Source organism: Canis lupus, chromosome 37 (genome assembly GCF_048164855.1).
Source record: "Canis lupus baileyi chromosome 37, mCanLup2.hap1, whole genome shotgun sequence".
Lineage (NCBI taxonomy): Eukaryota > Metazoa > Chordata > Mammalia > Carnivora > Canidae > Canis > Canis lupus.
The window spans coordinates 13,303,261-13,371,446 of NC_132874.1; the positions used below are offsets into that span (position 1 = coordinate 13,303,261).

Below are 68,186 nucleotides of genomic sequence, written 5' to 3' on the forward strand. Positions count from 1 at the left end.
CTCATGCCAAAGTGGCATTTTCTACTGCCCTCCACAAAAAAGAGGTTGGAACACATTTTATTTAATAGTCTATTGGCTTGATCGATAACTTAAATATTTGGATATATGGGTAATGGGTCTTCATTTTTTTTGCTTGCTCTGATCCCTACAAATATCAGGGGCAGACTGCTTATCAGAGTAAGGAACAGAATTGGTGTAGCAAAAGTTAAATTATTCCCAAAGAAGAAGGCTTGAGATGATCAAAGTAAATGCAGGTGAACAAATAACCATCACAGTCATTCCAACAAGTAGAATAGATATGGAAAATGAAGAGATCCAGTATATGGATAGTTGTCCCTGAAGTGGAAACTCAGCCAAGGATTATATCTGAACCTTTGCTCGAATCCTCTAAGTTGCCATCATACTGTTCAGTGGCAATTGTGCTGTCACATTTCTTTCTTTCTTTGTTTCTTTTTTTAGCTTTTATTTTATTTTTAATTTTTTTAAAGTAATCTCTTCACCCAACAGGGAGCTCGAACCCAAGATCAAGAGCCGCACACTCTACCGCTCTAACGACTAAGCCAGCCAGGTCCCCCTGTTGATGTAATTTTTTAATGTTTTTAATGAGTTTGTTCTGTGGGGTCTGGAGCCAATGGTCAAGAAGGAATTCTTGAGATGTCTTTGGTGCAAAATGGTGGTTTTATAAAGCATGGGGACAGGACATGAGCAGAAAGAGCTACTGCTGCCCCAGAAATGTGAGAAGCAACTGATTTTTTTTTTTTTTAAGATTTTATTTATTTATTCATGAGAGACACAGAGACATAGGTCGAGGGAGAAGCAGATGTGGGACTCGATCCAAGGATCCAGGGATCACAACCTGAGCCAAAGGTAGATGCTCAACCATGAGCCACCCAGGTGCCTGGGTACAACTGATTATATACTTTGGGGTTGGGGGAAGTAAAGAGAAGGGGAGTTTCAAAAGGATTTTCATATGCTAAAGAAGACTAAGGAAACCCAGGCCTTGCTATTGTCAAACCAAGATTGTTTTTCCCTCTAGCAAGGCATTAGCATTAAGACATTTGGGAGTTTCCAGGAGTAAATTTATACTCTGCCTGCCTCAAGTATTTGTCAATGGGCTGCAGGTTATAAGGACATTTACTTTTATCTATATTTCCTTCACGTATCACTATCACTACATTTTTTACTCTTCTTACACCTTAGTGTCTTATTTCTCCTCCCTTTTAACTTACTGTTTCTTACCTGATAAGATTGTGGGAGGGGCTAATGTATTCAATATCATAGGTAAAATAAGAAGAGTAAATGGGCACAGAATGAGTGTCCAAAGGCCTTTGCTTGGCATGAAGAGCTCCGGTTTGATTCTGTAACTGATGATGACTCAGAGCCATCCTTCACTTTTGGTTTCAGGGCTATGTTCTTAAACTCTGAAATTGCCAGAAATCCAGCTTCCCTAAAAAGAAAGAGAAAGGAAATAGCAAGGAGAAATCCCTCTCTGACAAGTTCCCATCTCAGCACATATCAGAGGGTATATTCATCGGGATTTTTTTTCTAAAGAATTATTTATTTATTCATGAGAGACACACAGAAAGAGAGGCAGAGACATATGCAGAGGGAGAAGCAGGTTCCCTGCAGGAAACCCAATGCTGGGCTTGACCCCAGGACCCTGGGATCACCACCTGAGCCAAAGGCAGATGCTCACCACTGAACCACCAGATGCCCTTTCATTGAGATTTTTACCTTCCAGGGAAGCACTAAGAAGGAGCATCCCCTCTTACCTTACCCCTCCAGCCTACTTATATCCCAACAGAAATGAGTTTCTTGTAAATTGTGTCGTTAGTCATCATTTCTTTTTTCTTTTACTTTTTAATTCATCCAACAATCTCTGTCTTTTAATTGGTGTTCTTAGACCAGAGGTTGATAAACAATGTCCCCTGGGCCAGGTCCAGCCCATCACCTGTTTTTGGAGAAGAACATGCAACAGAGACTGTATGTGGCCCATAAAGTTTAAAATATTTACTATCTGGCCTTTTTAAAAACTTTGTTGATACCTGGTTTATATAATTTACATTTAATGTGATTATTACATGTTTAGATTTAGATCTACCATTTCATTATTTGCTTTAAGGTGGTTCCCTCTGTTTTTTTTGTTTTTTTTTTTTTTTTAATTTTCTATTTCTCTTTTTTCTCTTTTTCGGTTATTTTAACATTTTCTATTATTACATTTTATTTATTATATATTTTAACTCTGTCTTTGAATAGTATGTTTGTGGGTTGCTTAACTTTTCTAAGTCCATTTAGAATCTGTATTTAGCACTTGAAGTGCAATGTAAAAAACTTACCACTGGGACTCCTGGGTGACTCAGTGGTTGAGCAGCTGCCTTTGTTTTTTTGTTTTGTTTTGTTTTTTAAAAATTTTATTTATTCATGAGAGACACAGAGAGAGAGAGAGAGGCAGAGACAAAGGCAGAGGGAGAAGCAGGCATGTTCATGCAGGTAGCCCAATGCGGGACTCCAGCCCAGGACTCCAGGATCACGCCCTGGGCTGAAGGCAGGCGCTAAACCCCTGAGCCACCCAGGGATTCCCAAGTGGCTGCCTTTGGCTCAGGTCGTGATCCAGGGGTCCTGGGATTGAGTCCTGTATTGGGCTCCCCGTCATGGAGCCTGCTTTTCCCTCTGCCTATGTCTCTGCCTCTCTCTGGTGTCTCTCATGAATAAACAAAATCTTAAAAAAAAAAAACTACTACCATATAAACCTCTTTATTCCTGGCCCTTTATTTTCTACTTATAAATTATATCCACAGACACTGAAAACTCCACCAGACATTGTTATACTTTTTACTTTCAACCATTAAGTGTATTTTTTTAGAAGTATTTATTTATTTACGAGAGACACAGAGAAAGAGAGAGAGAGGCAGAGACACAGGCAGAGGGAGAAACAGACTCCATGCAGGAAGCCTGAGGTGGGACTTGATACTGGGTCTCCAGGATCACGCCCTGGGCTGAACGCAGCACTAAACCGCTGGGCCACCAAGGCTGCCCCATGAAGTGTATTTTAAAGAAGAAAGAGTAGTGTATTACATTTACCTAGATATTTACTATTTCTTTTTTTTTCTTTTTTTTTAAGATTTATTTATTTATTTGAGAGAGGTAGAGAGAGAGCATGAGTGGAGAGAAGGAAAAGCAGACTCTCCACTGGGCAGGGAACCTGATGAGGGATTCAATCCCAGGACCCATGATCAGACCTGAGCCAAAGGCAGATGCTCAAGCACTGAGCCACCCAGGTGCCCTCCCCGCTTTATTTGAAGTTAAGCCTAATCTCTCTCCCCCACCACAAAATTCCACAGCAGTGTTCCCAATACCTACCAAGATAGTCCTCTACCCTTGAATAAAGTCTTCCTTACTGTGCATTAACAAGTGTCATAGAATAACTTTTTTCTTTAACAAAGGAAAAATAACATATGTCCACACAAAGACTTATATAAGAATGTTCATAATAGCTTCATTCATAACAGTCAAAAACGGGGAGCCTGCTTCTCCCTCTCTCTCTCTCTGCGTCTCTCTCTGCGTCTCTCACGAATAAATAAAATCTTTAAAAGAAAAAAAATAGCCCCAAACCGGAAACAAATCACATGCCATCATCTCATGAACATAAAAGGCTGTTGATACATATTGCTAAGTTGCTTTCTCTACCAGTTCTACAAATGTGTAACTCCGTACTTTTTACGAAAGTGTCTACTTGCACTTTAATATTTGTAATTCTTTACATTTTGACAGCCATTTAAACCTCTCTTCCAGGGATTCCTGGGTGGCGCAGCGGTTTGGCGCCTGCCTTTGGCCCAGGGCGCGATCCTGGAGACCCGGGATCGAATCCCACGTCGGGCTCCCGGTGCATGGAGCCTGCTTCTCCCTCTGCCTGTGTCTCTGCCTCTCTCTCTCTCTGTGGCTATCATAAATAGATAAAAATTAGAAAAAAGAAAATATTCTAAACCTGTCTTCCGTAGCCATATGTACTCTCTTTAATCAGCACTTTGCAGCTCTTATGGCTCATAACATGGTTGTGTTCCATCATATATGAGGTCAAATAAAAGTGTAAGAAAACTCCTGGAGGACAAGAATGATCTCATTTTTCTTGTATCTTCAAGCCTGGAGCCTTGTGCAGAGCCCGTCTCTTCGGTCAAGGAACATCTCCTGAGTTCACACATTGGACCGGTAACTGGGACAGGTGCACCGAGCATTCGGAAAGTTCACTGACCTGAACACCACCTGTTTCTAATGTCTCGCACCAGGAGGTCTCAGTGAACAACCTTGCCCCACGTTTTAAATTCCCCAGATTGAGACTTTCTCCTTTCTTGGTGAGCTAATCCGGAAACAAAAGCTCTGAAGTTCAGCTTTTAAAACGCATTGAACCGCGTAAGCACCGCTCCGCGGGCTTTGTTAATTCCTTAGCATGCACCCCGGGGCCACACTCTGGGGGCACTTCAGACGGGGAAGTATAGTCTAGGGAAGGCCGGTGGTGCGGGGCACGCCTCCAGGTACTCCGAAGGGCGTCGGAGTCATGCTCGGGTTTGTAAGGGCACCGGTGTGATGAACGTGTAAATCGGGGCAGCCGGGAGGGCAGCGCAGCCCCGGGAGCCGCCGCGGCCTCCAGGCTGCCGAGCAGGGCGTGGGGCGGAGCCTGGCCCCGCCCTCCCGCAGGCCCCGCCCTCCCGCAGGCCCCGCCCCGTCGCGCGTCGGAGCCCCGCCCTCCCGCAGGCCCCGCCCCCCGCAGGCCCCGCCCCGTCGTGCGTCGGGGCCCCGCCCTCCCGGAAGTAAAGGGCGGGCCGGCGCCGCCGCCCACGCTCCCTCCGGCCGTCCGACGCCGTGGGCGGACGCGCGAGCGGCATGAGCGCGCGGCCGGGCCGGTGAGCGCCGTGCCGATGGACCGTCCGCCGGGCCGCCGGCGGCTCCTGCCCTTCCTGTCCTCGGCCGGCTGCCCGTCAGCGCCGCGCGGGGGTCCGGGGCGCGGGGCTGCGGCGGCCCTGGGCGGCGCGTCACGCGCGTCCTCGCTGCTGCTCCTCCTGCTCGTGCCGCCCCCGCGCCTGGCCGCCGTCGCCCCGCGCAAGGCCCCCGCCGACCCCGAGCGCCCGCGCCTGGCGCCCCGCGCGCCCCCGGCGGGCCTCGCCCCGGGCGTCGCCTGGGCTGCCGGCGCCCTCCGCCTGTGTCGCCGCCGGGCGGCCGCCCTCGCTCCCCCGCGGAGAGGTGAGGTGAGGTGAGGGCCGGGCGGGGCCCCGGGGAGGGGCGGCGTTGGCGCGGGCCTCCGGGCAGGGCGGGGCGGCCGAGGTCGCCGGGCCCCGCCGGGCTAGGACGAAGGTCTGTGTGACCCCGAGGGCGGCGCGCCGCGGGGCGGGGGGGGCCGGGGGGGCGGGGGGGCGTGCGAGCTGAGGGGCGCGGCGCCGGGCCCTGCGGGTTCACCCCCGACTCGCGTGGACCTGTGGACTCCCTCAACACCAGTTGCCGGTTCTGGGCTCGGCCGGCGCTTTTCTGGGTGCTCGGGGCGCGCCCGTCCACGAAGCCCCGCAGCTCCCCCCCGGCAGACGAGATGATGCCCGTAGGGAGCTGCAGCTGGCGTGGGCACGACATTGACACGTACGTGGTGGAAGTGATACATGCTGCCCGGGAAGAAGTGGAGGTGCGCTTCCAGCTAGGAATTCATTTATTTTATTATTATTTTTTTTTCCAGCTAGGAATTTATTTTATTTATTTATTTATTTATTTATTTATTCATTCATTCATTCATTCATTCATTCATTCATGAGAGACAGAGAGAGAGAGAGAGACACAGGCAGAGGGAGAAGCAGGCTCCATGCAGGGAGCCCGACGTGGGACTCGATCCTGGGTCTCCAGAATCACACCCTGGGCGGAAGGTGATGCTAAAAGGCTGAGCCACACAGGCTACCCAAAAGCGGGCGTCCAGCTATGAATTTTAAATGCACTTATCAGAATAGGATTTTTTGGTTTTGTTTTTTAAGATTTTTTTTTTTTTTTTTATTCATGAGAGACAACGGAGAGAGGCAGAGACACAGGCATAGGGAGAAGCAGGCTCCATGCAGGGAGCCCGACGTGGGACCCGATCCCAGAACCCCCCCATCATGCCCTGAGCCGAAGGCAGACGCTCAACTGAGCCACCCAGGCGCCCTTCAGAATAGGTTTCATTGAGAAGGTGGCATTTGATTAAATACTTGGAGGAGGTGAGGGCAGTTACTATCCTGCAGGAAGATGAGGGAAGCCTAGGCTCTATTTCCTAGATAGCAAATTGTTGAGGAAAATATCATTTGGAGTCATCTTTATTAGCAAAGGGCAAAAATACCGCTTATGGTGTGGGTCAGTAGCCTTCAGTAACCACACTGAAGGCTTTTTTTTTAATGCCTTTCTTAATAGAAATGCCCGGTAATTGTTGGTTTTTTGTAAAATCTAAGAATACCTTTGGGGAAGACACTTGATTGGGAGAGCAAAAATCTAAGAATACTGGGGAAGACACTTGATTGGGAGAGCAAAAAAGGGAAGGAAAGAAGCTTTACATATAAAGGGTGGGGAATGAGCGATGAGCTTTGTCAGTAATTATGACTTAGAGATGACTTTGGTCTTTATTTCAGTACTTTTGTACTTTGTTGCTCTTTTTTTTTTTTTTTTTTTTTTGGACGAGTTGGTAACTTGTGATTTATTTTCTGCTCATCATTCAAGACTGTGAGGCAAAAGGGAAGAAGAGTATTCTTTCTCATCGGTTTTCTGACATCATATCCGGAAGGCAGTACTATTGGCTTAGGGGCAAAGGATCTCGTTTCTTCGGAATGAGGATGGATGCTTAAATACGGGGAAGCACCCACAACATAGTTAAGGAGCAAGCGTCAGCAAATGAGTTTTGTTCCTTTGCTTTCAGCCTGGTGATATGTTTGGTGCCAGGGTTCTCAGTAGGGCTCCTGAAACTTAAGGATTTATGAATAGCAAGTTTACACTTGGTTTCCTCCTCCATTCCTGGCTAACTTTGGGCTGCTTTTGTGTGTGTTTTTAATATCCTTTTGATATCCTGAAGGTCCCCCCAGAGGAGGATTTATCCATTACACTTTAACATAGCTCAGTTTACTTCCTGGTTATTAGTAGGAATTCATAGTTCTTGGGTCTTACTTTGTTGTCACAATAAAGGAGGAAAAGTGAGTCAGAGGTATTCTGAATGCCAGAGTATTGCTCCTCCTCAGGCTTTGCCCTTTGACAGAAGGCAAGATGGCATTCAGTTTCCATCAGCAGGAGTTGGCCTGCCAAGTGAGAAGTGGCCAGCCCTTTTCTCCACTTTTTAGATGATAGTACATATTGTGTTGAAGTAAGCTTGCAGTTGAAATGAATTCCAGTTGTTTTGGGCGAGAAAAAAATCTGTGGCATCTAAATTGGAATTAGTTCTTGCTTAGAAAGTAGTCATGAAAAAAAAAAAAAAAGAAAGTAGTCATGATACTTTATTTTGGGTGTGTGTGTGTAACTGCAAGAGATGTTTCAAACCACACAAATGATGATTTGTTGTTAGAAGTGAGAAATTTGGTACTAGAAAAATCCCATCACTCTTCACTGGCCAGTTCTAATGTTTTCAAGCTCCCTGACCTATGGGACAATAGATCACAGTTTAAAAATGGGTGGGTTACCCTCTAGAGAGCCCCTTGAGACATTCAGTCAGTCATTCACCACTTTCTCAAGCTAGATCTGTTCTGTGTCAAGCAGATATTTGGAGTCTCTTCTCTTGGAGCCAGTTTTGTCTCATACTAGGGATAAAGAATGAAAAAAGGACCAGATTTAACTGAGCTAATTTATGTAAAAAGGGAAGATTATAAGTGAATAGGTAAAAGGAGTTGATTTCAAATTTTCTTTCTAGGGAGTCTCATGATCCAGATCCTAGAATTCTCTTACAAAGTTATTTCTAAAAAAAAAAAAAAAAAAAACAAACAAACAAAAAACAAAGTTATTTCTGGCCTGCAGTATGCCAGGTTAGATGCTAAGAACATGAAAATGACTAAGACTGGCTGCTCTTGGGATGTTTGGACTCACAGATGATACCGATGTGGAACTAATAGGATAAGTGCTGTGATTGAGCTATCTGAACTGAGCTATCTGAACATAGATAAAGAGCAATCAAGGCTGCCCTCTAACCTGGGTGGAACTGGCCGATCAAACCACACAGTGTAGCATAATGCCCTGCCCAGAACATAATAATTTGCTTAGCTGATTGTAAAATAGAGAGGTAAAAAGGATGCTTAAAATTTGTCATTTGAAAAAGGGAGGGCAAGCCAGACTTAAGGATGGAGCACCAAGGTATGCAAGTGCAGGACACAGAATAGCTTAGGTGACTGGAAAGAAACCTGAAACAGTAGGTGTTGGCTAAATTAGGACAGGCTTTGTATTTGTGTGCCTTGCCAAGGACCCAGCACTGTAGGCTAATGGTTCTCTGAATGTAAGGGCCTTTTTTTTTTTTTTTTAAATCATTAAACTCAAACATATAACAGTTGTTGCATTTTATATATTGTCAGTCTGCAAACAGTGCTTGGTACAAAATGATTATTGGATCTCGTATTTATCTGGACACTGACTGTGATCCTCTTTCCAAGGTGGGATCCACTGCTATAGGATTACAGACAAGCATCAGATCTCTAGGGTCCAGTCCATGTCACGTATCCTTTAGAGGTGAAGGATTAACAATAGGAGCTGGTTAGGTGAACTATCGTTCTGGTCACTTAGGGGATTTACTGGGAAAACCTTAGAATTTCGAGTTAGTAGTGACTTGCTTCTTCTACAAACCTGGGATCATAGAAAAGTAAGGACAAATATGTAGCAATATTTTCATACAGCTGTGTTTATTACGTTGAAATGAAAGTTTTTTTTTTTCATATTGTCCATCTCTTTTTCTTTTACTGTCAAAATGTCTTTCATAATGTTTGTAATAGTAAGGAGTTATTGTGTTTAAATGTTCTTTCTTGACAGAATTACTAATTGGACTTGCAATTGTTACTTTTTTTTTAAACTATATGTATGGTTCATGAAATACAAAAGCCAGAGAACTATTAACATCCTACCTTCTTCAAATGAGCACCTTGAAACAAGTTTACAAAATGAGTTTGATCTGTGGCTAAATGCACAGAAATTCATAGGAAAGGTAACATATAAATTATTAGAACACATCTCTCTAAAGAGGCTTTTTTTCATAGACATCACAAAGAAAGAAAACTATAGACGTCTTATGAGTAAAGACACATAAATCCTCAACAAAATGCTCACCAAATCAAATCCAGCAATATGTAAACAAGGAGTACACATCATGACCAAAGGAGATTTCTATCCTGAAAACAACAGGTTCATTTAACATTGGAAAATCAATTTAACAGAGAAGAGAGACCATGTGATCATCTCAAAAGCCATGGAAAAGGAATTTGACAAAATTCAGCACCCCATCATGATAAAAAGCACTTGACAAATTAGGAATAGAAGGGAACTACCTCAGTGATAAAGGACATCTGTAAAAAACCCACAGCTAGTATCATACTTAAATGGTGAAAGATGAATGCTTTCCCTCCAAAGGTCAGAAGCAGGGATATCTGCCATCACCATTCGTGCAGTGTTGTACTAGAAGTTCTTTTTTTTTTTTTTTTTGTACTAGAAGTTTTAACCAGGGCAAGACAATGGAAAGGCCTCCAGATTGAAAAGGAGGAAGTAAAACTATCACTGTTCACAGGTGATGACCTTGTGCGTGGAAAAGTCTAAGAAATTGAGAATACCATTAGAGCTAATTAACAAGTTCAACGAGAATTTAGGATACAAGATCAACATTAAAAATATAACAAAAGGGCAGCCTGGGTGGCTCAGCAGTTTAGCACTGCCTTCAGCCCAGGGCGTGATCCTGGAGACCCAGGATCAAGTCCCACGTCGGGCTCCCTGTATGGAGCCTGCTTCTCCCTCTGCCTTTGTCTCTGCCTCTCTCTCTCTCTTTCTCTCTCTGTGTCTCTCACGAAAAAATAAATAAAATCTTTAAGAAAAAATAACAAAAAAAATACAAAAATCAATTGCATTACTCTACACTAGAATGAACAGTCTAAAAAACAACTCCCTTTATAGTAGTAACAAAAAGAATAAAGTACTTAGGGATAAACTGAACAAAAAACTCATATGATTGACCCTTAGGAATGCCAACTCCCACAAAGTTGAAATACGTGTATAACGTTTGACTTCCCCCAAATTTAACCATTAATAGGTTACTATTGGCCAGAAACTTTACCATAAGAGAGAGACAACACATATTTTATATATTATGTGTTATAATATGTATTCTTAATATAAATTAGAGAAAATGTTATTAAGAAAATCATAAAGAGGGGCACCTGGGTAGCTTGGTCAGTTGGGTGTCTGCTTTGGCTTAGATCATGATCCTGGATAGAGCCTTGTCAGGCTTCCTGCTCAGCAGGGGGTCTACTTCCTTTCCCTCTGTTCCTCCCCTGCTCATGCTCAAATGCTCTTTCTCTCTCAAATAAAATTTAAAAACAAAAGAAAATCAAAAAAAAAATCATAAAGAAGAGGAAATACTATACTGTAAAAAATCCGTGTAATGAGTGGACTCTTGTGGCTCAAACCTGGATTCAAGGGTCAGCTGTACTGTGAAACCTACATTGAAGAAATTGAAGACCTAAATAAATGGAAAAACATCCTATGTTCATAGCTTGGAAGACTTTGTACTCCCCCAAATTGATCTACAGATTTTTTTTTGGATCTACAGATTTAAAACAAAAGTTTTAAATGTCAAAGTTTCAGGTGGCTTCTCTGTAGAAGTTGATAAACTGATCCTAAAATGCATACGGAAATGGAAGGGACTTGGAATGGCCAACGTAATCTTGAAAAAAGAACAAAATTAGAAAACTCCTTTCTGGATATAAAAACTACAGAGCTACAAGTAATCAAGACAATGTGTCCCTGGTATAAGGATAGATATAATTCAGTGGAATAGGATGGAGAATCCAGAGATGATTTACAGTCAACTGATTTTTGAGAAGTTCCAAGATAATGCTGAAACAACTAGATTTCCTCACACAAAAGAAGTTGAACTCTCATCTCACACGACATAAAAGTTAACTCAAATGGATCGAAATCTAAATATGAGGGGAAACTGTAAAACTCTTAGAAAAAAACTGGTATGAATCTGTGTCCTGGAATTAGCCAGTAGTTTCTTAGATGTGACACCAAAAGCACAAGTAATATACATGAATGAATGAATGAATGAATGAATGAATAGGACTTCATTAAAATTAAAACTATTGTGGTTCGAAAGGCACCATCAAGAAGGTGAAAGCCAGTCCACAGAGTGGGAGAGAATATTTGCAAATTATACATATGATAAGGAACTTATATCTAAAATGTATAAAGAATTCTGAACAACTAACTCAATAATAAAAAGATAACCCAATTTTTAAAAAGATTTGTTTATTTATTAGAGAGAACATGTGTGAAAAGAGCAGAGGGAAGGGGAGAGAGAATCTCAAGCAGAATCTGCACTGAGCTTGGAGCCCGAAGTGGGGGTCGATCTCATGACTGAGATCATGAAACCAAGAGTCAGAAGCTTAACTGACAGTGCCACCCAAGTGCCCCAAAAGGTAACACAATTTTTTTAGATGGGCAAAGAGTCTAAATAGATGTTTCTCCAAAGAAGATATGCAGATGACCAATTAGCAATGAAAAGATGCTCAACATCATTGGCATTAAGGAAGTACAAATCAAAACTACAATGAGCTATTCTTATGCTTATTGCAACATTATTTACAATAGCCAAAATATGGGAGCAGCCCAAATGTCCATCGATAAATGAATGGATAAAGAAGAGGTGGTGTGTGTATATACACACATACACATAAAATAGACTTATTTAGCAATAAAAAGGAACAAAATCTTGCCATTTGCAGTGACATGGTAGAGCTAGAGTGTATAATGCTAAGTGAAATAAGAGAAAGACAAACACCATAGGATTTCACTTGTGTGAGATTTAAGAAACAAATGAACAAATGAAAAAAGAGACAAGCCAATAAATACTCTTAATTATAGAGAACAAATATGTAAAAACCATAGTCAAAGAGACACATAAAAAATAATAAAATTTAAAAATTGTATTGGGATATCTCTTTACATCTACTAGGATGGTTATGATAAAAAAAACAATAACAAGTGTTGAGGGGCAGCCCCGGTGGCGCAGCGGTTTAGCGCCACCTGCAGCCCAGGGTGTGATCTTGGAGACCCTGGAGACCCTGGATCGAGTCCCACGTCAGGCTCTCTGCATGGAGCCTGCTTCTCCCTTTGTCTGTGTCTCTGCCTCTCTCTCTCTCTCTGTGTCTCTATGAATAAATAAATAAATAATTTTTTTAAAAAGTGTTGAGAATGTAGAGAAATTGGAACCCTCAGGTACTGCTGTTGGGAATAAAAAGTGGTGTAGCCACTTTGGGAAACAGTCTGGCATAACCTCATAAAGTTAAAGACAGTCACTCTATGATGCAACAATTCGGTTCCTGTCTGTATACCCAAGAGACTCAAAAACTTGTTCACACACAGAATCTCATACACAAATGTTCACAGCAGCATTGTTCATAACAGCCAAGAAGTGGAAACAACTCAGGTGTCCTGTCCTTAGCTGATGAGTGGGTAAGGAAAAACTGGTATATTCTTAAAACAGAATGTGTTTCAGCAGTAGAAGATACAAAGTGCACATGATCATAAGGTGAATGAACCATGAAAACCTCACCTAAGTGAAAGAAACCAGTCACATGATACCACATCCCTTATGATTCTATTCATATGCAATGCCCAGCATAGGCAAATATGTAGACGCAGAAAGATAATTGCCTGAGGTTAGGGGAGTAGGGAGATTAGGGCTTGATAGCTGAAGGGTTTCTTTTTGGGATAATGAAAATGTTCTAGAGTTGACTGTGCAGAATGTTGCAGAATTCCAGTAAAAATCAAATTGAACACTTGACATGGGTGAATTGTATGGGATATAAATTTTCATCTCAATAAAGCTGTTGTTTAAAAGGGGGGCACCTGGCTGCCTGAGTTGGAAGTGTGTGTGACTCTTGATCTTGGGTCACGAATTTGAGTCCTACGTTGGGCATAAAGATTACTAAAAATAAACTAAAACCCACAAACCAATCAGGTAGGCTTTTAAGGTATGTGATATTCTTTCATAGCTTTTGTTTACCGTCAGATCCTGTTTTAAGCCTAATTGTTCTTTACATTGTAGAGCTAAGCCTTTCTGCTGGGAGCCTGCAGCTGGAGCACAGAAGAGATTTGGAGCACAAGAAGAGAGATTTCACCTCCTGTGGGAACAAGAAGCTCTACTTTGACACTCATGCCTTAGTTTGTTTATTGGAAGAAAATGGTAATTCTCCCGTTGGTCACTCAGTGCCACGGAAAAACACTATAAATTACGAGTTCTTGTTTTTTTGTTTTGTTTTGTTTTTAAGATTTTACTTATTTATTCATGAGAGAAAGAGAGAGAGGCAGAGACATGGGCAAAGGGAGAAGCAGGCTCCCCACAAGGAGCTCGATGCAGGACTCGATCCTGGACCTCGGGATCATACCCCATGCCAAAGGCAGACGCTCAACCGCTGAGCCACTCAGGCGTCCCATGAGTTATTATGATCTTATCTAGCTTCTATTTCTCTTTGATATTCAAGTTTACAGATAATCTTTTGATCAATCTCCCATTTTTTCAAGTTCTTAACTTTTTGTTTAAGGACATTTTTGCTTCCGCCAGTACAGTACAGTGGAGACTTTTTGCACACATTTCCTCTTTGTCCATGAGAAGTATATTTTTAAAACATCACTCGGGAAGTATAGCATTACAGATGAAAATTTAGACACAAGCTAGCAAAACTCAGGAATGGTTCCTGTAACAACCACCTGAAGCACGAAAGTGGTAGTTTTTGATACTGCGATGTTGTGTGCTTTTAAAATTGTTATGAAATTAAGGGCGCCTAGGTGGCTCAGTGATTGAGCATCTGTCTGCCTTTGGCTCAGGACGTGATCCCGGGGTCCTGGGATCGAGGGGTCCCAGGGACCCTGGATCCTGCTTCTCCCTCTGGCTATGTCCCTGCCTCTCTCTGTGTGTCTGTCAAAAATAAATAATACCTTTTTAAAAAATTGTTATGAAATTAAAATGTTGCTGAGCAGCAATTACTACAATTTTATCTTGTGGGGTTTTTTTTTAGTAGTCCAACTAATATTTTCCATTATTGCTGATAATTAAAGATTCTCCAACACATAAGATGTTTATTGAAAATGCATTAAGGACATAGGTAACGTTCCCATTTAATCTTATCTAGACAGACACACGAATTCTGATTCTCTATACTGTGACTCTTTACTACACTGTATAGATATTTCTCCAGTTGTACGTGCTCTTCTCTACAGAGCTACCATCTGTAGCTGTGCTTCTCTTGCCCAGGACAGATAAGTAGATAGAGTGAGTTCTGTACTTGGTTGGGGAGTTAGAAGCTCTGGGTTCGAGCTCTGCCTGGGCCCAGCTGCAAAGCCAGACAGTTTTCTCATCCTTCCCGGGTTCTTTTTTCTTTTTTTAAAAGATTTTTACTTACTCATTCGTGAGAGACACAAAGAAGGAGAGAGTCAGAGACAGGCTGAGGGAGAAGCAGGCTCCCCTGTGGGGAACCTGATGTGGGACTCAATACCAGGAGTCTGGGATCACACCCTGAGCCAAAGGCAGATACTCCACCACTGAGCCACCCAGGTATCCCTCATTTTTCTCTTTTTAAAATTTTACTTATTGATTTGAGAGAGCACCTATGTGCAAGAGCAGGGAAGAGGGGCAGAGGGAGAGAGAGAAGCAGACTCCCCACTGAGCAGGGAGCCCAAGGCGGGGCTGGATCCCAGGACCTAGAGATCATAACCTGAGCTGAAGGCAGACGCTAAACCTACTCAGCAACTCAGGCACCTCCATCCTTCCCAGTTTCTAAGTCCTCATCAGGGTGGGCACAATAAGAATTCCAAAGATTCTTTCGAGTATTAAAGAAAATACAGTGTACTTGAATGCACTTTGGAAAAACATATAATTTTCATTGCTTAGGCCTTTTTTCACCAAAACTACTTTGAACTCAGAATTTTAAAAAAAATAGAAGTGAGAAGAGAGGCATCAGAAATTATGTGGATAAGCAGAAGTCATCCTGCTTTTTCCTTTTTTGTATGGACCTTGTGTTCTTGCATTCAAAGTAACCCATTGTAAAAAGCCATATTCAAGAGAATTAGGGCATTTCACCATACGCTAGGTGTTTGACAACAGTAAAGGAGCATCATAAATCTTATTAAATGGCAAAGTAGCTGCAATGGACTCGAGATGGCCACACATCCTCGTCCTGTTAACAGGTGAGGTTTATTTTCACACCCCCACCAAAAAAAATATATTTTTTTACTTTTGATAAATAAACATTGTTTATGTTTAAAGTGTGATGTTTCGATAGATGTACTTCCTGCTTTATTTCAAACCTTGACCTACAAGTCTGCATATCTCAAGACCTGTATTCTGAAGACCCCACTGAGTGTAGGGCTTGAGGCTTCTTAGATGAATGATATCTAAGATGTCATAGGTTGAGGCCCAGATGGAAGCGTCTCACATCTTTTATCTTTGTCTTCTCCCACTTTCTGTCCTTGTCTTCTCTAGGGCTGCGTCTCTTGCTTCACAAAACTTCCTGCATGTCTGTAATCTCTCTAACCCATGTCTTGTTCTCTCATTTCTCCAGACATTCTTTTGTATTGGTAACCCGGTAGATTTTCAGGCCTAACTTCTGCTTTTTCTTATCCATTTCTCTTCCCACAGGTGGTTATAAATTATAAGGTTATGGAGTTTAGTATCAGCATAAGTTCTCCTCCATTCTTTTTCTTTTCTTCATAATTGCCAAACTAAAACTGTGTTTAACTATGAACACTTCATAAGGTTTTAAAAATCACAAGACACATTTTCATTTTCAAAAAATTAGGAAGGTAGAAAAGAAACAATTAATATCCTGAATCGCAGCGCACCAGAGTGAAACAACATTATTTACATTTTTGTGGGTAACCTTTTGGATAATTTTTCTAGATAGTCATGACCCACATGTTGAAAATTAGAGCATTTTGAATCAAGTGAAGGGAGTAGGTCTTTGGAGGTCTTTTGTCTCTTTTAAATTTTTGTCTTTGTTTCTTAATTATAGTCAGGGGCCACCTGGGTGGCTCAGTCAGTTAAGACTCTTGATTTCGGCTTAGGTCATGCTCTCAGGGTCATGAGATCAAGCCCCACGTCAAGGCTCTGCTCATCTGGGAGTCTGCTTGGGCTTCTTTCTCTGCCCTTCCCCCCAACTGGTACATGTATGTGTGTACTCTCTCTTTCTCTCTAAAATAAGTTTTAAAAAAATTACAGTCTGTATTTCTCATCCAAATTATATCAGTTATAACTTTATTCAAACAGATGTGCCTTTAATTATAAGAATCAGTAGGTTCTGTAGTTTTTTTTTTTTTTTTTTAAGATTTTATTTATTCATGAGAGACACACAGAGGGAGAGGCAGAGACATAGGCAGAGGGAGAAACAGGCGCCCTGTAGGGAGCCTGATGTGGGACTCAATCCTGGGATTCAGGGATCATGCCTTGAGCCAAAGGGAGAAGCTCAACCACTGAGCCACCCAGATGCCTCTCTTCTGTAGTTCTTATGGATGGAAGCATTTAATAGAAAAAAATTACTTTCGGGGATCCCTGGGTGGCACAGCGGTTTGGCGCCTGCCTTTGGCCCAGGGCACGATCCTGGAGACCCGGGATCGAATCCCATGTTAGGCTCCCGGTGCATGGAGCCTGCTTCTCCATCTGCCTCTGTCTCTGCCTCTCTCTCTCTCTCTCTCTCTCTCTCTCTGTGACTATCATAAATAAATAAAAATTAAAAAAAAAAAAAAGAAAAAAATTACTTTCTAGGGACTTGGTTTTAAGCATCTTATTAGTATTTACAATGTAAAATATAAATTGCTATCTAAAAGTATTTTTTATTTGTAATTTTATTTATTTTTTAATTTAAGTTCACCTAATTAACATTACTAGTTTTGCAAGTAGTGTTATCTAAAGTTACTAAAAACAATGGCATTGGGGCACCTGGGTGGCTCAGTGGTTGAGTGTCTGCCTTTGGCTCAGGTTGGGATCCTGGGGTCCTGCATCGGGCTCCTCATGGGGAGCCTGCTTCTCCCTCTGCCCATGTCTCTGCCTTTCTTTGTGTCTCTCATGAATAAATAAATAGAATTTGTAAAACCACAAAATGATATCACTGCTGAGTTGGATTTTTCAATTCAGCATCATTTACTGAATATCAAAGAATATATTTTTCATCCAGACTGGCTCCCTCTCCATAAGCAATCGAAGAAGAAACTTGTGGAAGAAAAGTAAAAGAATGGATTTTACCTTTTAACATCAGATAAATGAACAGTGAAATTACTAATTATGTTTATGTGGTCAATGAATTGATGGATTTATGCTGGATATGAAATAATTGAGCTTTCCTGCTTAAGCAAATTATTCTTACTAATGTGTGCATCTTAAAATTAAGGAAGTCACATTTTTATAGAAAATTTAGGCCATGGGGAATGAAATAATGATTACCTAGAACTTTTAAGTTACAAAAGCAGTAAATTGCATCTGTAATTTTGATTTTCCCTTTCTTTCCTTGACCACGCCACATTGCAGGCTTCCTCTATATCATGAGACATTCTAAGGAAACATGATTTTTCACAGCTAGATAGGACAGTAGAGGACACTAGCCCAGCTCTTTGTCTTACATGAAGAAACAGACTCAAGTGTGTCATGCTTGTCCAGAGTGACAGACACATCATAGCTTGGGACTCCAGTCTTTCTAAATTCAAACATTTCCCCCCCTTCTGTGAAGGGTTCCCCCCCTCCTCCTACCAATAAATGGAGTCTCCAGAGTGTGAATGTCTTTTTGTGTTTGCTTAGGGTTCACTACTCAGCAAGCAGAAATCACTGTCTCTGCATTGGTCAAGATCACGGATGCCAACATGGATATCGTCTACAAGGATATGGTCACCAAAATGCAGCAGGTTAGCTTTGTTAGAGCACAGTAGCAAATTTAAAGTGTAAGACTGGGATGTTATTTGTAATATATATTAGATAATATTCTACTGAAAAGCATATCATATTTTTAACCATAGTTGAGAGGCAAATAATTCCAGTGCTATAAAAAATATTTTTTAAGGGGCAGCAAGGTGGCTCAGTCAGATCTTAGCTTGGATCTGGATCTGAGGGTCATGAGTTCAAGCCCCACATTGGGCTCTACACTGGGGAGCCTACTTTAAAAAAAAAAAAAAGAAAAGAAAAAGTATTTGAAGCTATTTTGTCAACTATTGTAGACTCATGCTGGAAGACTCAGTAGGCTTGAAAATGGACTATTCAGTTTACCATACTTAACAAATGGAGATGTGGCTGGAATTACAGCAGTGTTTTCTTGAGCTGCTGGTCCTCAGGCTGTGCCACCCTTTTAACTGGCTCACTTGATGATGATACTGGACTTGAATCTTTATTCTTTTCCTTTCCTCATTCTGAAATAGAAAATGACCTTGCTGAACCTCTTTCCTCATATCCCACTTTTCCTGGTTTCTCACTAAGATGATTCTAGGTAGGAGGCAGACATCCTAGGCCAACTAGGTTATATGTTTTTTGTTTTTCTTTTCCTAGGAGGTCACTGTTCAGCAAATAATGTCTCAGATTGCTAATGTGAAAAAAGATATGATTATTTTGGAGAAGAGCGAATTTTCAGCCCTCAGAGCAGAAAATGAGGTAAAACTAGAGAGCCACTCATACTAATAAAAAATGGTCACTGTTGAGACATTGAGACATGATATGCATGGACAAAAGTGCACGTGTTAGATGCGTTTTTACAAAGTGAATTCGTTAAAAGAACACTTGAAGGAGGCAAACGTGTACTAAAAACAATTGTGTTACTGGGGCACGCAGGTGGCTCAGTTGGTTGAGATCTGACTCTTGATCTCAGCTCAGGTCTTGATCTCAGGGTCTTGAGTTCAAGCCTCACATTGGGCCGCAGCCTGGGGAGCCTACTTTAAAAAACAATTGTATTGCTGATTTTATGTAACTTCTAAGATGAATTAAAACTGATTTCAAGGTAGGCACATGCGTTGTAATAACGTCCTGGCAGGAGAGATAATCATGTCTGCCATTAAGGCTTTTCAGCTCATTTTTCATTCTGAATACAACCAGGTTCATGTGGAGTGAGAGTTAGAACTGTGCACAAAAACATCTAATGTGTGTTTATTATCAAGTTGTATGTCTTTTTTTCTAACCTTCTAGCCATATCCTTGACTTTTTTTTTAATGTGTTTTTAGAAGATAAACGTGGAACTACATCGATTAAAACAACAAATAATGGTGAGATCCTCAGTCCTGTTTGTGTGCTTATTGGCAGTTATATAGGCATAGTAATAAATAATGTAAGAAGTACTTTAGGTGTTCTTAAAAACTTAATACCATGTTAAATATTTGTATAATATGTCTTAAAAGTACACACTGGAAGATTTAGCAACGACCATTGAGTGATGTCTGTAACCAAATTCATTAAGAAAATTATGTAGGATGAATGAAGTCATCTCTAAATTTAAAAATGGTTAGAAGTTGCCACCTGGAGCCTTTAGGTTCTGTTAGAAAAGACTGGCTTTAGAGAATTACATGTGATTTCAAAATGCTTACTATGCCAGCTGTTTGGATTTCTTTTCTTTCTTTCTTTTTTTCTTTTTTTTTTTTAAGTGGAAAGGACATGGATGTTAAGGAAGAAAAGGTTCTGACGAGTATCAGAAAGAAGGCTTTATTTAAACCAGAATTCCATATTTTCCTTCTTTGAGTCCATCTCTGCTTTCCAGAGTTGTCCCGGGAACAGTTTGAGTCATAAATTCCCTAAGGGGATGACACTGAGACTCTGGAGGTTCAAAGTAACAGTAACCCACAGCCCCCTCTGGACCAACTGAAGCTTTATAGAAGAGGGTCATGTGTATATATATGACTGGGAAGTCCCAGGATTCACCTCCCAAGAGGGTTTCCATTTCTCACTTTGGATTTCTCTCTCTGTTTGCCCTCCTGCTAGGATGAAGTGATCAAAGTCCGAACAGATACCAAGTTAGACTTCAATCTAGAAAAGAGCAGAGTGAAGGAATTGGTATGTTCCTTTATTAAACACAGAGTATGAATTCATCTCTTTGCAGGATGGAATGCTTGGTCCGGTCTGAACATACAGATAGTTCACCAGGTCTGTTAAACATTTACCTGTGTATCATTGTCAGACACAGTTTTCTCTTTAATTTTACTTTGGCATAGCTTAAATTTGATGCTTTCAAAAATGAAATGAAAAGATTGGGAGGCGCCTGGCTGGCTCAGTCAGTAGAATGTGTGACTCTTGATCTTGGGGTCATGAGTTCAAGCCCACATTGTATGTAGAGATTACTTAAAAATAAAACCTTAAAAAAAATTTTGTTTTAATTAAGATCTTGGTTAAGTCAAGTTTGAATCTCGTTTTGTTTCAGAGAGAGACTAAATTATGTGTAACTTAGACATTATCAAAGAAATCAAACTCAGTCTAATTTAATTTAACCTTAGACCTCCCCAGGTCCTGATTTTTCTTTTTTGGGGGGGGCGGGGGGAGTCCTGATTTTTCAAAAGTTAAATTGATCATCTTTTTTTTGATCATCTGTCTTTTTTTTTTTTTAATTTTTATTTATTTATGATAGTCACACAGAGAGAGAGGCAGAGACACAGGCAGAGGGAGAAGCAGGCTCCATGCAACGGGAGCCCTATGCGAGACTCGATCCCGAGACTCCAGGATCATGCCCTGGGCTAAAGGCAGGCACTAAACCACTGAACCACCCAGGGATTCCCGAAGGCAGACATTTAACCGCTAAGCCTCCCAGGTGTCCATCAATTGAAATTTTTAATTGGGGAAAGTACTTCGGTACATTTGTTACCAAAAAGATATCAGAAATGTAGGTTGTAAGTAAGTAGGCTGAAAGGTACTTGTACCTGTACAGTTAACTTATGGGGTCGTATACAGGACCCAAGAAGGCTGTGCAAATACCATTCTGCCCATTTGCTTTTTCAAAAATAATGCATGTAAGTACTATTTTTTCCCCTCAAAGTTTTTACAACACCTTTTTTTCCATTTTTATTTCATTCAGTTATAATTGACACAGTGTTCTATTATTTTCAGTTGTATAATAATGATTTGATCTTTGTATATATTGCAAAATGGTCACCACTGTAAGTCTAGTTACCGTCTCACCACACAGTTACAAAACTTTTTTCTTCTGATGAGAACTTTTAAGATCTATTCTCTTCACAACTTTCAAATATTACAATACAGTATTATTAACTGTAGTCACCATGCTGTACATTACATCCCAGGACTTAGCTTATTTTACAACTCTATGTTTGTACCTTTTGACCCATTTCACCCACCCCATAGCTCCAACCTTTGGCAACCACCATTCTGTTCTCTGTATCTGTGAGCTTGGGTTTGGGGTTGGGGGGCTTCTTTTTGTTTTGGGGGAAGTTTTTTTAGATTTTAGATTCCACACATAAGAAAGATCATACAGTATTTTGTCTTTCTCTTATTTCGCTTAAGGTAATCACCCAGGGTCCATCCATGTTGTCACAAATGACAGGATTCCCTTCTTTTTTTATGGCTGGATAATGTTCCATTATACATATCCACCACATTTTCTTCATCCCTTCATCCATCAGTGGACACTTAACGTCTTCCGTGTCTCGGCAATTGTAAATAATGCTGCAGTGAATATGTACGTTCTAACAAAGATAACATTGAGTCGCCTCTAGTGACTTAACTCATCTATCTTCTTGTTCAGGCTTTATTTGAATGTGATAGCAATAGTTAGATACCTTCTCTCTTATTAGAATAGTGAAAAATAGGGCATGTAAAGCATCTTTTACTAACACAGAACTGGATACACCTATAGAAACCGAATGTGCACAATTGTTTGTTGTCTTCTGATATTTCACAGTTTGCTTTTAACCGGAATATGCGACGATGATAAAGGAAGTCAGTACTGAAATTCAAACAAGTTCTTAACTCTTCTGGAACTGCCTCTGGATTTCAGGAGTTAAGCTGAGCTTTGTAGTACAAAATAATTATTATGCCCATGTCCCTTTGTTGTCTCAAAAACCACTTTTCAACCATAAAGATGAATTCACCTAATATCACTAAAATACTTAAAAGTCAGTAGCATACAATTAGTCTCTAAAAAAGAAGAAACTCTTTGAATTACTCTTTGTCCTTATGGATTGTGTACTTAGCAAAAAATCTGAAGGCACTTGATTTGGGAAGATGCCCATAGCTAAGGAAGATGTAGGACTGATGAACATGGGTGAAAGCCAGTGAATTGATGGGATTTATTAACTGAGTTGAGAAGTGGTTCTTGGTAATCCTGAACTTAAGATCACTGTGAAGTACAGGACAATAGTGTGTACTCTCAGGGTGCGCTGGTGAGGAGGACTGGGACCTTCCCACTCTGTATAGTGTTTCAGTTACATAACTGGTGATACTTACAGCCAGTTTCAGAGCAGTATGGCCTATAAACTGCTTTGTGGTGCAGGGAGATAGAGTCACCTGATGTTATTTTAAAAATGGTAGCGTCTAGATACAAACTTTTCTCTTGTGGCCGGGTCAATAAAGACTTGGGGAGATGTGGAAAAAATCTAGTCTGCCCTGCCCTCTGGTGGCAGTTCAATGCATAACTCTTTCTTCATCTGAAACCCTGACATTTGAAGATGGAGATGAGCATTCTTTCTTTGGTCCTAGACTAGTCTTTGGTTTGGGGTCATAGGTTTTTTCTCCTTTTTTAAAAAAAAATGTCTGAGCCATATTGTTTTTATACTGTAAGTCCCCTGGTAGTTCCCGGGGAACATTTTATAACTAGAAAGATTCTAATACTTAAGCATTCATTTTCTCCCCGATAACAGGGTTAATTTAGTAAAGAATTAAATGCTAATTTTTCATTTAAATTATAGATTTTCATTTGTTAAATTAAATCCCATACCCATTGCTGAGGAGAGGCGTGTCTGATTTTTTGTCTCCATGTCAACAAAATTGCACTAAATCTTTGCATAAATGTTAATAGCCAAAGGCAAGATACCACTTTGATTCTGGGTAGTGCTAGTCAGTTCTTTTAGTGATACTGGATTGTGACAACACCCAAGTGGGTTGTTGTTATTTAATTAAAACCAACATGTGATGGTTTTGTGCATTTCTTGTACCGATGTACTTATGGTGTATCCTTAGGCAATGTCTATGTCACATAATAATATTCCTTGAAACTATTTTTTCCTCAACTTTATAACATTTCTATCTTTGTCTAAGTTTCAGGCAGTGACCAATTTTGTGATTGTGATGGGTTAGCTCTCAAACTAAATTGTTCCCCACTTTCTTCAATCCTCTCAAAGCCAAAAAGCACATGACTCAGCAGCCATGCAAATTGGTCTCCGGGGAATGCTGTTATACAAGTAGGAGGGGCCCAATGACATCAGAGCAAACAGATGACAAGAGCAGAAGAGAGAGGTGAAGGGTGACAAAGGGAATCCAGATACTGGAGCAGTGAGTGGCTACAAGGAAGAAACTTCAGAAGACACATCTAATGTGTCAAGTAGGCTCCTTGATTCCAGAGGTGATTTCTGGTATCCTATATTCTTGAAGGTACTGAGACCAGAATATTTAAGGCACAAGAGAAGGAGGAGAGGAAGAAGAAGATAAATCATAATCTGACCTATGTTACGTGTTTGTTTATTTCAGTACTCATTGAATGAAAGGAAGCTGCTGGAAATGAGGACAGAAATGGTGGCATTGGTAAGAAATAAGACTGACTTTTCTTAGTCATAGTGTTCATCTTGGCTTCATCCTATGCGTGGTTACTGCCCTTTGTAATGATGTGTTATGGGAGGGTACGTGCAAGTTTTATGTCCTAAGGTTTGTTTTGTTTTAGTTGTGGTAAAGTATACATAAAATTACCATCTTAACCATTTTTAAAAGATTTTATTTTTTTATTTGAGCAAAAGAGAGAGACAATGAGTGGTGGGGAAGGGCAGAGGGAGAGAGAGAGAAGCTGATTGCATCACCCCTGATGCAGGGCTCGAACCCAGGACCCCAGGATTATGACCTGAGCTGAAGGCAGATAGTTAACTGCCTGAGCCACCCAGGTGCCTCCTCCATCCATCTTAACTATTTTTAAGTATACAACTCATTGGCATTAGGTACATCCACATCATTATACAACCATCATTGCCATCTACCCACAGAACTCTTCGCATCTTGTAGAACTGAAACTCTCCCTGTCGACAACACATGACTTGCATCCCCTTTTCCCCCAGCCCGTGGCCACCACCAGGACTATGTCTGTCTCTATGAATTTGGCTACTCTAGGGACCTCATATAAGTGGAATCATAATATTTGTCCTGGCTTCTTTCACTTAGCATAAGGTCTTTAAGGTTTATCCATGCTGTAACCTGGGTCAGAATTTCCATCCTTTTTAAGGCCAAATAATATTCCACGTATGAATAGATCATGTTTGGATTATCTGTCAGTGAACAACTCGGGTTGCATCCATCTTTTTGCCATTGTGAATAATGCTACTATGAACATGATTGTACAGATATCTGTTGGAGTCCCTCTTTTCAGTTCTTTGGGGTATGTACCCAGAAGTGTTGTACCAGAGAATTTTTTTTTGCACTTACTTGATTATCTTTTTTTTTTTTTTTAATTTTTATTTATTTATGATAGTCACAGAGAGAGAGAGAGAGAGAGGCAGAGACATAGGCAGAGGGAGAAGCAGGCTCCATACACCGGGAGCCCGACGTGGGATTCGATCCCGGGTCTCCAGGATCGCGCCCTGGGCCAAAGGCAGGCGCCAAACTGCTGCGCCACCCAGGGATCCCCTTACTTGATTATCTTAATGAAAGTTCAAATCCCAGTGATGGAAGACTAACAAAGAATGGAGATTTTAAAATTATTTTTCAAACTTATGGCATACATTACTTTTTTCCATCTTATGGACCTCTGAAACTTGGAAGATACTTGGAGGAAAACCTTTGACACAATTTTCTACTCATCTGGGCCTTTATTTCCTTACTCATTACCTGAATTATTAGCCATAAGAAACTAGAAGTGATCCTTGAACAATAGGGAGGTTAGGGACCTTCCCATGCAGTCAAATCTGCGTGTAACTTTGAACTCGCCAGAAACTTAACTATTAATAGCCTACTGTTGACTAGAAGCCTTCAGATAATATAAAACGTCAATTAACACATAATTAACATGTATATTATATGTGTATTATATAATGTATTCCTTTTTAAAAAAAGATTTATTTTTGAGAGAGTGTGTGTGTGCGCGCGCACGTACATGCACACACCAGGGTGGGGAGAGGGGCCAGAGGGGGAGAGAATCCCAAGAAGACTTGGGTTCATGATCCCATGACCCTGAGATCATGACCTGAGTAGAAACCAGGAGTTGAATGCTTAACCAACTGAGCCAGCCAGGCACTCCTATATTACATAATGTATTCTTACAATAATAAGGTATGCTAGAGGAAAAAAATGTTATTAAAATCATAAGGAAGAGAAAATACATTTACAGTACTGTACTACGTCAAAACAAATCATGTAAAAGTGGACCCATGCACTTCAAACCTGTTATTCAAGGGTCAATCTTTCTTAACTTGTCCTAGGATTTTAGTTAATTATTTCCAATGCTTTTATGCATTATTGAAATAGTACAACCCCTTTATAACATCAGGCAAACTCACCATCCTTTAGGGGCATTGGTTATGTATCTAGTTTAATTGTATTTTATTTGATAGAGAATACAAAGAGGCTTTTGGTATAACCAAGTCTCCTAATAAAACACTTGGTATTTGATCTATGAAAAAAAATTGTAAGATTATCTAAGATTGCGTTCACTTTTTTTTTTTTTTTTTAAGATTTTATTTATTTATTCATGAGAGACACAGAAGCAGAGACATAGGCAGAGGGAGAAGCAGGTTCCTCACAGGGAGCCCAATGTAGGACTCGATCCTGGATCCCGGGATCACAACCTGAGCCAAAGGCAGGCACCCAACTGCTGGGCCACCCAGGCGTCCCTACATTCACTTTTTAAAGCATTATTTGTATACTTCTCATTAAGAAGAATTTAGAAAGATAAGACATCTTTATTGTCATTGAGAACAATGCTGACTTGTAACTTTAATCTTTTTTTTTTTTTTTTTTTTTAAATAATTCTCCTTTTTTATTTATTTATGATAGTCACAGAGAGAGAGAGAGAGGCAGAGACACAGGCAGAGGGAGAAGCAGGCTCCATGCACCAGGAGCCTAATGTGGGATTCGATCCCGGGTCTCCAGGATCGCGCCCTGGGCCAAAGGCAGGCGCCAAACCACTGCGCCACCCAGGGATCCCTTGTAACTTTAATCTTAATTTGTAGAGCAATCTAAAGTTTACAAAAGCATTTTACAGATTATTACGTTCAGTTGTCCAGATAGCCTATGTGAAGGCAGGGCCAACAGTTTGTTTTTGGGGTGTTTGGTTTTCTTTTTTTCTTTTTTCTTTGCTTTTTTCTAATTAAACAGGCCCAGACATTGACGGGATGAGCACTGGGTATTATTCTATATGTTGGCAAATTGAACACAAATAAAAAATAAATTTATAAAAAAAAAAAACAGGCCCAGAGATGCTAAAGGCCCTAACCAATGCATCCTAGCATGAAGATAGTAGAACTAAAGCTAAAGCCCACATGTCCTTAATCACCCCACCTTTCCCTCAGACTGCCGCCTGCTGTTGAGGGTCTCTAGGACAGAGGGAGCCAAGGGGATAGCAGGTATATCTCAAGTGGTTTAATGCTGTGAATCTCTCTTTTAAAAGCATGCCCAGCAAGATCGGGCGGTCACCCAAACAGACAGGAAGATAGACACTGAGGTTGCTGGCCTCAAAACCATGCTGGAGTCACACAAGCTTGATAACATTAAATATTTAGCAGGTAAGCTCTTGTATCTAGGTAGTTCAAACAAGCTGAGAATAAATAAAATTTGGAAAATTAGTCAAAGATGAATACTGTGTTTCATCGATTCTAATACATTTTTTCCCCCACATTTTAACATCTCTGATATTAGAAGGCAGGTTTTGATATCCAGTAGATAGAGTATCATACAATAATCAGTATTTTTTTTCCTTAGTAGTAAAATGTGTCTTGCAACTGAGAATCTTAAATTTTGTAAGGTACTATCATTGAACTGTAGTTACTTGGAATTTTTTTTAAGTGAAATTCAAGGCAATATTTTATGGATGCTTTCTGCTTCACTTGGGGACACTCTTTGTAAGGAGTTATTTTGGTTTTGCAATTTTTTGAGCCAGAAGAGTGAATGAAGATTTCCTGTATAAAAATAACTTAGCAATTATTATAACTCATATTTAACATTTTGGATTAATCAATATTTTAAGTCATAATAGCATTTAGAAGTGGAGTTTTGTTCAGGAAGTTTTAAAGGGTGTGTCCCTCTATAGTACATTTATATATGCTTTGTGATCACAGTATTTATGACTTTCCCTGAAAAGTTTTATTGAATATTGGATACGTTTTTACTTTGAAGATAATTGTAAAGGATGGAGTGTTTTAATAGGCAGGTGTCAAAAAAAAAAAAAAAATAGGCAGGTGTCTTGTGGAATGTGGCACCTCAGCAAGCAACCTGAGCTGCTTACATTTGTTTTTTCTGCTCCGTGGATAGGTGGATAAGCATCTATATATTTTCTTAATAAAAAGTTGATCCTTTGGTAACTGTTAACACAACTAATCCTTTGCTCATTTTTTTCTTACAGGGTCTGTATTCACGTGCCTAACAGTAGCTCTGGGATTTTACCGCCTGTGGATATAATAAAGTGTCTTTTTAAAGAGATCCCAATTGTTTTGCCTTAAGAATACCAGATTGCTGTGCCTTTTCTCCCCACCCCCCACCATTTCCACATTTTAACCCTCGTTTTGATTTATTGTATATTATCTATTTTATGCAGATTATGGACATATAACCAATGAACGAATTCATAATGGTTCCTTTCGTCTTTTTTGTTTAGTTGCCTTTGTAACAATGAGTGGTGGACAAAGCACGAAGACCCCACTCAGCTGGACCAGTGAACTTGCCAACAGTAAATATTATGACTCTCTACAATTTTAAATCTTCTGTCACATAGAGGATTGAGGGGGGCGTCTCCACCTAAAAGGCACATCTGGTTTCACTAAGTACTAAAGAATCACCCAAACTAAACCAAGAGCACCGAACCCTCTGTACCTAGTAACCCCGTCCTTCCCTGCAGCCAGTCAGGTGTAGTAATGATTCACCTGTACTATCCCCTAAAGGAATTTTTTTCTTTGAATTTCCATTGTCTTAGTAAGTTATTGTCTTGGTTATTTTTCATATGTCTCTCAGCTAGAAAGTTTTATTGCCTAATGAAGTTTTATAATTATGATAGGGAATCTTTCTCTCCCATCCTCTCCCCATGGCCTAAGAACTATATCAATACTCCACTTCTGGCATTGCCTACCCAGAAAACTTGATAATTTTCAGCATGGATGTCCCAGTTTGTGAGACAAGTTCTCTTTCCTGCTGGTCTTCATCTGCTTTGTATACAAGAGAGGCACTCAGTTTTCCTTCTGTAGCAATATCTAGATATTCAGATAGCATCTGCACTTCTTAGAAAGTCTTTAATGAATATGCCTTTGCCAATTACAAGCTCAGATTGTAGGCTTTAAAATTAGAGAGCTGTCATGCCACGTATTATCCTAATCAAATTTGATTCCTTTGGTTGGTAAAGACACTCTCATGCCTACCTTCTATTTTTTAAAACAAATCTCTAGATACAGCCGGGGTTCTTTTAGGGAAGCACATTCTCATGTTATTTGAATGGCCTGGGAGAGAATAGCACTTTAAAAACAAGGACATCGAGAGCACGTTTGTCTTTCTCTACATACACACGTGCGCAAAATCTGGTACAATGGGGAACCACAGACATGCCTGTTGATGGAACTGTGGAATAAATCACCCATTGTCACTGTTCTGACTGCATTGCAAGAAAGTTACCTTTGTCCTTTGGATGTCAAACTTTAGAAAATGTAAGTCATTGCCTTTTTTAAAACATATGTTTAGCACGAAGCTGCTGAACTCCAGATGAGCCTGAAAATCAAGTATTTTGGCATTCGTAGTATCAGTTTCAAAGTGAATAATGATTTGATTGTTTTCAACTTGGTCCAAGATTATATCAACTGCTTCATAAAATACTGTAGCAATATGTGCTTCCCCTTTCAGAGAAGTCCCAGAAAATACTGCACATTTAGCAGTTGCCTTAAGTATTAACAGATTTTAGTGAGTAACATCCCATTAAGACCACATTTACATTTGCAACTACTTGATAGAGTTATAACTATGGTAAGAGTTTGGAGAAAGAGCCTGGAGCACAGACATTCTTCCAAAATTAACAGAATCCCCAAGAGGAAAAAGTGCTGTATGCAATTATGTCTCAAAGTAAACACTGATTTGTATAGCTTAAAAACAAGCAAAGTGACCTTATTTCCCGGTAAAATATTTTTTGAATGACATTTGGTGGGGTGATACTCTTTCATCTGCCAAAAGTATTCCAAATGACAGTCCTACTGGTTTATGGTGTGCTGCACCAGTCACTGAATTTGGGCCTTGAATTTTACTGTGTACAGAACAGCCTCGGGAAAAAATGAACTCAATTTTGGTGGCTCAGATTGCATGCATATATGGAAGTCAGGGGGTTTGGGACTGTGTTCCCATTGTTTGGCCAAATGCATACTATTTGAAAAGCATGAGCCAGAAATAGAAGCATACCTTTCCCACTGCTAGCTGGCCTAGACTTCTGGGGGGAGCACAAGCATGCTGGGACTGGACACAGTGGGACAACTTCCTGAACTAGCCTGGCTCGGGATTGCCATCGCTTTGGGATTTAGGCCTTAGCCTAATTTCAGGAGATGCCTAGTACGACTTGCAGATAACCCGTGTGTACCACCTGGGAAATCAACCAGAGCCAGATACTGCGAACATACCCCTGTAGGCACAGGTGCCTTAGCTACAAACGCCCAAAGCAGAACATCAGATGGATAGGATCTGTATTTCATTTCCATTCTGAGGGGTTCCTCTACATTCCTACTTTCTTCTCTCTCCTTTTCTTGTTTAAAAAGCCCAAACTCTAATTCTACTCCTTTCCTGTTCCTTTAATAAGCAAAACCTGTCTGCCTATACATTTCTTTACAGGAAACAGGATTTTGATTTTTCTGGGCTGTTCTTACTCCTTCAGCTGGTTTTTTAGCTTAATATCTAACAAAACTAAATCTGAGTTGTATTCATTTTTTCCCTTAAGTATGCCAAGTACCTCAGTTGAGAAGTCAAGTTCAAGAAGAAAGGCTTGACTCAAACCAGACATCTTGCTGGAATTTGTCTCGGAACACTCTAAAAATAAAAATCCTGAGCCACAGAGAACATGTCCCTGCCTGGGTTGTCCCCAGCTCAGCTCGTGCTTTTACCTCTGTAGCTGCATTTAGTGACATGAGCTCCCCTCTCGTGTTCCAGCCTTCTCCGTCGCTGCCTCTGCCTGTTAATTAACCATGTCAGCATGGGCGAGCGTTTCTCTTCCCCCACCCTGCAAAGCTATGTTGATACTGTTGGCATCATTTCCAAACAAGTATCACATAAATGGTAACTACAGTAGAATTCATGCCTAGGAAACATTGGCTTTAACCATACGTTTATCAAATTTGTGGCTTTTCTGACACTAAAGCAACAGCATGTTAAGCACGATTTATTCTTGATGTATTCTTTATGCTTGAGAATGTTTAGCCTTTCACTGAAATTTTATTTGGAAAATATCTTTACAGATTTACACTTATGTTCTTCCGATTATAACCCAAATGATTTATTAACCCTTTTATCACATAAGCAAATATTCAGTTCCATTTTGTTGTATAATACAGTAGGCATAATATTTTTATTATCTAAAATATTTAATTATTTCTGTGTGACTACTACACTTTTCATTCAAATTATTCAATGAGTAGGCAAATCTAGAACAACTTGTGCCTGCACTGTGTTTTAATGTTACTCCCTCCATTGTGTATGATAACACTGGTGTATTATAAGAAAACCTTAAAAATTGGGTTTGTATAGACAACTTTGAAAGTGCTTACTTATAAAATAAACTTTTTATTCAAAAGAATTAGCATGCTCAAGTGTAATACTTGTTTGAGGGGAAATGAGGGATTTTTAAAAGATTTTTTTATTCATCTCTGTACATGGGAATTCAATGTGACTCAAGATGGTTGGAATTGGGAGCTTGTATAGAGGGGAAATGAGTTTTAAGCACAAAGTTTTAGAAGTAGCTGAGCTGACTCAGGTTGCGAGTGGTAGAAATCCAAGGAGAAATTTGCCTTTCTGGCCCACACCCTCAGAGTTCAGGAAGGCAAAACTCAAATGCCATCAGAACCCCTTCCTGCACCTCTTAGCTCCCTTTGGGTGGACAGAGTTCTCAGACCAGCTCCCGTGATGGAGAACTGGGAACTCCCAGCACATGCCCGACAGCTTGGTGGTTGGAGGGTTCCTTCACCAAGACTGGCCTCGAAGAAAGGATCTGAGGAGCAGCCCACGTGGCAGCCCGCAGGAGGGTGCAGGGGGGGTTGCCGCGTCTCTCTGGTGCAGGGCAAGGGTCCCACGGCTGGAGGAGGGAGGCTCCGGGAGTCGCTCTGGGCAGGTGACCTTTGATGTAACCATCTGCTCATGAAGAAAGCAAGCCCCTGGGGAAGGCTGATGAATGAAATAGCCCAGAAACTCATGTTTAGTACCTTCCATTTTCTCCAACCAGAAATCCACCAGTTAGCCAAATGCACTAGACTTGAGGGCGAGCCATAAAGTTCCTAAAAGGCCCCAAATGATTTGCAGACTCGGCCTCTGTTTACCGAGTGGGTGTGTGTGTGTGTGTGTGTGCCAGTGCACACCCTCCCAACCTGGTCCTGCTTCCATAGCTGCTGGCTGCAAACTGCAGACCTCATCTTCGCCTTGGGCCTTTGGTGTCTTTCCAAATAAGAACGAAGCTTCGAAGGATGACGTTTTCTAGAAGCAGCTTTCTCTCTGGAAACTAAAGCCTCTGGCTTTGCACAGCCGAGCTTTGCCCCCGCATCGTACCACCGGTCTTGTCTCTATGGTAATCCCGCAGCTTCCGCACAAGGGTCACGGACAGCAGGACTCTGGGGACAGCAGGATGCTGGGGAGGGGTCGCACCCGCCACCACCCACGCAGGGCTAAGCACCTGCATCCTTCACATAAAAGGACGGCACTGAGCTTCAGGTTACCTTTTTACATGTTGCGAACATGCACGTGACTATTTCTAGGCCAGGACTCTAAGGAATAAGGAGTTAAGTATGTGGGCATTTTGCAAGGTCCTGATCTTTTTTTTTTTTCCTCTGTTTAAATTAATTTCCACTCCTACCTCCCACTAATCAGTTCTTGACTCTGAAGCTTCAGGTCGACTCACGATTGCTGCTCGCCTGTCACTCCCGGGGCTACAGTCGGGCACAGGTGTTTCCATTCCTCCGCTGTCACCTCCGACTCCATCCACAGCCATGGTTCTCCCTCGAAAGAAGAAACTGCCGCGGAGTGGCATCTAGTCCCTTACTGTGTGAAAGTCGGTGTCTTGGCCTAACACAGAAGCATTTTTTACTATTTCTCTTCTAGAAGTTTGGAGTGTGCACAAGCCTCACATCACGCTGAGAGGCGCTCTCACAGGCGGTGCCTCTGTGCAATCTGCGGAAAAGGGTGATGAAACTTTATGGACAAAAAATGGAAGGAAGCCTGGAGGATCAAGATACTCAGCAAACCTATGTGAGCACTTACAAATTTTTTTTTTTGTTTTTTACATCGTAGCAGTAGGATGCTTTAACTGTAACATAAACAGAGGCTTATGCCAAATGACTTTTATTAACTCGATTGACCCTAGAAATACAGGTGGTCCTCAGGGTTGGTTTGGCAGCTCAGCGTTGCCTTCAAGGACCCAGCTCTTTTCATCTTTCCATTCTTACCTTCCTCTGCATGTTAGCTTTCAGCTTCAGGCTTGGGGCTATGTAATCACAAGGAGGCTGCCACAGCTCCAGGTATCACATCCTTACACAGCAGCGCGCAAAGCGAAAGGAGAGAGAGGTGCACAAGTGCTCTTCTCCTAGGTCTGTCTCCTTTTAGTCAAGGAGAAAGGTCTAATCCACTCCCACAGAGAACCCTTGGTGTCTCGTAGGCCAGGATGAAGTCACATGTCAGCTTTAACAAGACAGGTGGCAAAAGAGAATGTTTAGCTTTTGCAGCCCTTGCCTTCTTGTGGGGCGGGGGGAGGAAGAAGGAAGCTGGAAGTGGTTGTTGGATCGTCAGTCAACAGCATTGGCAACTGTGTTTGTGAAAAGATCACAGGCTGTATACTAGAGAGAAGGCTCTCATGGCTTCAAGTCACCATCCTTTAGTGGCTAGAAGCACTTCAGGATGTCCTTTCCCTTTATTTCCAGAAACCTGTAGATAATTTTATTTTATTTTAAGCCACAGAATATTTTTACTGGTCCTCCAACCAAATCTTTAATTCCTTTTTTTAAATTTATTTTATTTTAAAAAATATTTTATTTATTTTATTCACGGGAGATACACAGAGAGAGGCAGAGACATAGGCTATCATGACCTGAGCCAAAGGCAGACGCTCAACCACTGAGCCACCCAGGCATCCCAATTCCTTTTTTTAAAAAAGATTTTATTTATCTATTCATGAGAGACACAAAGAGAGAGGCAGGGACACAGGCAGAGGGAGAAGCAGGCCCCATGCAGGGAGCCCAATGTGGGATTCGATCCCGGGTCTCCAGGATCACGCCCTAGACTGAAAGCGGTGCTAAACCGCTGAGCCCCTGGGAGGCTGCCCATCCTTTTTTTTTTTAATTTAAAAACTAATTCCCAGGATTTGTTCCAAATAACTTGTATATTTGAGGGAAAATAAATCTATTAATGAACAAGTTCACGTACACGCTTATTTCTCAAAACTCCACCCCAATCTGCAAGGTGATACATCTTCAGCTTTGCTGTATTATTTTAGCCAAAGCACAGCATAACCCAGATACCACTCCCCTCCCCTCCAACAGGTGCTGCACCTCTGTGTCCTGAGGTTTATTCTTGCCTCGGTTGCCTTGGGCTGCGTGGCATAAGCAAGTGGCCCCCGCTCTATCCTATCTGTTCTCTCCCTCTGTTCCTAGCTCCCTGATTCCTTCTTTTCTCGCTCTCTCCCATGAGAGTAACCAGAGCATCCATACTTGATCTAAAATTCCATAGTTGAAGGAACAGTGTAAAAAAGTCAGCCTATGGGGATCCCTGGGTGGCTCAGCAGTTTGGCGGCTGCCTTCGGCCCAAGGCCTGATCCTGGAGACCGGGGATCTGGTCCCGCATCAGGCTCCTTGCATGGAGCCTGCTTCTCCCTCTGCCTGTGTCTCTGCCTCTCTCTCTCTCTCTCTCTCTCTCTGTCTCTCATGAATGAATAGATAAAATCTTAAAAAAAAAAAAAAAAGTCAGCCTACATCTGGTAGAAGAAATCAGAGTTGGGGAGGAAGGGCAGTGGCACAGTTGGTGACCACCAGGCTTGGGAAGTGGGTGGTTGACTCTACTGCACGTTCTGTTCATTGCGGGATGCTGCAGCTTCCTGGCATATCTAATTCCTTCATGTGACCCAGGACAGGTGTCCCTGCAGAAAGCCTGCTTGTGACGTGTGAATGCAATTAAATCAGAAGGTCAGTGCTCAGAGAGAACAAAAAAGCTGTTGAACTGCACGTGGTCAGCCAGTCCCAAGTCTTCTCCATTAATATTTATGTGAATGCCTTTGCCTGGTCATGAACACGGCGAGTGCTAGTAGAAAAAACAGTAGCAAGTCCTCAGGGTTAAGCAAACTCCAAGGCAGAAAGTTTAAGGTTGGGAAGAGTCTATTAGCTTGTTCAGGCCAATTAATAAAACCATAATTATTTTGTTTCAGCAGCGCAGTCTCTTGGTCTGGTTGCTAACCATCAGTTTTTATGGGCAGATAATTTCACAACCACTAATGCGATGAGTCAGGAGCTCTGGGTTCAGCTCCCAGCCCTGCCACTTGCTGTGCTCTTGGGAAAACCACTGACCCTTGCCAAGCCATGGTTCCCACATTTCTAGAATAACAGCAACAATAATAATGAGAATGGGATTAATTATGGAGCATTTGTTTAGTATATTTCGGACACAGTTCTAAAGTTTTTCCGTGTTCGTTTACTCTTCATCACATCCCTATGAAGTAAGCACTGAAATGATCTCTGATCTCTTTACGGAGGAGGAAATGAAGGAAGAAAGAGTCGAAGTAACACGCCCCCAAGCACCCAGCTGATACGCAGTGACTCCAGATTCAAACCCAGGCATTCTGACTCTGAGGAATACAGACCCTACCAACTGATAGCACTTGGTAAGGATCAAATAAAGCCAAAACACGAAAATGTTTTATAAACTATAAGATACTATGTGCAATAACAGGAATCACTTACTAGTAATTACTACTAACGATGCTTATACCACTCCCCAAATAAGTACATTTCCCTTACTCTACTCCCCTGCTCTCTCTCCAGAGTACCAAGACAGATGAATGTATTCAGATGCAGTATCCCAGCGAAAAACACTAATCTGAGCACCTGGGTGGCTCAGTCTGTTAGGCACACACTGAGCACCTGGGTGGCTCAGTCTGTTAGGCACCTGCCTTCAGCTCAGGTCATGATCCTGGGGTCCTGGGATTGAGCCCGGCCTCTTTGGGCTCCCTGCTTAATGGGGAATCTGCTCCTCCCTCTCCTTCTGCTCCTCCCACCCACCTCACACCCCTCTGCTCATGCCTCTTTCTCTCTCTCTCTCACTAAATAAATAAAATCTTTAAAAATAAATAAATAAATAATACTAATCCTTTGAAAAGCTGGAGTATATATAGATTGTAGCAGTTATTGGAGGAATATAGACAACCCCAAAAAAATAAGCATAAGCTCTCAAATATTGTACTATACCAGCCCTTCATAGAAATCCCAGGGTGACTGAATGTTCGTAATTTTGTTTGGGGGGGTCTTTCTATAAAAGAATTGATGTTGACCTGAAGGCCACTGTCTAAGCCTTAGATTCATCCAAAGTACAAGCCTTAAATAATTCCTTATTAGTTAGTAACCTTGTTTTTTTGGTGATATGATCATCAATTAGGACATCTCATTCCTTTTTTTAAAGATTTTTTTTTATTAAGATTTTATTTATTTGAGAGAGAGTGAGTGAGAGAAGGGAGGAGGAGAGGGAGAGGGAGAAACAGAGAAACAGACTGCCTGCTGAGCAGGGAGCCCGACTCGACTCGGGGGCTCCGGAATCATGACCTGAGCCGAAGGCAGATGCTTAACCAGCTGAGACATTCCAGGGCCCCTGGGATATTTTATTCCTGATCAACCGAGTCAACCATGTATCTGTAGCACTACGTGAGGAAAAAAAAAAAAAAAAAAGAATTCAGCCACTTTTCAAAAGTTTCCCAGGAAGCTGGACTACCTACCCAAATCCTGATGGGGCCCCTGGAAGCATTCACATCTTATCCAAATTCTGTTTTATTTGCATAAAACCGTTCTTGCCTGCTTTAGGCTTTCCATGGAAACCATGTCTCTCCTGCTTTTCCCAAGCAAAGCAGGACCTTAGGTCTCAGAGAGGTGGTAGGAAGAAGGGGCACACTTGCTTTTCACCCCCGCTTCTTGTGTGTTAAAAAAGTTACATATGTGTAAAATGTGTACACACAACTTCACCAGAATAAGCAAATCCATAGAGACAGAAAGGAGGTTGGTATATGCCAAGGGCTGCGGAGGTAGAGAGTGAGTGCAAAGGGTAGAAAATTCCTTTTTGGGGTGATGACAATGTTCTAACAATGGATTATGGTGATGGCTGCCCAACTCAGCAAATATACTGAGGACACACTTCAAATCAGTAAAGTGTATGTTGAACTCATTAAAACTGTTTTTTGGGGTTTTTTTTTGTTTGTTTTCTTGTTTTTTAAAAACATGTCTATCCTACACCTTCAGTTTCTGGGTAAAGAACCAAAAGCATAGAATTGTGCAATTGTCTGCGTGGGTCCCACAGCTGGTCACTGGGCACCCCCTCCCGGGCCAAGAGTGAGCCAACTCCTCCTCCAGTGCCCTCCCTGAGCCACCAGACTCCTGGCCAGTCTCCCGACACGATGCTCCAGCTACTGATAAATCCTGAATTACTTAGTTATTAAAGTTCACTAATAATGAAATGAAATAATCTAGTACATCCCTCTATTTAAAATGTTTTCTGAGGAGGGGCACCTGGGGGGCTCAGTCGGTTAAGTATCTGCCTTTGACTCAGGTCCTGATCTCAGGGTCCTGGGATTGAGCCCTGCTACCTGCTCAGCAAGGAGTCTGCTGCTCCCTCTCCCTCTGCTCCTCCCCCTGCTTGCGCTCATGCTCTCTCTCTCTCTCAAATAAATAAATAAAAATTTTTAAAAAATACATAAAATATTTTATGAGAAGCAGAGCACAGGAAGAAAAACTGAGCTCATGGGTTTATAAATTTGTCTCCCCAGCTGCACTGCAGGCCCCTCCAGGGCAGGGTGAGGACTTGCTGGGCTCTCAGCATCGAGCCTGGGCCCATGGCAGCCTCGGCGGGCAGAGGCTACCCATCCTGACCACAGGCCTCTCCTCTAGGCCATGAGCAAGGGGCCTGAAGGAGGCGCTATGACAGGCAGGAAGGCCCAGAGGTTAGCCATCCAGGGGGCCTGGACCACCAGGCTACACAGAAAGGTCGTCCAACAGGATGGCCACCATGTTCTCCCCATGCCCCCAACTCTGGACTAATCCTAGGGGGGCAAGCCAGATGTGCTTGGCTTCCCCACCTGTGAACCGTCTTCTTAGATTTGCAGCATCCTCTGAGATGATGAGGGTGCAGGTGCTGGGAGGGCTCCCCCCCGAAAGCCTGGAGCTCTCCGGGGGTCTGGCGTGTGCTGATCTGGCCACCACAGAATCCCTCTCCAGCTTTAGCTTCCTTGTCTATAAAATGAGGAGGGTAAACGGGATTTTATCTTCCTCTGCGGCCCACAGCTCTGATTCTCCAGCATTTTATTCATGGAGCTCAGGGCAAACAAGCCCCCCAGGGCCTGATCCCCATGGAGTGAGGAAAGCTAGGGAAGAGACCTCCCATTGAAGGATGCCCATTACAACCATTAAAAGTAACACGGGCAGGGGCCCCTAGGGGGGCTCCATCGGTTAAGCATCTGACTCTTGGTTTCAGCTCAAGTCATGATCTCAGGGTCCTGGGATCAAGCGCCGTCTCAGGCTCACGCTCAGCACGACATCTGCTTGAGATTCTCTCCATCTGCCCCTCCCACTCATGCCCTCTCTCTCTCCCTCTCAAATAAATCTTTTTTTTTTTTTTAAAGATTTTATTTATTTATTCATAGAGATGCAGAGAGTGAGAGAGGCAGAGACACAGGCAGAGGGAGAAGCAGGCTCCATGCAGGGAGCCCGATGCGGGACTCGATCCAGGGTCTCTAGGATCACGCCCTGGGCTGCAGGCAGCGCTAAACCGCTGCGCCACCGGGGCTGCCCTCAAATAAATAAATCTTAAAAAAAAAAAAAGTAACATGGGTTAGCAAGAAGCAGAACCTGTTTTATTTTTTAAATCTTGCTCATTCTCATCAGCTACCAACATGGCCTTGAATCCCCATCATTCTTTGTGAGAACGTACCTCCTCCAGGAAGCCTTCTGGATCAACCCCATTCTTCTCTGCCTTCTCCTCCCTATCAGCGTCATGTGTCATGGACAGGAGCTCAGCCTCCAGAGCCAGCCTGCTTCAGTTCGAATCCCTTGACCTTGGGGAAATAACTTACATTCTCAGGGCCTCGGTTTCCTTATCGGTGACATGGGAATAATAATAGGACTTATGTCATAGGCTCATTACAGGGATTGCATTAGTTTACACACGTCAGCATCTAGTACCCAGAAACAATTTTGTGTTAGTGCATCTTACCATCTGTATCTTCTCCTTGTTGACCTGGTGATTTATGCTCATTTCTAAGCATCGCTGGAAGGGGCTGTCCCCTAACTGATGTCCTCGCCCGGGTGTTAAATTAATGCCATGCACACAGCAGAGGCTTCAATAAATGCTTGCCATTCCCCAGAGCACTCTGTTTCAAATTAGGAGAACATTGATTGGAACTTTTATCAAGGCTGATCTGCCTGTAGTTCAAACTCTGGATGATTGTTGGAGAAAAGATTTGTCACCTTCTTGTTTGTCTTGTTTTCTCAAGCCTTGTTTCATGGTTTCCCTGCAAGTGTCCTCTCAACTGCAGCCACCCTGGTACCTTGGGCTTGTCCTGGACAGGGCTTCAGATTACAGGTTAAAATTAGCCACCTCACTCTCGCAGGGGGGGGGGGGGGACCAAAAGAGGCAGGGATGTGGTGGGAGTGGATGAAGCCGACCTCCAGTTGAGACCCCAGTTTTAGTGGGGGAGTTGAGGCAAGAGTCCTCCTCAAATGTTGGCATCCCCTGAGTGAGGACACAGAGCCTGGGGATCCCCAAGGTTAGAAAAATCCCAAATCCATGCCATGGCCTGTGTCTCCCATACATGGTCTGCTCCTGCTACATTTTAGCTGTGTTGACAGCTGGAATCTTCCGGATTGTTCCTTTTGTGATTATAAACTGTCTTTGGAGTAGCATGATGTGGGTGGATGCAGTTTATAGAACTCCTTGGACCCATCAGCCTCCCCGAAGGAATACTTGCCTTACCCTCTCCCAGCATCTTCCTTGCAAAACAACAGAATATGACGATCTGTTTGGGGGGAAAGGAGAGGAGAAAGGATGTCATTCAATTTGAATATGAAGAGATATGAAGAAATAGCAGAGCATAGGCCAGACCTGAGTAGAATTCACCAAGAATGATCTTTTCCACAATATCCCTTCTTCTGTTAGGTGCCCACTGTCTCCATGTGTTCTCAGTGCCCTAATGCACCAAAAATATGCGCAGAAGCCTCTCCTCTCAGGGAGAAGACAAATCTCACCCTTCCAGGGCTTCATGATGAGGGTGGGCTGGGTTCAAACCCTAGCTTTTCTGCTTCCTAGGGGTCTAAGCTACTGCAAATCGGCTAACCTCTCCCACGTAAAAGATCATGACCCTCACTGTGCCAGGCAGTGCACTTTCAGCTACAAGTAACCGAAAAGCCAACTCGTGTGGGTTTAAGCAATAAAGGAACTGATGGACCCCTGCCCTGATTGAAAGTTCCAAGGTGCCACAGGCTGAGTGAACCCTGCTGCCAGGGACCAGGTTCTGTCTGCATCCCTGCCTTCCATCCTCGATGTCAGCCATACCTTAAGGCCAGCTCCTTTCACAGACTGGCTGTCGCCAGGACAGAGGGCACCACCCCGTGGACCACAGACTAATGACTGACCCCAAGGGAATGCCAGGTGGTGATTGACTCAGGTCTCAGTCCTTTTTTTTTTTTTTCAAGATTTTATTTATTCATTCATAAGAGACACAGAGAGAGAGGCAAAGACACAGGGAGAGGGAGAAGTAGGCTCCCTGCGGGGAGCCCGATGCAGGACTCGATCCCAGGACCCCCAGGATCACAACCTGCGCCAAAGGCAGCCGCTCAACCACTGAGCCACCCAGATGCCCTGAGAATTTGCCTTTCTCACAAGTTCTGAGATGACATTGAAGCCGCTGGATCCCACTTTGAAAACTGCTAGCGTAGTCTAATGAGGGGTACCCTGAGACCCCCAGGGACCGGATCAGGGAACGGTTCCTGAGACTACACTGCAAGGAAGGGGTGAAATGGGTGTTGGAGAGGTCACTGTGATTTTCAGAGTCTTGGAGAGTAAATGTTTCGGTCATCTCTCGCTGGATAACAAAACATTCCAAAACTTAGTGGTATAACACACCAATTTATTAGGAGTTCTAATGGTTCTATGGATTGAGTGGACTCATCTGGGCAATTTTCACTTTAGGGTCTCAGGTACAGTTGTAATCAGCTGCCAGTTGGGGGCCAAGTCATCTGAAGACCACGTTGAGTTGACATCAAACTGGCTTCTTCCTTCACGTGTCTGGTACCCGAGGTGGGATGGCAGGAAGAGCCAAGGGCTCACCAGCATCTTTTCTCTGCTCAGCGGCTCCACATGACTTGCTTGGGTTTTCTCACAACGTAGCAGGTCCAGGAACATTGGATTTCTCATATGGCAATTGTCCCCCAGAATGACCATTCCAAGAGACCAAGGCAGGAGCTGTAAGGCTTCTCCTGATCTAGGCTTGGAGGCCACACAGTCTCCCTTCCGCCCCATTCTACTGGTTACATGTGAGTCACAGAGCCAGGCCAGATTCCAGGGAGGGGCACCACACACGGGCATATATATGTAGAGGCCAGGTCACAGAGGGGTCATCCTGGGGACCGGCTACCACAGGGATTAAAGGAGATCATTCATGTAAAGTCCTGAGTATGAATGTGAGCCTCTACCATAAGTCAGTTCAGGAAATGAGCATTATGATGATCACTGTTCTGTTCAGGGCATTTTGCTTATTACGCTTTCTCTGCTGTTGAGGACCTCAAGGCTTTCTCAACTCAGAAAGGATTTTTCAGGCAGTAGCCAGCAGGTGAGGCAGTATTTCTGCGGAATGTGATCTTTCCAGTGTTCCCAAAACCAGACACCCAGGTCACTATTTCCTTAATGAGGAGGAAGGCCTGTGCTCCCGAGTTCTATCCACTGCACAAGGGCAATGCTCCTTTCCTATTGGCTTCCATATGGTTCCTATTTTAGAGTGTTGGCTTTTGATGAGAGATTTTACTCAGGTTCCTGTAGATTGGCTGACATTACTCAAAATTATGACAGCTCTTTTATTCTGTATCAGTACTGAGGTAAAAGCTCCAGTGTCTCCACTCACATGTCAGGTATGGAAAGTCTCTAGAATGGCAGCTTATCAAGTTACCCCGTATCGCTCTCGTCCAGCCACCTCTGTCCTGAAGCCAAATACACCTTCCCAATTTGAGCGATACCGTGCATGACCTAGTTTCAGAGAGGCCTAGACAGAAGGATTTTTCTCGTTTCTGCCAAACATGCACACATATGTTTTAGCGTTGTGCTTGCTGGTGTTTTTCCCTTTCCTCCTGAGTGGGAGCGAGTTGGGTTTTTAATCAACTGCATGATGGAGAGAAACTTAAGGGGTGTTCAGCTTCTGCGTCTTGGCAGCGGGGGAGGAGCTGACGCAATCCGATCTAGAAATCTACTGGTTCGGAGGGAAAAGCATGGACAGCCTGAGAAACTGGAGTGTCTGTCTGTCGGCCAATGTACCCGAGCAGCCCTGCCAAGCTCTGATGTGTTTAGACTTGAGCTTGAAGGGGAAGGTTGCACAAAGGCAAGTTCCTGGGATTTGTTCTGCTGTCTGAGTAGGCTGGGTGTTCTCACCGGGCTATTTCTGTACAAAAAGCTGTCTGGAACCATCTGAGAATCCACTCCCCACCGCGGTTTACTGGAATATACCTACTAGTCACTCTGTTGCATCATTTCCCCTCCATTTTATGCTGAAGAGGACGACTGGTGTGTGTGTCTATGTGTATGTCCGTGTGAGCGTGTGTTGTTGTGCATGTTCCAAAGTTATGTTACCATGGAGAGTTATTTGGAAAAGAGATCTTACAAACCACGTTAGCCGAACATATAAAAATGCATTTCAAAAATCAAAGCTCCTCTTCTATGCGTAGACGCTGTTGGGAAGAACCTACAAAGAGATGGTAACAGTAGTTGCCTCCCAGGGTCAGTGTGCTGAGGGAGGCTTACTCTTCACGGTGTGGTCTTTAATTTTTTTTTAAGATTTTTTATTTGTTTATTCATAGAGATGCAGAGAGAGAGAGAGGCAGAGACACAGGCAGAGGGAGAAGCAGGCTCCATGCAAAGAGCCTGACGTGGGACTCGATCCAGGGTCTCCAGGATCACGCCCTGGGCTGCAGGCGGCGCTAAACCGCTGCGCCACCGGGGCTGCCCTAATTTTTTTTTTTTTTTAACATGAGCATGTGAAATTTTTAAAAAATCAAAACTGGAGAGGCACCTGGTGGCTCAGTCAGTTAAGTGTCTGACTTGATTTGGGCTCAGATCATCGTCTCAGGGTCGTGAGATCGAGCCTGTGTGAGACTCCACGCTTGGGTGTGGAGTCTGCTTAACATTCTCCCTCTCCCTCTGCCCCACCCCACCCTCTTAAAAAAAAAAATGAAAACAGAAGTTTAAATGCTAAAGCTTGTCTTGGAAAACATTCGCCCTTGACTTTTGCACTCAGCTCCCCAGGAGGAAACTGGGAATCTTTGAACCATCTTGGGTTGAATATGAAACAGGAATCTGACTGCCTTCTTGGACGCACACCATGTTCTCAAGGACACTCTTCACCTCCAGCCATTGCAATGGATACAGTACGTTGAGAGGATACCATGTCTGTCAGATTCTGTGGTGATCAATAATGACTTTAAACACATGCTGCCTGGAAGTAACACAGAGAAAGCACAAGAGGCAGACAGGGAAGCTCTGTACCTGGCCACATAGAAGAGTATCAAAAGCTTTCATGATGTGTCTACACATGTTTTGATTCCTTAAGAGATGATGGCTCAGACTTCAGAAATTGCGATAACCTTATTGCATATTTTTACCTGCTTTTTGCTCAGCTGATGACCTGCTTCCAAACCAAGAGTACGAATTATGAGTGAACACCCCAACATTTCCTCTTCCATCTTCACTGTACCAGGGGTCCATTAAAATAATGAGTGTCCACACAGCCCCTCCTCATTGACTTTGCATATGCAATGCAAGCTAGCTGGATTGTACCAGACAGAGTCTATTCATTGGAAATCATTAGCCAGCTCGAGAGGGAAGAAAATAGAATAAAAAAGAAAAACACTGCCCACCGCAAAAATAACTTGAGAGTTGTGCAATCTGCCAACATTGGTCACTTGCGTTGAACTTGCTTTCAGCACTCTGTTAAATATACCACACCCTACCGCCGAGGAGAGTACTCCCTTCCTTTTGAGTAGCAAAATAATGGGAACTAGAAAAGCTTCTGTGAATTTGGCAAGGTTTAGTATAAATGTTTCCATTAAATCTGGCAAAAGCAAGGATAGTGTTCAGTAAGCCTTAGTGCTACCTGTTCAGTAAAGGCTGCCTTTCAGAGGTAAAGCCAAGCTTTCCTGTGCATGAGATAAATGCCTGGACCTGGTGGACTTGGCTGACAGTGTAACTGAGTGGCACAGGGTACTGTTGTATTGTTCCAACGTGTTTGGAATTATCATGACCCTTCACAGAATGCTAATGTTTTCCCAAGAAAAATACTACATATACATATATATATATTTTTTTGCACACAGAGCCACCTGGACTCAAAGTTGCCTCCTGAGGACATAGTGCTACCCTACTGAATGCAATGGGCCAGATGTTGCAGATGGTCTCAGTGCAGTCGGGAGAAGTTTGCTGACTGCCAGAGATGTGCCAGACATTTTCTTTCATGTCTTCGTGTGTTGCTGACAGCCGCTCTGCAAGGCTGATGTCATAAAGGGTGCTTTCCAAGGGGGGTAAGTGAAAGCACAGAGAAATGAGGGACTAGGGCAAGGGTGCCCCACTGTGAGGAACAGAGCGGGGATGTGCACCCCGGCCCTTCTGGCCTCAACGTGAACTTCCTTCCCTGCAGAGGTAACACCACCTTTCAGTGCCCTCTCTGATGCTGCAGATTTAGTTTGGACAAGGCTTTCAGGGAGGCTGCCCAGACCCCAGGTGGAATGTGGATGAGAATAGGGATTTGGATTGCGGGGTGGAGGTTCCTGTATTCCACAACACAGGGGCATCTGGAGAGTGAGATGTAGGCTTCCCGGTAATCGAACAGCAGATAGATAGGAACTGGACTCTAGTCATACCTCTAGAAAGACTCAAGAGGAGATAATAAGGCGGACCCTAAGTCATGGAGGAGACAGTGGGAGCCATGGGAAGACATTGACTCAGAGTCAAAGGGATCAAAGGAATCAAGATGGAAACCCACAAGGCAGGACTTTGTCACAGAGGATATAACAACGGCCAATGATTAGCATCAGGTCAGAGCAGGTCCAGCACCAGCCTGGACAGGAGCCAGGGGAAGAACAGTGAACAAAATAGATGAAGTCCCTATCCTTACGGACCTAGAGTCCAATGGGAGAAATCCACAAAGAAATATGTGTCACATGATGATAAAGACTGTAGAAAACCCTGCAGCCCAGTGAGGCTCCTCCACGAGAGCAGTTGCAGAGGAGTGCTGGGGTGACCACTCATTCAACTGTGTCTAAGGGATAATAGGAGGGGTGGAATTGGTGCTGGCGGTGCCGGCTCTTTTAATCAGGAAGGGCCACTCCCTACAGGATGTTTGGAAGAGATGTGAAGGAAGCAAGGCAGTGAGCTGTGGAATATATAGGAGAAGAGCTCTGCGGGGAGAAGGAAGAGCAATTGCAAAAACCCTGAGGCAAAGGGTACCTGGCAGGTGGTTCAAGAAGGAGCAAAGAGATCAGTTTCCCAGGTCAGGTTCCCCCAGGAAGCAGCGTCTTGGTGCCCCGGGGTGTTTATTAGGGAGTACTCTTGGTATCAACTTGTGGGAGAGAAGGGGGGGGAGAGGAGGAAGACCATGTGGAAGGTGAGCGGTCTCCCGTGGGGAGTATTGAAGATGGATGACCCTCCAGGACTGTCCCATGCAGGGGAGGGGGCTGGGCCCTTGCACCCCATGTCATTCAGCAGTGGCTGCCATGGGAAAAGGCCCGGGGTGGGCTGTTGGGGGAGGCAACTCTCCTGCCCGGAGGCCATCCCTAGCGCCCAAGGGCTGTCCACCAGCCCAGTGACCTACTGCATGCCAGAGATGGGAGCAAAGTGAGAAAGCAGTGACAAAAGCTTAGAGAAACACCCAGGGGCCAGGTCCTTACAGACCTCGGTGACCTTCATGAAGACCGGGCTTTCAGTCCACATGAGGTGGGGCACCATTGAAGATCTTGAGAAAAGAATGACAAACTCTAATGTATGCTGTAACCTGGTCACTCTAGCAGCTCAGTGGAATAGACTGGAGATGAATAAGAGGGGAAGTGGAAGGCTTGTGTGAATCTGGAGTTCAGAGGAGAGGTCCCAACTGAAACATGAATTTGGAAGCTTTAGAAGCCACGTGACTGCAGATACCACTTAGGGAGTGAAGACAGGAGGAGAGAAGAAGTCTGAGGACTAAGCCCCAGAATAGTCCAATGGCTGGGCATTGGGGAGATGAGGACACAGGGAAGAGAGACGAGTGAGACTGCAGGAGAAGCATGGGGGAGTGGGGTCCAGAGGCCAAGGAAGGAAGGGGTTCCACAGAGAAGCACAGTCAGCTGGTGAATGGTCAAGTAAGAGGAGGAAGAGCAGTGCCCATTGGACCTGGCAAGTGACCTGGACAAGAGTGGTTTCGGAGGGGTGGTTAGGTGAAAGCCTGATGAGATTGTGTTCAAGGATAACGGGGGAAGGGGCACCTGGGCGGTTCAGTGGCTGAGCGTCTGCCTTTGGCTCAGATCTTGATCCCGGGATTCTGGGATCCTGGGATCCTGGGATCCTGGGATCAAGTCCCACATTGGGCTCCCCACAGGGAGCCTACTTCTCCTTCTGCCTATGTCTCTGCCTCTTTCTGTGTGTCTCTCACGAATAAATAAATAAAATCTAAAAAAAAAAAAAAAAAGGATACTGGGAGAGGAAGTGGAGACGATGGGTACAGACAACTTTCTGAAGAGTTCTGTTGGAAAGAGGAGAGAGAAATGGGTCAGTGGCTGGAGTGTGTTTGGGATCAAGAGAAGGGAGGTGAGCTTTAGGTCTCCCAGGGACAGCTCCAGCTCCAGAGTCTGTGCTGGGCGGAGTCCCTGGGTGAGCGCACAGGGGACCAGCTGAAGGCTGGAGATTGCAGGGTTTCGGGAAGAGGAGGCCATGCAAGTCCTGGTGTGCTGAGCGGTGGGAAGGAGAACAGAGCATCAGATGTGCCTCCTTTCATACAACGACTATCCTCCTACGGATGCTGAGAAGTTGAATATGGATTGAATTTTTTTTTTTTTTTGAAAACTTGATCTTCTTTTAACTGCACTGGGGAAATTATTTAGAGGAAACCATCAGTGGTTTTTTTAATGTGAAAAATCCTCTCAGAATATAACCATGTTATGAGAATTTCCATGTATCAGTTTTTCCAAGAACTGGGTGCACCTATAATTGCACTTTGCATTCTTGGCTACACCTAGAATGAAACTAAATATCATTATATAATATTTTCTTCAAAAGATCTTAAACAAAAAAAAAAAAACTGAGGCCATCACAATATGACTATGAGATTATGGAATCACATGTAGTTTTTAAAAGCTAAAACATGGCGCAAGAAAGTTATTTTCCAGATGTCACCGAATGAGGCTGGCCAAGCCTGGCAAGGAAGCAAGAAAACAGGAATTTGGGACCAGGAGGCCAGTTGTCCGCAGGACCCAAGGGAGATAGATACCATCAGGAGCCACAAGGCTTTAGGGAGGGCTTTAAAAATTAAAGGGCCAGCCTCTAATGTGAACAGGACCCTGGATAGCAGCACGGGGCAGGGGGACAGGACACATTCCCACCAGAGAATGGCTGCAGAGCAAGTCGGGTAACAGCCCCAGCTCACGCTAAGGACAAGGTGCCCACCCTGTGCTTGGAGCTCCAAGGCTGTAGGGTGTCACCGTGGAAGTGACATCTCCAGGAAGAGCAGGCCACCTAGGGACCTTTGACATCTGGTCCCTCTGCTTGAACTCCTTGGCCCTCCCCTCCATCCCTAGCTGACTGTTACTCATCCTTGAGGTCCCATCTGAGACCTGATGAAGTTTTCCTGACTCCCCTCCCCGCAACTTCCTTTTATTTCTTTGTAGAGCAGATGTGGTCTCCTGGCTTCTCCTTTCTTGCTTGATTTTTGTGCATCTGCCACCCACCATGGTTCTTCTCTCATTCATCCGAGCTCTGATTTCCTGGTTCCCCTTGGGGTCAGAGCAAGCCCCTGACAAGCAGTCTTCACACTCTGCATCTCCAGCTGCTCCTCTCTGGCTCCAGCTGCCCACGGGAGGTCAGTTTTATGGGACAGAGCATTTCAGCAGCACCCTACCAGTGCTGGCAAAGATACCCTCCTGCTTGTTAGTCATGTTCTAAGGAAACTCCAGTCTCCTGACCAAAGATTTTCCTGCAGATAAATATTCCAGATAATCACTGGAATCACTGTGTGTAGAGGTCACCCCTGAGACTTCCCACTGCTGCCTGGAGAACTTCCTGGATAGGATTTTAGGCACTGTGTTTTGACGAGGTTCTGATAAAGCACCAGCAGACAACGAACATGTGAGAGGACTCCATGAGGTCCCACATCACGGATGATTTCAAATATTCAACTGGAAAGGGGAAGAGAGAGAGAACATGAGGACACCAGAGGTTAGGGTGACACCTTCCAAAGCTCTTTGCACCATCAGTGCTCTTTGCTTTCCCTCATTCTAATCAGGACAAGACACAGGTCACAGACCTTCATTAGAGTTCCCTATGCAGCAGCTAAGCCAGGGCACCCACCTTCCCGAGGTCCACTCCACTTGTATTATGTTTTCCTTCTCCCAAAGACAAACGTGGCTTAAACGCCTCAGACCCTACTCACCAGATACCCTCCATGGCTTTGGGTTATGGATTCTTGCGGCTGCTTTCTGGAATGCCAGGGAGCCATAGATTGCCTTTACCCACCAAGACCACAAGCCATTGCTTGTTACCACTTTAGGTGTAGTGCTCAAAAAAGCCAACTGCCTCCAAGCCATCCTTTGTTTACTCTTTGAGAGCAATGCCACCCACAGGTGTAAAACCTGGTGAGGGTGCCCTTGCTTTACTGGGGAATTAAGAAGTCCCACCCTTGGGATGTCTGTGTGGTTCAGTCGTTTGAGCAATTTGACTCCTGGTTTTGGCTCAGGTCATGGTCTTGGGGTCATGATCTTGGGGTTGTGTGATCAAGCTTCATGTTGTGTTCTGTGCTCAGTGGAGAGTCTGCTTGAGATTCTCTCTCTCCCTCTGCATCACCCCCCATGCACACGTGCACACAGATTCTCTTTCTCAATAAATAAATAAATAAATCTTTAAAAAAAAGAAGTCCCACCTTTGCCTCTGTGGAGGAAAATTAGACAAATTTAAACTTCTAATATTCATATACGTTTGACAAAGGACTTGTATACAGATATATTTTAAAAACTCTTATAAATAATAAGACAAGCATCCAATTTTTTTAATGGAGAAAAGATTTAAACAAACACTTCACAAAATGAGATATACAATTGACCAACGAGCATGTGAATAATGGTCCACATTTTTATTTATCAGACAAATGCAAACCAAAGCCACTGCACACCACTACACATCCACTGGAATGGCTAAAATTGTAAAAACTGACACCACCACCAAGTGTCCGCAAGGACGTAGAGCAACAGAACTCTCATGCAATGCAGTGAAAAACAAAATGGTACAACCACACTGGAAAACAGTTTGGCAATTTCTCCCAAACTTACACTAACCATATGACCCAGCAATTCTACTCTTGGTTTTTTACCCAAGAGAATTGAAAATATGTGTCCACGCAAAGACTGGTACGTGAGTGTTTTAGAAGCTTTCTTCATAATAGCAAAATAAAAGAAAATTGAAAATACCCAAAATCTCTGTCAGCAAGTGAACAGATAAACAAACTTTGGTAGATTCATATACTAGAACACTTCTTGGCAATAAAAAGGAACAAACTACTGCTACATGGGTGAATTTCAGAAACATTACACTCAGTGAAAGAAGCCAAATGCCCAAGAGTATATACTGTTTGATCCCATTCTTATGAAATCCTAGAAAAGCAGAAAAAAACCTGTAATGACAGAAACATTCTAAACCTCATACATACACACACACAGAGACACAAAAGACAAAGTAAAACCACAATGAGGTGTGGTTCTTTAATCTGCAGGACTGCAAAAGTACATGCTTTGAGCAAAGCACAAGAGGCAGTTTGGGGACCAACAGCAAAGAGCCAGGAGGGAACATTTTGTGGTGACAGAAATATTCTATATTTTGATTAGGGGGTGACTACCCAAGAGTATACATTTGTCAACATCCAACACAATGTACACTTAACATGGGGATTTTACTGTCTACAAACTGTACCTCAACTTGGGAAATAGGGACTTATTGTACAATGGGTGCAACGTTTCAGTTGGGGATAATGAAAAAGTTCAGGTTATGTGTAAATTTTAAATTTTTCGTGTAAACTTTTATGCAACAATGAGAGCGTACATAATGGTATAGAATGGTACACTTGAAAATGGTTGCAATGGTCATTTTTGCATTGTGTATATTTTAGCACAATAAAAAAATTCTAAAAAAATAAAAAAAATTCTACCTCTGGGGCACCTGGGTGGCTCAATGGGTTAAGCATCTGACTCTTGGTTTCAGCCAGATCATGATTTCAGGGTCATGAGATTGAGCCCCGCGTTGGGCTCCACACTCAGCGAGGAGTCTGCTTGTCTCTCTTCCTCTGCTCTTCCCTACCCACCCCCCCCACCCGCATCATTCTCCCTCCCCGCCAATGAATAAATACATAAACAAAAAATTCTATCTCACTGATGCTAATTTTCCAAAAATGGAAGAAGGTATTCCAAATAGAAGGTTGGGAAACAATAAACTACAATGTCTGGAAATGAATCTATAAAATTTGGAAAAATTTACGGAGGATCTACTGATGCTAGCTGGATGTTAGACGCTGCTGGGGCTCTCAAAGGAGGAAGGCATGGCAGCCATCAGACAGAAAAGGAGCGGAGATTAGAAGCCGGAGTTGTGGCTCTTGCACCGTTCACCATGTGTCCTGGTTGTGTCTCTTTTCCTCTTTGAGGATCGCATTGAAACGTGTCAGGGCAGGACTGGCTCACACCCAAGGACGGTCCCACCAGGGGGCTGACACTCTTGTTATGTGCATCAGGGATTTGCTTCCCTAAAGAGTGAGAGATTGGAGAAGGACCATCTACAGTTTACGTCAGACAGACCTAAGGTGTGCTTTAAAGAAGTGAACAGTATTTGTGTCCATAATAATTATAATTATATAATATTATATAATAATTATTGTTTGTCTTAAAGAAGTCATGCCACTTTTTCTTTGTTCCAACTCACTTTTGCTAAGCACTTGTGTTTTGTGTCCAGGCCTCTCCCTCCCTCCTAATTTCTTTCTCTCTCCCTCCCTCTATCCCCACCCCACCCCCACCCCAACCCTGGGCCCTTCCGTCACTGTTTTTTTTTTTTTCTTTCTTGTGATTCAAAAACCTGCCCATCAACACTCCCCCAAACCTGTTCTACAAAGGTCATAGTAACCCACTTCCTCATTGCTGATTCCAGAACACTCTTAAATCATCCTTCCTGAACTCTTGGCTGAATGTTGACACCACGAAGCCCTCCAGCTAAGAGAACTGGAAACTCTTCCCTTCTGAGCTACCATGTGTCTGAGTCCCCTCCTTCCCCCAGCCTCCTACCTCCCAGCCTCCTCTTTTTTCTCCTTGCAGGTCCAGGACCTGCAAATGGTTTCTGCAAAAACCCAGACAGGCAATACTTTAGGTCTAGGAGGCCATAAGGTCCCTCTCACACATTCTTTTGTTCTTTGTTTGTTGATGTTTAAACCCCTTCTGACATAAAAGCCATGCTTTCGGTCTATGTGGTCCCCTCCCACACTCTGTGGGTCTCTCCTGGGCCATTTGGCCCGCTGCCCCCACTCTGACACCCACTGTAACTCCGCGGCCTAATGCAATGGCCACTAAGTGCCATCGTCACAGGAGAGGAGGGTTGAGGATGCAACATTTTCTGCCTTCCAAGAAAACTGGTAGGTGCACAAGATGGGCGAGGTGCCTGTACAGCTGACTTACAAAATAACAACTGTCCATGTTTTTTATGCATATTAACATTCTCAACCTCAAACAGGATGAAAGAAAGGCAAAGCAAAACCACAACGAGATGTGGTTTTTTGATCCTGTACAATAACAAAAAGGAAAAAGTAATAGCATAAGGCATTGATGACATATTGGAGAAATAAGCATCATCCTCTTTTGGTGGATAGTGTAGGAATATATCCATCAAAATAGAAAATGCACGTATCTTCTGACCCAGGAGGTCCGTTTATAGATGGTTTTATGAAAAGCAGACTGCAGGGTGCAGGTGTGGCATGTCACTACTTGTATAAGTGAGGCAGGGGGAGGTTACATGCCTATAGGATAGATTGTTAAGAGTGGCCAGGGTGGGGCAGACAGCAGAAGCTGGGGGCCAGGGTTGGGGGGGAAGGAACTTGTTCACTGTGTAGCTTTTTGTATTATTAGACTATTTTTATCTTACATATTTAGTGTTTTTACCCAAAAAAAGCCATAAATGGATGGATGGATGGATGGATGGATGGACAGACAGATAGGAATATCTTATAAACAGAGAGGAATAGTTGAAGAAGAAGGGATCTTCTATCTGCATCTATCTATCCCAATGCCATCACTTGCTGATGAGGAAATTGAGCCCAGAGCTGGTCTGTGTCTCTCCTGAGAGTTCACTGTTGCTGACTGAGCTAGAACGTGAGCCGGGGCTGCCAATCTCCAGTCCAGTACTGGTCCCTCTAGCTACAACACCCTGCATCACATCTCTTAGATGACCCTTTGATGCAGGAAGTTCAGCTATGTGATTTGAACTTGAGAAAGAAATCACAATATTTACAAAAACAATCATTTGCAGGGGTGCCTGGGTGGGTCTGTTGGTTCTCTTGATTTTGGCTCAGGTCATGATCTCAGGGTCATGAGATTGAGCCCCGCTTTGGTCTCAACGTTCAACAGGGAGTCTGCTTGAGATGCTCTCTCCTCCTCTCCCTGTACCCCTCTCCCCACTCATGCTCTCCTCTCTCCCTCTCTCTCCCTCCCTCTCTCCTTCTTCCCCTCCCCCTGCTCAGGCTCTTTCTCTCAAATAAATGATCTTTTTTTTAAATCACTTGTGATGTATTTTAATGAAAAAAGAGTCTATTCTTGTATTTTATTTTATTTATTTATCTTTTCAAAGATTTTATTTATTTAGTCATGAGAGACACAGAGAGAAAGGCAGAGACATAGGCAGAGGGAGAAGCAGGCTCCATGCAGGGAGCCTGATGTGGGACTCGATCCTGGGACTTCAGGATCACGCCCTGAACCGAAGCAGATGCTCAACCACTGAGCTACCCAGGCGTCCCTATTCTTGTATTTTAAAATTAGCAAAGTATTGGATACTTTGGTGTCTACAGAATTGGTAGAAAATTTAAATGATGTGAATGTGTATTGTCATTAGTACTGTTTCCACAACAAACATTCCACCCCTCCTCTATCATGTGACAGCTGCCAGTGATTTGCAGGCAATGGACCCCACTCCCAGCTCCAGGGGCACCCTGATAGATCTCTTCTATTTTATTTATTTTTAATGAGAGACACAGAGAAAGAGAGAGAGAGGGAGAGACACAGGCAGAGGGAGAAGCAGGCTCCATGCAGGGAGCCCGACATGGGACTCGATCCCGGGTCTCCAGGATCAAGCCCTGGGCCGAAGGCAGACACTCAACCACTGAGCCACCCAGGGACCCCCCTGATGGATCTAAGTAAAACTCCTTGCCATAGTGGTTTATTTAGAGTATATAGGCCCAAGCCAATATGCACTTGCTGTTCCTCTGGCCCTAGGAGTTCAGGGTCAGTCCAATTGGTATTGAACCTGAATACGTTTGCTGAGACATAGGGAACACGAGCATATCCCTGCTTCCAGATACCATGGAGGTGCTTATGTGAAGCTTGGAACTGCTGCAACCTTTTTGCCACCATGAGGGAAACTGGCTTCCAAATGAAGGCAGAGCACATACATGGAAAGAAACCAACTCCTTTTCTTTTTGAGATTTTTTTTTTTAGTGTATTCATGAGAGGCAGAGACACAGGCAGAGGGAGAAGCAGGCTCCCTGCAGGGAGCCCCATGTGGGACTTGATCCCAGGACCCCAGGATCACAACCTGAGCCAAAGGCAGATGCCCAACCACTGAGCCGCCCAGGTGCCGCAAGAAACCAACTCCTTGAATTCATCACTAAGTTGCCAAATCACACCAATCCTGGCATCGTCAAGCTGTCAAATCACACCAGACCTCTGGACCTTCCAGCGGCATGAGCAAATGTTCCCCTGTAGTATTAAAAAGTTCATTTGAGTTAGGCCTTCTGTCACAAAGTCAAGAAACTGAAATGATACATATTAAAAGAAGTGAAAGTCCCGCTTCTTCCACATTTAAGGAATAACTACTGTGAACTGTAAACGACTTGGTTTGTGTCCTTTGTCTCAAGTCACTCTGTGGAGACGAGTTGTTGCAGCTTTGTGTGTCCCTTTGTATCTACACACACATATAGTTGGTTGTTTTGAAAAACAATACATTTTCCTGCTCATGTCATTTTACAACTTTGCTTTTTTTCTACTCAGTAAAATGACATGAGGAGTTTCCCTATCAGTACAAACAAAACTACCTGTACTTAACTGCAGTGTATCCCATGGTATGACTGGAACTTATTTATCCAACCGTCCTTCTAATTTTAGAATCTTGGATTTCGTCTCTCTATTATAATGGTGCATCCTTGTGCAGGTGTGAGGCATGTCAAAGGGAGTGATTACCTGTATAGGCTCTGGAAATGCACTGCTCGGGCTAAATCCTGGTTTCACTGTGAAAACTTAACTTCCCTAAGCCTCAGCTTCTTGGAAAATGGAGATGATTATAGGTCAGCTTGTGAAGCCAATGATGTTGTGCGGGTGATGCACTTGGCATGGGATCCGGTTAAGTGCTCCGTGAGGGCTGCCTGTTATTGTATCACTGGAATGATTCTCTAGAACTGTAATTTCTGGACACAGGCTTATTTACCTTTTATGTTGTGATTGATGCCACCAATTACCCTCCAGAAATAAACCAAGGTATACTTTCTCCCAGAGCACCTTTCACCTCTGCTTTTATCAACACTGGATCTTTTTTTTTTTTTAAGATTTTATTTATTTATTCATGAGAGACACAGAGAGAGGCAGAGACACAGGCAGAGGGAGAAGCAGGTTCCCTGTGGGGAGCACGATGCAGGCCTCAATCCCAGGACCCTAGGATCACAACCTGAGCCAAAGGCAGACGTTCAACCACTCAGCCACCCAGGTGCCCCACCTCAGGCTCTTCTTGGTTCTCTTCCCTGCATGGCCCTGTGCTCTCTAGTCTCTGCAGGGACTTTGCATGTGTCTCTCTGGCCTTCCTCCCAGGACTACTTTGCCCACTCTTCTGGGCTGAATTGTGTCCGTCAGAATTCAAATGCTGAGGTCCTAACTTCAGGTACCTCCAAACGGGGCCTTATTTGGAAATAGAGCCCTGCAGATGTAATGAGCTAAATTAGGGCAAGGCCATACTGCCGTGAAGTGGGTCCCTAAGCTAAGAGGACTGATGTCCTTATGGAAAGGGGGAAATTTGGATACAGAGCGGCAAGGGGAGGGCCATGGGAAGACTGGAGTCAGGCTGCCACAGGACAAGAAGCCCCAGAGATTGCCTGTAAACCCCATAAACTGGGGGAGAGGCAATGGAAAGAGAGAAATCCTAGCTTAAAAATTGTCGTCAGATGGAATTACTTTTTATAAATAATTTGGGTGCAGTTGACATATGGTACTTTTTATAGACATTCAGTTACATATGTATTTGATATTGTCATTTTCTTTCCATATTTTGGACATGACACTTTTTTTTCCAGGACTCAAACACTTTCATAGTTCCTGGGAAAGCTGGCAGGCCTTAAGCTCCTGCCTGTGGGGCCGGGCAAACACCCCTTAGCATCCGGAGCTTATTTCTGCCGCAGAACCTAGCACCTGCTACGTAACTGTCATCCCTTGTGTTTTTCTTACAAGGCTATACATTCCTGGATGATCAATCTGTACCTTATTTCTTTTTGTGTCTGCATTTATTTTTTAATATTTTATTTATTTATCCATGAGAGAGAAGCAGACACATAGGCAGAGGGAGAAGCAGGCTCCCCACAGGGAGCTCGATCCCAGAACCCTGGGATCACGAACCTGAGCCAAAGGCAGACACAACCACTGAGCCACCCAGGTGCCCCTTGTGTCTGCTTTTTGCATCTAAGGTGTAGCTGGTGTTCACTAGACTCCTTTAATGAACAAATAAGCAATGATTTTTACAAATTCCATGTTTAAAGCTTACTAAGTGGGGCAACCATTAGTGTTTCTACTTTAAAGGTTAGATGCAAGAAATAGCTAAACATGAAACAAAGAAAAACCCAGGACACATTTTTTTTTACTTGAGGATATTTACATAGGACATTATGAAGATGAAACCACATTTTACATCATGAGGACAAAACCATTGTCGTTTCTTTTTTATTCTACAGGATAGGAGTGAAGGCTAGCTGTTGGTAAGGAATTTTTTTTTTTAAGATTTTATTTATTCACGAGAGACACACAGAGAGGAGCAGAGACAGAGGCAGAGGGAGAAGTAGACTCCCTCCAGAGTCCAATGCAGGCCTGGATCCCAGGATCCTGGGATCAGGCCCTGAGCTGAAGGCAGATGCTCAACTGCTGGGCCACCCAGGCATCCCTGGTGGTAAGGAATCTAAATGGACTTCCATCTCTCTCTTGGCCATTCTTGGTTCCAGGAGGTGAGCTTTGTATTGGGTTCTACTCAAGGGTTTAGAGCAGATGCTGGAGAGAAAAGGCCAGGCAGGAGAAATCAATGGATGGACACCAGAGTGGTGGGAATGAGTGCCCTCTGGAAAGACGTAGGCTTGGGAGGGTGGGGGGGAAGCAGCAGGTGGAGTGGAAGGAGGAGACAATTGCCTCTGGAATGACAATGATGCTGCTGGTAAGATCATAAGCAGGCAAGCAAGCAAGTGGCTCACTGGGGGGTCACCAGGGGGCTCGCCAGTGCCCCAAACAGTGGTGAGTGTTTGCCTGTCTCCTGCTACCCTCCTGACAGCTCAGTGATGAAGTTATCATTCTGCCCACTATGCTGATAAGGAAACCGAGCTCGAAAGGGGTTAAACTGAGGTAGCAGGAAGGTCTTACAGCTGGTGATGATGGCAGAGCTGGAACTGAGAGATCGTGTGGTCCCAGCACCCGATTCTTCCCAACGACTCCCCCTGATCCAGCAAGTTTTACTCCTGTGTCTGTCACTATGCTGTGTGCCCCTGGAAGGCAGAAATTTTACTTCCATCTTGTATGATAGGTAGGCTTTCTGAAAAAATTTTTTAAAGATTTTATTTATTTACTTGAGAGAGAGAAAGCTAAAGAGAGAGAGAGCACAAGCGGGGGGAGATGGTGAAGCAGGCTCCCTGCTGGGCTCGATCCCAGGACCCCGGGATCATGACCTGAACTGAAGGCAGAGGCTTAACTGACTAAACCACCCGGGTTCCCCTGTTTTCTGAAGTTTTTTTAGTGGAAGAATTATTAGCTGCGTACCAATCAGTGATTTTGATTGAGGAAAGCACATCTTACTCTCCAAGTTCATGTCTCTTGTCATTCATGGCAATATTTATTTGAGGGCAACAATCCCTGGAGTCAAGACCTATTCTGTTAAAATCATCGAACACATCAACAGCGTGTGTCCCGAGTGGGGCACAATTTCACTTGATCCGTGTCTAATAGCTCGCGATATGCTCTCGTGAGCCCTCCCCGCAGAGCAGCGGCCTACAGCCATGCAGGCTGTGATGGGTGCCCCTAACCCTGTGAGGCCCTCCATCTGCACAACCACATGCGGTGACCCCGCCTATAACCCTTAATATGCCCATTTTACAGGTAAAGAAACTGAGGCATGGAGATGTTCGTTTGTTGAAACTTTCTTAGTGCTGGGTTTTATGAAACTCACACTAACTGCATAATACTATATTCAAAACCCAATTAAGATAAAAATTGCATGAATCAGCCCAGCTGCAAGGATGGGTATGGAAAGGGCGTAGAATTTACATGACTTGGAAAACGCGTGAGTTATAGAAGCATTTCTGAGAAACGAATTCTAGCACATTAAGTCACATCAAACCAACTAAAGTACTACCAGAATGTCTATCCAGAAGCAGTCTTGACCCCTAACGAAAGTCGATGTCTCATTTGCAATCAGGAACCATTAATGTACTAAAATCCTTAAAATTAAAAAAAAAACATGGCCTGGCTTTATTGAGTTGGTTAAGTATGCCCCCTTATAAGTCTAGTGACCAGCTTGACAATTTATTTACTAAACAATTTCTTCAATTTCTCAAAGACTTCACCAAATTCCAAATGAATATATCGCAATTCAGAATTGAGCTCAACTTGGTAAGGTTTTACTCTGTTGCTAAAGACTGAGTTTGGAAGTTCGTAGGCAGGAGTCTTGGGAGAAAAACATTTCTAAATTTTTTTTAAATTTATTTATTCACGATAGTCACACGGAGAGAGAGAGAGAGGCAGAGACACAGGCAGAGGGAGAAGCAGGCTCCAAGCACCGGGAGCCCGACGTGGGATTCGATCCCGAGTCTCCAGGATCACGCCCTGGGCCAAAGGCAGGCGCCAAACGGCTGCGCCACCCAGGGATCCTGAGAAAAACATTTCTAAATTGACAAAACTACTCTTAAGCTAATGATAAGATAGGATGAAACCTGGTTTATGGCCAATTTAATACAGATTTTTCTTTTTTGGTCTAGTTTGTAGAATAAACTGCTCAGTTAAAAAAAAAAAAAACAAAAGTCCACAGAATTCCAAGTGAAGTTTGAAATGTTTACGCATATGTAAACATTTATTATTCTTATGAAACAGTCACTAAGCGTTGCCTGGTGGTTTGGGCTGCAGTCCTCTGGGCTCCGAGGTGTGCAAGAATCCTTTCTGGATTGCAGTATCTTGCAGATCTGATCAGTAGCTCTGGGGTGGGGCCAGAGACCCTGTATTTAAAAAGCTCCCAGATGAAGATGATACAGAAGAGTCTAGAACTCAGATGTTGGGAGCCAGATAGTTGGAGCTGGGTCAAAACTCTAGCTCTGCCACTTATAATATCTGTGTCCTTGGGCAAGCCACCTCACCTCTCTGCGGCTTAGTTTCCTCATCTGCAAAGTGGGGTAATGACGTTCACACATGCATCATAGCAGTGTTGCAAAGATAAAATGAGCTAATCAGTGTGAAGCAGAAAAAACAACTGGCGTTATGCTATATATATATAATTACAACTTTTTTTTTTACTGGGCATCTTTTTATGTTAGTAGAATAAAATCTACCTCATTCTAACAGCGATATGGTGTTCTCCGATTGGATGTATTTTTTTTTTTTAAGTTTTATTTATTTAGTGATCTCTACATCCAACGTGGGACTTGAACTCATGATCCTGGGATCATGCTCCAATAACTGAGCCAGCCAGGTGCCCCTGGATGTATCTTGATTTGCATCATTCCAATGGGTTTTTTCCCTATTTTTAAAATTGCGGTGAAATAGACATAATTGACCATTTTAACCATTTTTAAATGTACATTTCAGGGGCATTAGGTGCAGTCCATGGTCGTGCAACCATCACCATCATCCATCTCAAGAACATTTCCATCACCCTATCCTGTAATCGTATACCCACTAAGCAAGAACTCCCAAGATCTCTGGACCCTGACAATCTCTATTCTCCTTTCTGTCTCTATGCAATCACCTATCCTAGTTCCTCACATAAGTAGAATCATACAACAGTTGCCCTTTTGTGTCTCCCGTGGATTTTTTTCTTCCTGTGGCTTTCGAAGGACAACATCCTGCAGTATATACACTGAATCTTGAAATCTCTGAGTTGCTGCTGGTTGTTCCCTTCCATGGCCCCGGCAGACATTAGGTCAGAGCTGCTGACCTAGGATGTGCAATCTCTGTAGGCTTCTGAATCTATAACTAACAAAACCCATCATCACTTGTCTTCTCTGAGCTCCTACCCCGGGCTAGAAATAGGCTGAAGACCACAGGGTGTTCCATGAGGTGGGAAGAATGACCCCCATTTTGCAGAGGCAGAAACTGTAGATCAGAGAGGTTCACTGCTCTGCCTGCTGTTGTTACTCAGGGATTTAGGGACCAAAGTAGATCATAGTTAGGTCTGATTCCATAGTTCCAGCCCCCTTTCCACTCCCAACTAGCCTGGCAAATGAAAAAGCAATTATTGGCAGTGTTTTTCAACAACAATCTGATGCAATACAGGTGGAACTTAAATTAAGCAAACCTGATAACTGAAGATTCAGATGCAGAGCCAAGATCATTGGGGTATTTGCTAACCAAAAGAATTCATCACAAAGCCTCTCTTGAACATAAGCTGTTCAGTTTTCCAGATGGGGAGCATTTCCAACCACTTGTGTCTTTGAGAGTTGATTTTGACCTGATGGGGTTGCCTGGCCTTCTTTCCATTGGGTCTCTTCCTAGACACGAGAGAGAAAGTTGATTTCGAATGGCACTCAGGTAAACAAAGGCCAAGGAGAACCTCAAGGAGCAGAACCTTACAGGGCTCACCCTGTCCTAAAAGCCTGCAGCCTTTCCCAGCAGCGTTTCAGGAGGAACAAGAATGCTCAGAGGCAACCACTGTGATCCCTGACACACATAACACTGCCAACATGCTATCCGCTGGCCAACTAAATGGGCGAGTGGTATATATGCGTACATGTGCATCCAATTACTTTACAGAACCAGGCTCCAATGTTCTACTTTAAAAAAACAAAAAAACAAAAACCAACATAATTTTAAGTTTGATGGGAAAATCCTCTAAAAATGGCTGTAACTATCACATCTAAAAATAGCATTTCTTTCTCCTCCGAGGTGTCTTTTGTCTCTTGTTTTTGCCAAGAAGAAAGAGCACTGTTTACGTTTTGCCTCGCCCCCCTTCACGTGCTTCCAGTTGGGGATCCTCTTCACCAGGCTCACATGTTGTTTTGGCAGCCCGCGTGCATTCCTCCCGGCTTCCACCCCTTAAAGGAGCCCTGAGCAGCAGCAGAACCGGGGCTGGCATCCCAGCAGTGGCGGCACGAGTGTACTGCATGTTGCGAGGGCCTGATGTTCGGCTCGGAGTCTGTTTTGGCCAGCCGGGGCTTAGATCGGCCTGATTAGGGGAGGCTTGAGCATATCACCGGAATAGGAGGCACAACCCAAAGCCAGCCACTGTTATCATTCATTGTGAACACCAGCAAGAAAAAAAAAAAAGAGAACAGTAATCTGCACAAGGACCCTTGGAAGGTGCACTGATCAGAAGGTCAAGATTTGGGGCACCTGGGTGGCTCAGTGGGTTAGGCGTCTGCCTTTGGCTCAGGTCAGGATCCCAGAGTCCTGTGATTGAGCCCCACTCGAGCCCCAACATTGGGCTCCCTGCTCAGGAGGGAGTCTGCTTCTCCCTTTCCCTTTGTTCCTCCCCCCACTCATTCTCTCTCCCTCTCTCTCTCTCTAAAATAAATAAAATCTTTAAAAAAAAAAAGGTCAAGATATTCCAGATCTGATGTTTCTTAGTGACTTGGATCAAACTAGTTAACATTCTTGGGTGATGACTAATATCCACTCTCTATGCAGTTACTAGGGATTTTTTTTAAGACTTTATTTATTTGAGAGAGAGAGGGAGCATGAGAAGAGGGAGAGAAAGAGAGAGAATCTCAAGCAGACTCCATACTGAGGATGGAGCCCCTACAACCTAGAAATCAGGACCTGAGCCGAAACCACGAGTCGGATGCTAAACCAACTGAGCCACCCAGGTGCCCCCAGTAGGGATTTTATTATAAGACAAACTTCTGATTTGTTATTACCAATAAGTCTGAAATTCAAATAATCTGTAGCTCCTTGCACTGAGTAGTTCTGAAGGGTGTTCAAGAAGCAACCCCCTTAACATGGCTGTGACACAATTAGACTGAGTGAGGGCACATGTCACTTTGGGAGTTGTTCTGTTTTCTCATTGCAGCTGAGGATGCTGCCTTTCTTTTTTCTTTTTCTTAAAAGATTTTATTTATTCATGAGAGACACAGAGAAAGAGGCAGAGACATAGGCAGAGGGAGAAGCAGGCTCCCTGCGGGGAGCCTGATGCAGGACTCAATCCCAGGACCCGGGATCACAACCTGAGCCAAAGGCAGACGCTCAACCACTGAGCCAACCAGGTGCCCAGATGCTACCTGTCTTAACTCAGACTCTGTATCAGAAGAATATCTTAATCTTTGCTCCCTCCTTTCAACTGATTCATAAATATAATTGTGCATCCACATTCAGTGAGACTCCTCTAAATTATGAGGCTCATATTATGTATAGAGTCCAGAAAACGGGTATAAATGAAGCCATGTCTCCAGTTTTACATGCACATAGTTGGCCACCAATTTGGTGGTAGGGGAACTACAGTGCAGGTGGCTTCTGGGACCCATATATTCCAGAGAGATGGTGGTTACTATATATGCTAAATTATAATTCAGCACGTATTTATTGAACATTTCAGCGCTGAGCTTGCCTTCAACTCAGAGACCTAACTAAACAAGAGAATAAGAGATGAAATACCTAGCGGCCACTCTTCTGGCTAGGTTCCCATCTGTCTCTTTCTAGCCCAATCTCATGCGCCTACGCAGAGCGGCTGCTTTCAATCCTCATCAAGCATGTGATAGACACAATGAAGTATTATCTTTAAGGAGCTCACTATCTAGTTCAGGAGGAAAGATGTGGGGGATCCCGGGGTGGCTCAGCAGTTTAGGTGATCCCTGGGTGGCTCAGCGGTTTAGGGGATCCATAGGTGGCTCAGCGGTTTAGCGCCTGCCTTTGGCCCAGGGCGCGATCCTGGAGTCCCAGGATCGAGTTCCACATCGGGCTCCCTGCATGGAGCCTGCTTCTCCCTCCTCCTGTGTCTCTGCCTCTCTCTCTCCTCTCTACGTCTATCATAAATAAATAATAAATAAATAAATAAATAAATAAATAAATAAATAAATAAATCTTTTAAAAAAGGAGGAGAGATGTGTATACATAAAAGAACTAGCGATCAGTACAAGGGCATATAGAATCAAGTGCTAAAATGTGGTGACAAAGACGTGAGTAGGGATTGGAATTTTAAAAGGAGATCAAATGGCTGGGCTCCAATGAGTGAGGGTCTCCTGTGGAAGAAGGAACCTCAGGACCTGGCCCTTGAGTAAAGGATTGCACTAATGCAAAGGACAGAGAAGTGGGCATTTCAGCCTGGAGAACTGATGTGCTCCAACAGAGCACAGGGGCAGAATGAAAGAGCTGTGCATGCTCACTTCTTTTTGTCCTTCCTTTATATATATATTTTTTTCTGCTGCTTAGAAAGCTCCTCCCACTCCAGCTAATAGACTACAAATTTATAGAATAGCCACTTGCACATTACACCATATGTTCAGGGAATGTATTGTACCTCCTCTCCCAACTTTGGAGGGAGAGGAAGACGAATTCTGGTTAACAAGGAAAAAATGGCATCATTAAAGAGAAATGTGCTGTTTTCCTTCTTTTCCCTTCCCTTTCTTTCCAAACAATTCAGACCGGAGGCATGAGATGGGGCTGGACATCCTGGTGCAGGGAGAGAGGGTCAGCTGGGTTGGGGCAGATCTCCAGCAAGGTGAAGAGGGCCACCATGCAAGGGGAGGTATGACCAAAACAGGAGTCAGAGCCCCTAAGGGTGAGGGGGCATCCCTATGCAGAGTGGCTCCATGTGTGTGTCAGGGTCTGAGGATGGTGACCGAGGCATCTTCACTGGAGGGCAGCCAGACAAGGGAGAGGAGAGCCTGAGCAGAGGGGAAAGATCTATAGTGGAGAAGGAGAGGCAGTAGAGACAAAGAATTGATATAATACATGAATAAATATATAAAAGTTTCTCACCACTGGGGAAGGGAGTCACAAACATGGGAGAGAAAAAAACCACAAATGAACAGTGTGGTATTATATTGGAAGTGGATGTAGTAGTAATGACGCATGGTTTGAGAGATTGGATAGGTAGATGGAAGGGATAGATAGATGGACAGATAGACAAAAATATAAACCTAGATGTACATATGCATGTGTGTATCATGGCAGACAGACTACAGGATGCCCCCTTGACTCTATCACTTGGTAAGGTGATTATAGTATGAAGCCCCTAGGATGGTCCCCAATCATACATACTTCCTGGCACTCACGAGTTTGGCTAAGTCCCTCCACTCGATTGTGGCAAACCCCATGACCTGCTTCTAACCAATACAGTACAGCAAAGATATCATGGGATGTCATTACTGTGATTATGCTACACAAGATTGTCATGTCCGCCTTGCTTGGAGACTCTCTCCCTTGCTGGCTTTGATGAAGCAAGCTGCAGTATTGTCAGTGGTTCTGTGGAGGAGCCCACAGGGCAAAGAACTGAGGGTGGCCTCCAGCCAACAGCCACAGAGAAACCAAGGCTCTCTGCCACCACAGGAGCTTGGAAGTGGGTCCCTTCCCCAGCTAAGCCTGGAGAGAAGATCACAACCCCAGACCTACTTTGTGAGATCCTCGAGCAAAGGAGACAGCTAAGCCATGCCAGGATTCTGGACCTCGGAAACTATGAGATAATAAGTGTATATTGGCCTAAGTCGCTAAGTTTGTGGTATCTGTTATGCAGCAGTGGATAACTAGTACATGCAGTATAGCTACCTTAGCTGTCACTGAGAAGGCCTAAGAGCAACAAAACTCCTCCAAATCTGGGCTTCAAATGTCATTTCCAACTGAAAGCAACTATGGCTTCTCAGAGAAATGATTAACTCCAAGGTGGCAGCATGGAAAGTACAAGGTGAATCTGAAACATCCTCTTGCATAAGAGAGTAAGAAAATGCTCAAAGAAGAATGGGGGGGGGGGGCGTGTCAAAAGGACATGGGACACCCACTAGCCAAATCAGGAGTACGTTGAGCATCAAAATAAATGATAAAAGTGGTGGTTTATGAACCTATTGAATAAAATGGGAGGCCATGCATTGATAGATACATAAATAATGAGTTTACGAATTAAAAGTTTGATAAGGAATGAGTTATTTAGCTCATTTCAAAATACTTCCTCATAAAATACTAATCAACAATAAAGAGGAAATGAGTAACTTTATAGCGGAGAAGCCTGGCAGATGCCACCTTTATTAAACAGTCAAAGTCAACGTCATCATTAGTGGGAGACACTGAAATCATGCGGTGCCTAAAATGCACCGAGAACACAGAGACATTTGTATGATATTCGTGCCCAAGCTGCAGAACCTGAATCTTCCCAGGAGGATACTCCAGACAGACCCAAATTGAGAGACACTATATATATATATATATATATATATATATATATATATATAAACTGTCAATAAAAAACAGGTGTCAGATCAAGCACATTGAAGAGACTGAGTCCATGGCTATGGACACACGACAATTAACTGCAACATGTGGTTCTGATCTGGACCCTTTGGCTGTAAACAACAGTATTGGGACAATTGTCCAAACTTGAACAGAGTGTGACGAGTAGGTGGTAGTAATGCATTAGTGATTCTTTCCTTATCACGATGGTCCTCCTTTGGTTATGTAGAATATCTTTGTGGGAATTTTACACTAAAGTATTAGGACGTAATAGGGCATTATGTCGGCAGCTTATCATCAAGTGGCTCCATTAAAAAAAAGTTATTTGTGCTGCATCTCCAACTTTCCTATAACCCTGAGACTATTTCAAAATAAAAAAAGAAGAAATTCTAGTCTAGGAATTCTCAAGCTACTGGGAATGGTCCCCAGATGAGTAGCAAGAGCCCCACAATTAGCATAACATGTCAAGGTCCCTCTCTATTACAGCCTGTGCCCTGAACCTCATTCCTTTTTATTGCTGAGTGACGTTCCATGGTATGAATATACCACATTTTATTTATCTGTTCATCCATTGATGGACAGTTACTTGGTTTCTACCTTTCGGCTATCTCCTATGAATATCCACACACAAGCTTTTATGTGGCCATGTGTTTTCATTCCTCTTGTGTATGTACGTAGGAGTAGAATTGCCAGGTCACAGGGTACCTCTATGTGTAACCTTCTGAGAAACTGCCATACTGGTTTTCACAGTGGCTGGCTGCCCTGTTTTACGTTCTCACTAGCTGTGTATGAGGGTTCCAATTTCTCCACATTTCTTGCCAACACTTGTGATGAGTATGTAATCTTTGCAGCATGATCAAATGATGGGAAACTTTATTCTGAGAATCAAAATCAATGAGGTGCTTATAAAGACCCAGAATCAAAGATTAGCAAACTAGCTTGGGGTAAGGGGAAGGGTTTAAGGATTGCCTACCGGAGGTGGGACACTCTAAAGGAAGTAGACTCTTCTCAGGTGTTTCTCCTGGTTGGGTTAAGTAAATGGGGCACCTATGACTCACCTTTACCTGGCAAGCCGGTAAGTAGATCAAGATCTCTAGATCCGGTTCTACAAGCAGGGCAGCGTGACTGAAATGTTGGGTGCTTCCAATTGTCAATGGTGGGCAGAGGCAAATCATAACAGTTTTTGGCTCCCCAGTGAACCAGGTGGATGTGAGACAGCACAGCACATCCAAGACATCTGTAATCAGCCTGAATTTACAGCTCTGACCTCAGTGCTGCTGTTAGGCCTAACTGGTGACCCATTAACCAGGTCTCACCCCTTCCCCAGAAGGGGTTTGTTTATCCCGTGTAGGGTTTCAAACGTTATGATTTTAATCCCCGTATGCACTCTTCCCCTTACGGTTCGCACTGTTCTCTGTTGTTATATACCTCACCTGGGTCACTCTATTACAGGATCTATCAGGTTCCTGGAGGTATCTGAATGTGCACATCCTGCTTAGGATGATGCCTTAGTCATATGGTTAAAACCCTGGCCAGTCATTGAATAAAATATCATTGTCGTCATCAGAAAGCAAATAGTCACGTATCTACACTGCATCATCAACAAGAAGCAATTATTAAGCGGATAATTGTGCAACATGCGACACAGAGAACAATAAATAGATGTGAACTGTGCCTACGAGGATCTTACAGACTAAAATAAACCACACTGACACAGACAGACATTCATGTGGCCAACAGAGAATGGAAAAAGACCTACAGACCGTGAAAATAAACACGATATGAGGTCAGCGCTGAGCTTATAACTGTACTGGGCTCCCAGATGCTCCCTAAAAACAGATTTCTTTACAAAGGCACTCTTCCCAGATTATTCCTATTAGAACCTGAAAGTATTTGCTGATGATATCTCCCCAATATGATTTGCAAGACTCGTGAATTTCCAATTCTCCAGTAATGCAAACATGTTTTTTTTTTCTTTCAGAGAATTCTCTTATGGTAAATGTATGATCATCATTGAAGTGATCAGCTGTGTGATTAGAAATGCAATCTGAAGCAGAGCCCACACATGCTATTAGTATTAGTACCCTGATCAGTTTCCATTACCCGCCAGTTCAGCCATGCCAGGCTGCTGGGAGGGTTAGTTGCCAGGGGTCCACCCTGTGCCCTTCTCCAGAGGATTGCCCTTGCCTGCAGGGAGTCCTTTGCCCAGAGATGCTGGGATGTTATGCTCTCACCCCGGGAGGGAGTTGGTCTGCAGCTAATGAGTGATTAATACATGTTGTAAAAGTCCTGGACTCTTGCCCAAGGTGGGGCAATGCTGCAGTGCTATACATACTTCAGAGCTCCCTGTGGGGTCAGGCGGAAGCCAGACTTCACTGGACACTCATCTTTGCCTGGCTTCTTCCCCTGCACTACTCTGCTTCCCTTACTCCCTTACACGTGGCACTTGGCAGTACTGTCTCAAAAAATCACTTGCATCAGAAACCCCAACTCAATAAACAAAGAAAAAAGACAAACATAAAAACGGACTCTTAGATATAAAGAACAAACTGGTGGTTACCAGAGGGAAGGTGGGTGGGAGGATGAGTGGATGAAGGGAATTAAGTGTGCACTTATGATGAGCACTGGGTAAT

General features: G+C 43.4%; 1 protein-coding gene across 1 annotated transcript; it reads left to right on the forward strand.

Moving 5' to 3' along the window:
- The first annotated feature begins 4,837 nt into the window (after positions 1–4,837).
- MCUR1 (mitochondrial calcium uniporter regulator 1) lies at positions 4,838–35,640 on the forward strand. Its single transcript, XM_072813991.1, has 10 exons — positions 4,838–5,235; positions 13,280–13,417; positions 18,017–18,120; positions 18,755–18,856; positions 19,420–19,461; positions 20,171–20,242; positions 23,882–23,935; positions 27,000–27,114; positions 32,870–33,016; positions 35,470–35,640. The coding sequence occupies exons 1-10, from the start codon at positions 4,914–4,916 to the stop codon at positions 35,556–35,558; spliced, it is 1,185 nt and encodes a 394-aa protein (XP_072670092.1). The 5' UTR covers positions 4,838–4,913; the 3' UTR covers positions 35,559–35,640.
- The last annotated feature ends 32,546 nt before the right edge of the window (positions 35,641–68,186 follow it).

Excerpts from the sequence above, each read along its gene's own strand:
- MCUR1 (XM_072813991.1), top strand. The coding sequence starts at position 4,914 with ATGGACCGTCCGCCGGGCCGCCGGCGGCTCCTGCCCTTCCTGTCCTCG. Across the intron at positions 5,236-13,279 it reads CCTCGCTCCCCCGCGGAGAG|AGCTAAGCCTTTCTGCTGGG; the intron begins GTGAGGTGAGGT and ends TTTACATTGTAG. Across the intron at positions 19,462-20,170 it reads GATTAAAACAACAAATAATG|GATGAAGTGATCAAAGTCCG; the intron begins GTGAGATCCTCA and ends CCCTCCTGCTAG.